General features: G+C 40.6%; 1 protein-coding gene, 1 non-coding gene and 1 pseudogene across 2 annotated transcripts; 1 reads left to right on the forward strand and 2 right to left on the reverse strand.

Moving 5' to 3' along the window:
* The first annotated feature begins 5,202 nt into the window (after positions 1 to 5,202).
* Positions 5,203 to 7,529, forward strand: LOC103661480 (annotated as a pseudogene).
* A 1,093-nt stretch (positions 7,530 to 8,622) lies between these two features.
* Positions 8,623 to 32,312, reverse strand: CUNH8orf37 (chromosome unknown C8orf37 homolog). The gene is made up of 6 exons (XM_008689162.2): positions 31,990 to 32,312; positions 27,076 to 27,163; positions 23,816 to 23,880; positions 23,204 to 23,269; positions 14,471 to 14,566; positions 8,623 to 10,752 (listed from the first exon to the last, which is right to left on the reverse strand). Exons 1-6 carry the CDS (start codon positions 32,142 to 32,144, stop codon positions 10,599 to 10,601), a joined length of 624 nt encoding a protein of 207 aa, XP_008687384.1. The 5' UTR covers positions 32,145 to 32,312; the 3' UTR covers positions 8,623 to 10,598.
* Positions 32,313 to 32,622: 310 nt separating this feature from the next.
* Positions 32,623 to 32,704, reverse strand: TRNAS-AGA. Its single transcript has one exon. It is a non-coding gene; the product is annotated as a tRNA-Ser (tRNA).
* Positions 32,705 to 72,089: the final 39,385 nt, after the last annotated feature.

Below are 72,089 nucleotides of genomic sequence, written 5' to 3' on the forward strand. Positions count from 1 at the left end.
AGGTTCTGCTCTAGTTCCTGTGGAAAGCAACTTCTCCTTTTCCTCTACTACACACAGATGCAGTTGGGTTGATCTAGGTTTGCATCCTGATCTGCTATTTACAAACCATGTGACTTTGGGCAAGTTCTTTGTGCCTCAGTTTCCTCAACCATAAGTAAGAATAATGATGAAACTATCTCATGGGTTCATTCTTCTTGCCTTTCTTCTGGTATTGATCTCTAGCAAACTGAAGCCTTCTTTATCTGTCTGAATCCTCTCAGCTCCCTGATAACAACTTGTTCTAATGAACAAATTTTTTTTTTTTTTAAGATTTTATTTATTTGACAGAGCAAGTGAGAGAGAGAGCAAGAGCACGTGCACAAGCAGCGGAAGCGGCAGGCAGAGGGAGAGGAAGAAGCAGGCTCCCCGCTGAGCAGGGAGCTCCATGTGGGGCTTAATCCCAGGACCCCGGGATCATGACCTGAGGCAAAGGCAGATGCCCAACCGACTGAGCCACCCAGGTGTCCTAATGAACAAATTCTTGATAGAAATGGTTGGTCCTTAGGCTTTACTCGTTAGTATTTAGAGTGCATATAATGGCCTTCTGAGGACAATGACTATGTTTCAACCCATTTTTTTCCTTGGGTACCTTGTACTTCCCTAGCCAGAGATAAGCTTTGAAGTTTCCTAACAATCTGGATTTTATTAGAATCAATACTATTCAAAACTGAGATAAACGGGTGTAGACGGCAGACCCTGATACAGCAAACAGTCCAACAGCCTGGGTCACCAATCATAGCCCTGAGACTATGTCATACATGGAAACTGCCTTGTTTCTAGTCGGAACCAGAGTTTCAGTTAGATCCAATCCCCCGATTCCTATTGTTTTTTGGCTGAAATGTAAGTTCTTCCAGGCTCTCATCTCAATACTGCTCCATTCTTCTTACCCATCTACTGCCATCCCCAGCTCCCCCGTCTTCTCTCTTGGCCAACTTTGTTCACCATGCCTTCTGGAACACCTGCTCTATGGTGAAACTCCACATGCCCTCCCTCTGCCTTAACTGAACATGGCTTTCTTGGGAATGCCTCCTTGGCATCCTTTCATTCTCAGAGTGTGGATGTCATTCTTAATCCCCTGAGTTCAACAGGTGAGGATATGTGGTTCTCCTGGAGGGAGGAAAGAGAGTAATGGTGAACACCACACACATTCATGTCACTCAGAGAAAGTGTCAGCCTTCTCTTTCAACTGCTTCTTCCTGTTAGCTCAATTTCTATTCTAAGGGAGATATGGGCCAGGCTTCCTAATTCAGTCCTACTTGCCTGGGCAGCCTCAGGTTTTACCACTCCATTCCTCCAGATTCACTACAGAAAAGCAAGCCAAATCAATTTACTTGTCATTCTTCTAAAACATTAAGACAACTTAAGAATCATCTTCTACAGGGAGAAAGAACCTTCTTCTCTCCCAACCTGATTTAGATGCCTGCTCCCTGTAAGGACCCCGTTTACTTCTGAGAGCACTCATGGTCTCAATAGTAAGTGGTTCACTTCTTTCCCCTACTGACTGAAAGCTCTAAGAGGGTGCAGATATTGTCTTTTGGAAACTCACGTCTCTCTGACCCCAAAATCTGGGTGCTTCCCCACGACAAGTACCTTACCTCTCAGTGTATGGATGGTATAACACTGAATCCACAAGTTCTTTTAAGAGGAACGATATTCAATACCGTTTTCTAGTTAGAAGGAAAACATGATTAAATCCAACTCTCATTTAATACATGGGCCCAAAGACACAGTGGCTTACCCACATTACCCCAGGAAGTTAGTGGCACAGCTGTCCCAGACAGTTCCCCCTATACCACTGAGACATCATTCAAGACTTTAGAGCTCTAAATCTAATCTTTAAGATGAATACACTAAGCACACAAATAATTGTAATACAAGGTATTATATGAGAAGTAGAAAGTCTGAAAGCAGATCAAAGGGGGAGAAATCACATCTTTAGGCCAGGGTGGCATGTGCGTAAAGAGGGTACAAAGGATTTGTATAATGGTTCTCAAGTTTTTTGGTCTCAAGACCCTTTTTCACTCTTAAAAATTATGTGAACCCCAGGGGCGCCTGTGTGGCACAGCGGTTAAGTGTCTGCCTTCGGCTCAGGGCGTGATCCCGGCGTTCTGGGATCGAGCCCCACATCAGGCTCCTCTGCTGTGAGCCTGCTTCTTCCTCTCCCACTCCCCCTGCCTGTGTTCCTTCTCTCGCTGGCTGTCTCTATCTCTGTCAAATAAATAAATAAAATCTTAAAAAAAAAAATTATGTGAACCCCAAACAGCTTGGTTTTTGCAGTTCTATCTATTGATATTTATATTAGAAATTAACAGAGAATATTATTAGACTATTAAAAATAATAAACCCACTACATGTTATCACATTTTAATGAAAATGATTATTTTCCAAAACAAAGATAGTGAGAAGAGTGGCATTTTATGTGTCTGCCAATCTCTTTAATCTCTGACTTAATAGAAGACATCTGGATTCTCATCTATCTACTGATGCATTTGCTCTTGGGATCTTGTTTTGGTTGAAGCCTTAGAAGAAAATTCAGCCTCATGCAGACATGTAGTTGGAAAAGGGAAGAGTCCTTTCAGATATCTGTGGCTCTTCTTCAATACTACATCACAACTTGAAAAGTGCTAGTTTCTTAAAAGTTAGTTGTACTGTGGAAACTGAAATCATATCAATGAACATTTAGTATTCTGTTTCATTAAAATCCATTGGTCTATCTTGCATTTTAAATGCATAGTTTTGTAATATCATTCATCGGTCATTTAGCAATGCTGATTTGCTGAACTATACAGATCTTCCAAATATTTTCACATTTCATTATATAATAGGATGGGGAAAAAATCACTTGTTCATATCACCACCAGTCTCATCAGGAAAGCCTTTAAGTATTGGGGAAGAGGTCATACTCACAGTGGCTGATACATTTTCCAGAATTCTTATTTTTGCTTGAAGACTTGAATTTTATCATTGGCAAAAACACTGTCAGTTATTTTCCTGGATGTGACTCACTTGGTTAATTTTCGAGAAAATGGATGCCAAATATTCAAGTCTGAATACGCACAGTTTGTTCTTTCACGCAAAAATGAATTCCATGAAAAAAGTGGTTTGTTCAGCTCACAAGTCAATTGCACAAGTGCTTTTTGTGTACTCCCCATTTAGTCTCACAGCATATGAAAAAGATATGTTCTTAAAGGCCCAGATTAATCAAGTTAGTAATTTGTACTGTCTTTTTCAAGGACATTTTTAAGTAAAACTGGCTTTTTCTACTGCCAGGTGCCTGGGCCACTACTTTGAATCATGTTCAGTAAGGTGCCAGCAGGTTGACCCGCACTTGCACCATCAGGATGAATGTCAGCACAGTGAAAAAGGAAGCTGATGTCTTAGCATGATGCAAATAGGTTTGACCATGTGGGTCCTCTTTTGCGGGGACTCCCCTGAGAGTGGACAACACTCTGACAACTATACAAGGTACAGGCTTTGAAAAATGAGTCCGATTTTGATAGGCTCAGATGAGGGAGAGTAGGAACATCAAGAAGGCAGTAAAACATGGGGAGTATCTAAGGGACAATGGGGAGGATATATGTCTGGATGGAAGAGGAGAGAAGCAGAGGCAGAAAGCTGAGAAGATACTGGGAAAGGCCCAGATGTCATCATGACCATCAATTAGGTTTAAACCAGACAGGAAGAGGAGGCTAGGGTGAGTGATTTTTGTCTTGTTCTGGTTTTGAAAGCTTTAGTTTCAAGTTATATAAAAATAACGCTAGTCATGTTTACATTTACTAGTTATAAAATAAAAATGAGAGCATAGCTGCTTTCCTCATAAGTCTGTTCAGGGAATGAAAAAATAAACATGTGGTCAAATGCTTTGTTGTACCAAACATGCTGCACTATTTGATTTAGACAGTATTATTCTCAGAAGGAAAAAGAATGAGAACACTTATTAAGCATTATTGTGAATGAAACACTATGCTCGTCGCTTTTCATATAATGTAATCTTACACAAGCTTATAAAATAGGTATCACCATTCATATAAATAAGGCAGATGAAGCCCGAAAAGTTAAGTAACTTTCCAAGGGACATGACTGAACTCTGATTTGGTAACATTTCATATTGTCACCTATTATTTCAAGGCATTTGGGGGAAGTCTGAAAACAAATTTAATTATCAACCACATATATTTATATATCCATATATCCATGCAACCTTTTAAAATAAGGCACAAAATATTGTCACAAACCCAAATATATTAAATCTTTAAAAAAGAGATTGCATATTTTGATTTTTTTGTTCCCTTCAAGGACTATTTTAAACAATATGTAAGGCTGATTACTAGTAGTATGTTGACTGACAGAATTTTGTTAAAATAACAACTGAAGGACGCCTAGCTGGCTCAGTTGGTAGAGCATGTGACTCTTGAGCTCTGGGTTGTGAGTTTGAGCCCTATGTTGGATATAGAGATTACTTAAAAATAAGTAAAACCGTAAAAAAACCCAAATGTAACCACTGAGAAAAGTTAGCATTTGAAAGTTGCTGCTAAGCTCATCACAGTACTTATTGGATATAAACACCTTTTTCTCCATATTTTAAAATATCAGATCATGAAGAAAAGGAGGGAAAGCAATTCAAAATCATAGTCTGATGCCATTTTCTTTGACCTAAGAGGAAAAAAAAAATGCCAAGGTTACTGACATCAACATACAGGGTCTGGATGTATACCACCCACCATCCATAGCCATGTGGCTCATTCTTCCTGCACTTGGGCCTGCTCCTTTGAATACCGATGCTCCAGAAGCTCCCTGCACAGTGTGGTTGTGTTTGTGGCCCGTGTGAGGAGGCACTTTGGAACTAGTCCCGTGGTAAGCAGCATGCAGAAACCTGGAACTGGTGGAGCCCAGAAGGCTGTGAAGACAGTACCATTTCCTCAGTGGCAGACCGCTGCCTAAGAATGTCTTTCCTGGGGCGCCTGGGTGGCTCAGTCGCTAAGCGTCTGCCTTCGGCTCAGGGCGTGATCCCGGCGTTATGGGATCGAGCCCCACATCAGGCTCCTCTGCTAGGAGCCTGCTTCTTCCTCTCGCACTCCCCCTCCTTGTGTTCCCTCTCTCGCTGCCTGTCTCTCTCTCTGTCAAATGAATAAATAAAATCTTTAAAAAAAAGAAAAAAAAAGAATGTCTTTCCTCCCTCATTTGAATCACCCTCGCATGGGAATCCCAGCACTCCCATCAGGGATCTGACCCCCAGGGTTTCCTGACTCCTCCACCTGTAGCTCCAGCGATCTCAACGATTCCTGTACCAATGAGCATTATGGCTGCAGCTCCAACTGTCTTAGTCCCCACTGTGTCTATGGTTGGAAAGCATTTGGGAAAAAGAAAGAATAATCCAGGCTTAGAGACTAAGGAAAATGATGAAAACTGTGGTCCTACTACTATAACTTTTGTTAGTAATATTTCTGAGAAAGCTTCAGACATGCTTATAAGGTAACTCCTTGCTAAATGTGGCTTGGTTTTGAGCTGGAAGGGTACAAGGTGCACCTGGAAAATTTCAAGCCTTTGGATTCTGTGGGTATAAGGAGCCTGAATCTACCCCTGTGCACTTAGGTTATGGCACGACCTGCAGAATGGAGAGCAGACGCTCCTTGTTAAAGTTGATGTAAGGATGAAGGCACAACGGGGGGAATGGAAAGCAAAGAAGAAAGCTTCTAATGGGAATGCCAGGCCAGAAACCGTCACTAATGATAAGAAGCCTCGGATGTAGAAACAAAAAAGATCAGATGATCAAAGGGGCCTTTGAAGTTTTAATACATGAATACTCCAGTGAACTCAATGCCCCTTCCCAAGAATCTGACTCTCACCCCAGGAAGAAGAAGTAAAGAAGGAGGACAGTTTCCACACACTTCTAGCAGCTCCACTGGTCAATTATCCACTTACCACTAAGGAGGATATAATTGCTATAAAAATGGAAGAAGACAAAAAAGACCTGATATCCTAAGAAATCAGCAAATTCAGAGACACACACAAGAAACTGAGAGAAAGGCAACAAGGAAACGGAAAAAGACAGGAAATCGATAAAGGACAGAAAGAGAGAAGGGATGTAAGTGGGAACAAGAAAGGTGAGAATGGGAATGAGAAAGGGAGAGAACGTGAACGAAAGAAGGAATGGGAGCAGGAAGGACAATGGCAAAGGGATCGGGACTGCAACTAGGAAAGGAGCTCAGATCACAGTAAGGATGGCAGTTGATCGAGAGGAAAGAGCAGAGATCACGAAAAGGAATGAGGACGAGAAAGAATGTGAATGGGGGGGTGGAGAAGACAAGAAGCAGGAGTATGAAAAGGATGAAGAAGATGTAGATGAACAAAGAAAACCTGAATGAAAACTCTGAGAGAAAGAAGCTTCTTACTAAGAGCACCTTCAGAACTGGGAAAGCAGAGACGAGAAGAAAACCTGGGAGTACGAGAAGGAGGCTGAAAAAGAAGAGAGAAGAGAAAGGGCAAAAGAAGCTAAATGACTAAAAGAAATCTTAGAAGATTCTGACGATAGAGATGACCCCAAATATCACAGAGGAAGTGTTCTTCAGAAATGGGTGCACGACAGGGAAAAGGAAACAGAAGCAGATGAATGGACTGAGGAGAGAGAAGGAAGAACTAGAGATCAGGCAGCACCTTCTGGATCCAGATGCAGAGCTCCAGAGGCTGAGAGGATGTGGACAAGTACAGGTAAAGCAAGAACCAGAACCAGAGGATGAGGAAGAAGAAAAGCAAGAAAAAGAAGAAAATGAGAGGAACCCACGGAAGAGGAAGAGCCAGAGCAAAGGCCTGTCTCAAAGCAACTCTGAGGCCGTCGGCTCTGCTCCATCTGTTTCCTCTGCCAGTGGCCATGCAACCCCCAACACTCCGGGGGAGGTGTCTCCCTGTGGTGTTATTATTCCTCATGAAAATCCTCCAGACCAACAACAACCTGGAGAGCATAGACCAAAAACAGCACTAAGTCTTAAATGGGGTGTTTCTAATAGTCCTGGTCAGCCTCATTCTGTGAAGGGAAAGAAACTTCTGGTAGATAGTGTTCTTAACAAATCTGAGGATGAAGACAGTGATGATATACCATGAAAAAGGAAACTGGTTCCCCTGGATTACTGTGAGGATGATAAAAACGCTGCCGAAGGCCCTGTAAACACTGAAGAGAAGCACAAACACGTTAAGAGTCTCATCGAGAAAATCCCTACAGCCAAACCTGAGCTCTTTGCTTATCTCCTGGATTGGTCTACTGTGGATTTCTATTGACAGAATGACGAATTAGACCATGGATTAATAAGAAAATCATAGAATACACAGGCGAAAAAGGGGCTACACGAGTTGATTTCATTTATTCTAAGGTTATTGCTTAGTTCGAATTATTTCAGATGATGTTGCCATGGTCCTTGATAAAGCAGAAGTTCTTATAGTCAAAATGTGGAGATTATTGACATATGAAACAGAAGAAAATTGGTCTTGTGAAATAAAGCTCTTTATATATTTGTGAAAAAAATATCTATGCTCTTTTATACGTGCATGTACACACACTTAAACTTATGGCATGTTTCTCCTCTCCAATGTAAATAAATAAATTCTCTGTTCAACTGGATAGTCTGAAATGCTTTTGTTGACATTTTAAAAGAAATTACCGAAATTAATGGCAAAAATAGACAAGGCAAGAAACAACAATTGTTGGAGAGGATGTGGAGAAAGGGGATCCCTCCTACATTGTTGGTGGGAATGCAAGTTGGTACAGCCACCCTGGAAAACAGTGTGGAGGTCCCTTAAAAAGTTAAAAATTGAGTTACCCTATGATCCAGCCATTGCACTACTGGGTATTTACCCCAAAGATATAGACGTAGTGAAGAGAAGGGCCATATGCACCCCAATGTTCATAGCAGCAATGTCCACAATAGCTAAATCGTGGAAGGAGCCGAGATGCCCTTCAACAGATGACTGGATTAAGAAGTTGTGGTCCATATATACAATGGAATATTACTCAGCTATCAGAAAGAATGAGTTCTCAACATTTGCTACAACATGGACGGCACTGGAGGAGATAATGCTAAGTGAAATAAGTCAAGCAGAGAAAGACAACTATCATATGATTTCTCTCATCTATGGAACATAAGAACTAGGATGATTGGTAGGGGAAGAAAGGGATAAAGAAAGGGGGGGTAATCAGAAGGGGGAATGAAACATGAGAGAGAAACAAACTGAGGACTTCAGAAGGGAGGGGTGTGGGGGAATGGGATAGACCGGTGATGGGTAGTAAGGAGGGCACGTATTGCATGGTGCACTGGGTGTTATACACAACTAATGAATCATCGAGCCTTACATCGGAAACTGGGGATGTACTGTATGGTGACTAACATAATATAATAAAAAATCATTAAAAAAAAAAACAAAAAAACACACGATCAATTGTCTTTAGAGATTTCACATACTTAATAAAGCTATATATTTTTGAAACAAACAAAAAAAGAAATTACCAAAATTATTTCAAACTAATCCCCATATGAATATTTTACTATAAAAATAAAAATGTAACTAAATATAGAATGAAGCTATTTATTATTTATTCATTTCTAGGCAGGATAAGGGTCAGAGAGTATAATACAGTTCAAAGAAAGTAGCTACCTAGCTTGACAAAAAACAGATAATTGCTAAAGTAGAAAATTATTATAAATATTAAAAATAAATAGGCAAAACATCTTGAAAGTTTTATAGACTCTGCATTTTAAAATTACAGTTCATCAGCAACTATGATTTTCTTCTGTATTGTTACTAAAATAGTTGCATTTTGGCTTAAATTTCAACTGGTAATAATTTATCCATTTGTATACAAACATAATATTCTTTCCACATTTTAGATTAAAAATTGTACAATATTAAAAAGCTTATAAAGTAAGTTGTCAAGAAAAATGTGAACTCATATGTACATTTCTGACATTGGGGAATTATGTTACGGAATGCCAAACATAAGCAATGTATCCAAGATATAGGATAGTAATGAAATAACGAAAGAGAAAAAATATTTTCATATTAATGATTTACTAAATTTGCTCATTTGAATAAAAAGAAAACATCATCATTGTAATGGTTTCTCAATCAAATCCCCTTGTTTCTCATACAATTACACAGAGATAAAATTTTAGGGAATAAAAAATTTTTATTCAAAGATGAAATCTGTAAACATTGTCAATACAAAAATGTAAGCATCTGCCACTGTGAGTTCACTATGGGTTTTGCTGCAATGCTAGACGTGGTAGAGTCAATTTTACAGGTAGGCAAACGTGTCACGGCTAGGAAAAGGATTTTAATGGCTGATCTCTCTTCTTACTAGAGTAGGGTGACTGGAATGGATTCAGCATGAGACTAAGCAATCACAACTTTGCTTCAATTACTCCCTTTCAGCATGCCTTGTGTCGTATTTTTGAAATATGTCTTAGACACATGCAATAAAGAGCTTATGGCGGATTGGAAAGCCCCCAGAATTTCTCCATGGTGCTGGGAACCGGTAATTTTGAGGTAACTGATTTCCTGAATGTACTATTGCAGGGTTCCTCAAGTCTCAGAGATGTCAAGGAGGAGCACAACAGATTACCTGTTGGTTCCACTATGCTTTATTTCTTTTCTCATGCATTCATCTAACAAACAATATGTCAACCTGATCCCACCAGAAAATCAACAGGCTGCCTGAGAAAATATCTTACTTGCTGTTCACTTGATGGTATTTTAGGCACTGAAGGCTAGAGAAGTACTTGGAAAAAATCCAATAATGATCTTTCCACATTAGGATTTTCCCTTGTGACTACAGGTACATCAAAATAATTTTTATATATAAATGAATATTTACTAAAATAAAATAGCAAACTAACTTTTGATATCTAAATGAACAAAAGGAGAAGAAATAAGCTAAAACTAGAGTATATACTTATCATTATTGTGTATAATATCACTTGGAGTTATCGAGGTAAGGTCAATATAAGCAGTGTTTTCATTTACAATAAATCTATGCTCCCCAAAATCCTTCAGTTAGCCACTGATCACATGGTTTCTGCCATGTCCAAATTCTGATCTTTGGCAGCAATAGATCTGATGGGAGGAGATGATGTATACACCCCCCAGTGACCTCTCTGCCCTGGCTGGCTTTATCCCCTTTAAATGTTATAAATGAGGAATATTTAGCTAAGTGTATTAGCAGTGACTAACATTGCAGTTGCTAATGAATGGCTATATATTTGTATGAAACTCCAAAATTAAACTTCCATTTAATAGGAGATAGGCTAGCAAAGAATTTGGATAACTTGCTACCTTACTTACTAAGTGAAATGCCCATATATCAGAAAGAAATAATTCCAAAATGTTAAAGCACATTATCTTCTCAAGTTCATTAGGTCTTTGAAAATCTATACTGTGTAGTCATTAAATGAAATTTCCTGTCTTTCTTCAAAGGGCACGATACTGTTTCGTACCTTTATCTAAATATGTTGATGATTACTGGAGACTGCTTTCATTGTATGCATTTGTCTGAATACGAAACGTCTGCATTCTTAATGTTTACCACAAACCCAACGAAGCTGGTGATCAGTCTGAAGGTCAGTCAGATCTTCAACAGTTCTCCAGCTACACTGGCAGGCATATGCCCGTGTTCCTTTCTTCTTTATCAACTTTGTTCTTAATTTGTGGAATTCTGGCATGTTGTTCCTATTAATAAAAAATGAAAATTTTAGCCCAGTGGCTTTGCTCAGAGCTGAATGACTTAAAAAACGTTCTCATTGCTTTATTTTCCTATCTTTACAACATCTGAACACTAAACAACCTTGGTCCTCTCACCCAAACAACAGAAGATAGGCTTCTGTGTTCTTTCTGGTGGTATTTCCTTGGTATCCAGTACTTCTGAATGGCAATCCTCTACGCCCGTTTATTAAAGCTGTCATAATAGAACACAATGAACTAAAAGGCTGAACGAAGAATTATTGATTTGTCCCATCAGAGATGACATGATACGAGAAGAGAGTGGGAAGGATGGGGGTCCATCTCCTACCTCAGATACTCACCTATACCATACTCTAGAATCCCGCAATATGGCCAATGGAGGGCATGTAAGAGGCATAAATAGGCTTCTGATGGGTTAACTATAGGAGTTCTCATTAAATAGAGAAAAAGTGCCTGTTATTTCTATTTGTTGAACTAATACTGTATCTTTCATTTGTTTCAATGATATACTTACCAGCAAGATATACTATTAGCAACAGAATAAATGTCTATCCCGCATTAAATGTCAATAATGTTAAAATAATTAAATCAATGGGCAGGACCTTCATAAAAAATGATAACCATCTGACCTGATGCTACTATAAAAAAAGACTAGAGAAGTTAATTTAAGTTTAATGAACTGAAGATCAATATGATTTTCATGATAATCCATGTACTGAATTTTTTTTATTCTGTGACAGGAAAAAAGGAAAAATTCAAAATGAAATGATGAAAAAATACAAAGTAAAATGATGAAATACAGTATGAATATTAAAAAAAGAGACACAACGTGCTGTCACTGCAACAGAAGGCAGGCTACAAAGTGCCCTCTGGTGGCCAACGGGCACCACACTCAATACTGTATCGTACAAAATCCAGGCATAGTCTAGGTTTGAATGTTAACAAAACCTAGGAGATTTTCCAGGCCACCTGTTTGATTTCAGTGAACTAGGGGAAAAGATGGATCGTCTAAGTTTTTGTTTTTTTTTTTTTTTAAGATTTTTTATTTATTTATTCTACAGAGATAGAGACAGCCAGCGAGAGAGGGAACACAAGCAGGGGGAGTGGGAGAGGAAGAAGCAGGCTCACAGAGGAAGAGCCTGATGTGGGGCTCGATCCCATAATGCCGGGATCACGCCCTGAGCCGAAGGCAGACGCTTAACCGCTGTGCCACCCAGGCGCCCCGGATCATCTAAGTTTTATCAGGAAGGAAAAAACCCCACAAAATGAAAACGAAATGTTCTTTATTCAATCTGCAATGTATCATGACAAATTTAACATTTGATACTTGACTGAATCCTTTTTTTTTTTTTAAAAGTTTTATTTATTTATTCGACAGAGATAGAGACAGCCAGCGAGAGAGGGAACACAAGCAGGGGGAGTGGGAGAGGAAGAAGCAGGCTCATAGTGGAAGAGCCTGATGTGGGGCTCGATCCCACAACACCAGGATCACGCCCTGAGCCGAAGGCAGGCGCTTAACCGCTGTGCCACCCAGGCGCCCCTTGACTGAATCCTTAATTAGAGATTTTATGAGTAGGAATCATGAATAGCCAGGAAACTAATGAATGCATTTCGAATTGTTTTTAGAAAGCACATATCTTAAAAGCTTAGAAAAATAATTTCCCATAAAGAAAATGACTTAGCAGGAAAATAAGAGCATTTTATTTAGCTACTATGGCAGGATGATCAAGTATAGCTTATACTTCTTTTTGAAAATTCTAGAACTTGTCAAAGCTAGGATACACATTTCCCTCATGTATAAGATAAGGACAATAAAACAAGCCAATGTGCAGACTGATACCACTAAAAATAAATGGCTCCCCATGTTCTGCCAGGCCATCGATGGCACCCTGCAAGCCTTTTAACTTGCCTTCTTCGGTGACCACCTAGCTGTGCTTTCCTTCGCCTATTAGTCCCCACCCACCTCAAGTGTTTCTTCTCCCCGCTCCTTTACTTTAAGCAGCTCACATCCTCCTTCACACAGCCATGCCATCAGATGTGAAAATCTTCCATTTCCTAGTCTTCCCCCGAATACATCACTATTTTACCTCCTTCTACCCAGTCACAGAGAGCTCACCATAGCATGGACATTACATGCTCCTATCATTCTATACCAGTTTTCTAAAAATTGGGGGTTCATATTGGTGACATAGGGGGATTACTGACCACTCATTATATCAACCAGAGCAGAGGACTGAGAAAAGTCAGAAATGGCAAAACAGACCTGAAATTAAAAGTTAACTTTTCCAACCCTGGGATTAAAAGTGGGCTAACCTGATCTGGGATTCTGGGACTGCACTAGGCTTCATTTGGGTTGGGAAATGTGAAACCTCTCAAATTGTAATTTTTCCATGAAATTGTGTATTTGAATTTTTGTGTATGTGTAGAGAGCATTCAAAGTTTTCGTAAGATTTTCAAAGTGGTTGGATGTGAAAGAGTTTAAAAACAATCCAAGTAGAGGAGACTCCTATGGATTTACCGGAGAATGGCTGCCAGAAGAGGTGTGGAAGAAAGACTCTCACCTTTTTCTTTATCTGTGAGAGAGAGATGCAATATATTCTGATTACTTGTATCAGAAAATATAATTCTTGTTTAGGCCCAGGGTTGGGGTGGGGGATAAAAATGCATGACACATGCACTTCATTAATTATTAGGTCTTAATTTTTATTTGAAAATGTGATGTATAATTCACAGCCTTATTTATTTGTTTGTTTGTTCAAGCAGGCTCCATGCCCAGCACAGAGCCCAACGTGGGGCCTGAACTCATGACCCTGAGATCAAAACCAGAGCTGCAACCATGGGTCAGATGCTTTACCAACTGAACCACCCAGCTGCCCCATGGGATGTATGATTCAGATACATTTTTATAACTTACAACATCTTAAAGACATTAGGTATGGAGTAAGTGTACAAGAATGTATAAACTGCAAAAACACGAGTAAGACACTATCCTGACCCCAAGGAGGGAGGCAGACCTATACCAACCTAAGATTTTCAATCTTCTATTCCAGTGAGTGCTAGAATAGATACAAAGTGCTATGGACACATAGGAAAGGATGAATTTACTTCCAACTTGACAGAGTGGTGAGGGAATCATGAAGGATGTGCAATGAATTGTACCCTGAGGGACAGGTCAGGTTTAGGTAAATAAATGGTGGGATGGTGGGAAGGCTGCACTGGGAAGGGAAGAGTTTTGCACTGTCACAGGGGATGGCAGTACTGAGTACTCTGATGCAGCTGTAATCTTGTGAAGTGAAAAGTGAACTGTGGAAGGACACGCTGGGTGACAGACAGATGGGGGCTGGATGGTGAAGGGTCTTGAACGCTGTACTAAGGAACTTGGACATGATTCCACAAGCAGAAGAGTTTTGGGGGCAATAGCATGACACACTCAGAGTTATGCGTTAATTCTCAGCAAGGAAAGGGTGCAGAAGTTACTGCAAGCAGAGAAATCAGTGAGAAGGCTATTACTATACTTCTGTGTGGAAGTAACATAGCCTCACATAGGCTGACAGCAGACTGATGGAGAGGAGGAGATGACAGAAATATGCAAGAGGTAAGGGCCACGTGATCTTGCCAAGTCCACCAAGAGACGTTATAGCAAAATAAGAAATATAAAGTTATTGCTTAGTGTGTTTTTTCAGAATGAAGTTCTTTGGAAACATACCTGAAAAACAGATAATCGCATGATTTGTCCCACATATGGTCATCGTAGCTCACAACCCAGAAATCACATGCTATACAACGCAGATGATCACATGCTCTGTTCAGAGAAAAACAACAGTACATTAAAGATTACTGATATATTTAAATATGGAAATCTGGTGATTTATTCATAGGATACTCCACATATTATAGATTACTGAGTAAACAACAGAAAAGTCAAGATTAATGTGATTAAACAGTTTTGTATGAAAGACAGATTACATATCTTTAGGTAAAAATTTTCAGGTTAAATTTCTTTTTTTTTTTTTTTTTAAGATTTTATTTATTTATTTGACAGAGACAGTCAGCGAGAGAGGGAACACAAGCAGGGGGAGTGGGAGAGGAAGAAGCAGGCTCCCAGTGGAGGAGCCTGATGTGGGGCTCGATCCCAGACCGCCAGGATCACGCCCTGAGCTGAAGGCAGACGCTTAACGACTGCGCCACCCAGGCGCCCCTCAGGTTAAATTTCTGTACAAACTTTCAGTTTAAATTTCTGTATAAAGCTACCTATTTCACTAAATCTTATGCACTGATATATATGTATGTGTATATGCATACACATACATGCATATCGTACAGATATAAAACAAAAGGGATGTGCAGATCTTTTAGTTCAATGGTTTTCAAACTGGGTCTGAGGGATATCTTCACTTAAGATAACTTCTTTAAGTTGCTTCCCTTCCTATTGAAAATTTCAGGAGTGCCTCTATCACAGAATTTGCCACATTATATGGAAATGAATCTGTTTCCCCATAAGCTACTTAAATACTGGGACAATATCTGATTTGCTTCTGCTTCGCCAGTACTTGGCATTAATGCATTCGTCCAGTTAAAAGACATTTCCTGAAAGCATACTATGTGCTGGAGAGTTTCTGTCCTCATGGAGCTTATATTCTAATGAGAGAAGAAATTATACTTGTAATAACTAAATTATATAGTTTGTTAGAAGGTGAAAAGTGGGGCGCCTGGGTGGCTCAGTCGGTTAAGTGGCTGCCTTCGGCTCAGGTCATGATCCCAGGGTCCTGGGATGGAGTCCCACATCGGTCTCCTTGCTCAGCAGGGAGCCTGCTTCTCCCTCTCCCTCTGCTGCTCCCCCTGCTTGTGCTCACTCTTTCTCTCAAATAAATAAAATCTTAAAAAATGTGAAAAGTGTTTCCAATTTTCGAAATAAGTAGAGTAAATAAAACTGGGAGTATCAGGAAGGAGTGGATTGCAATTGTGAGTAGAGTAGTCTGCACAGGCCTCACTGAGAAGGTACATCCATTGGAGCAGGTTCTTTAAATGGAGTGAGAGGTGGTTAAGAACGGGGTTAGAGAAGGGTATATTTAAGCAGGGAGGGGGAAAAAAGCCTATATTTATGTTGATGGCAAAGATGCAGTGAAAAGCAAAACCCTGATGATACAGGAAGGGGTAGAAGTGCTGGAATGACACTTAGCATTTAACAGGTCCTTACATGTGAGGAAATGAAATGCCATGCAATTCTCAAAACTCATATGCAACATAGTAAGTTTAGGAGTAAAATAACAATATATGGAACTGCTTATGACCTGTTGTTGCAAACAATTTGATTTATATAGTAATTATGATTTATTTTAAAAAGAAGAAACTTCTTCCATTGTTTGAAGTATTTAAAAACTACAATCAATATATACATTTGATTATCTAAAAATTAAATAGAAGAAGAGCTTTTTTTTTTTTTTAAGATTTATTTCTTTTAGAGAGTGTGTGTGCCTCTGCATGTGGACACACAGGGGTAGGGGCAGAAAACCTGCAAGCGGACTCCCCACTGAGCGTGGAGCCTGATGTGCGGCTCAATTTCAGGACCCATGAAATCATGACCTGAGCTGAAACGGAGTTAGATGCTTAACTGACTGAGCCACCCAGGCACCCCAAGGAGAGATTTTAAGATACCAAAAACGAAGTGAAAACACCAGTCAGTGACAGAGTGGAAGAAAATGTTTTCAACACACGGTTAAATACTTACACTATACAAAAAGTGCTTACAAATGACAAAAAAACTTAAAAATATACTCGACCTCTCTAATACAGGTATTACAGAATAGTAGTTAAGAGCACAGACTGTGGAGACAGAGGGCCTAGGTTCAGATGTATTCCACTATTTACTAGCTGTGTAACTACAGTCAAATAACTTCTCTGTGACTCAGTTTCCCCATCTGTAAAATAGGGGTAAATACTAATACTTACATACCTCATAGAATTGTTATGTGGACCTAATAAGTTAACGTTGGTAAAGTGCTTGTAACAGTGCCTGGTACAGTGTTTGTTAGTTAAAATATAATGTAATTAAAATGTAAAGCAACCACGAAATAAATGTTTTAACCAATTAAGTTAGCAAAAATTAGCACCCGCAGACATTCCTGGTGGGTATGTGAATTTCTATAACCTTTTGGGAAAACCTCAGCACTACTTTAAAATTAAAATTATCCCTAGCTGTTGCTCTAGCAACCCCATTTTTTTTTTTTTAATTTATTTATTCGACAGTGACAGAGACAGCCAGCGAGAGAGGGAACACAAGCAGGGGGAGTGGGAGAGGAAGAAGCAGGCTCCTAGCAGAGGAGCCTGATGTGGGGCTCGATCCCATCACGCTGGGATCACGCCCTGAGCCGAAGGCAGACGCTTAACCGCTGTGCCACCCAGGCACCCCTCTAGCAACCCCATTTTTGGGAACCTATTACATATAAATAAAAACATCAGCCAATAAGCCACTTATCTCAAAAATTTTAACTGCATTGCAGAATTGCTGAAGTGGCAAAAACAAGGATACCACTTGGATACCTATTAAAAAGGGAAAAGACCAAATAATATGCAATATATATGGAATATTAGTAGCCAATAAAGAGAATTAGATTTATCTACTGACCTAGAGGGATATCCAAACCAAGGTACACAGTTAACATATATAGCATGAGCCTATTTTCGTTAAAAACACCAAAAAAATTTCCTGTATAGGTGTAAGTTTTGTAAAAACATGGAGAAAAACATGGAAAGTTATACACTATAGAGCTAACACCGGCTGCCTCAGGGGTAGTGGGGATGGAGGAGAGACAAGATTATTATCTTTTTCTTTATACATTTTTAAATTGTTTTATTTTTTAAATAAGCATTCAATACTTCTGCAATAAAAAATAATTTAAAAACCCCATCATTAGATTTTTTTTTCACTTATTTCCCTCTAAAATTCAGATATGATTAACTTCAAAATTGCAAATACTTTTTGGCCTGAAAATTTCTTTGAAAATAAATGTTTTATTTTAAAAATTATTAATCATAAAAACAACTAAACACTCAAAATCTATGTAAGTTTCATAAACAATTCCATATTTTCTTTCAAACTGTTAGCAATTTATAGAGTTGTATTTGTACATATGGAAATTCAACACAATTACATTTGTACACGTTTGAACTTGGATTTTGAATGTACAAGTCAGGAAATGCAAAATGATGGTTCCCAAAGCTGCCATAACTTGCTTTCTTATGCATATGTAGTTTATTACATGATTGCACAGAGTGTTAACTTTAATGCCTTAATACATATGTGCAATTTGGCTAAATTATTGCTGTTGTGGGAACTATAATTTAGAATTTCCTGACGTTTTGTATGTGTAAAATCTCAACCATAATGTTAAATACAGCTTTTTAATTTAATTTAAAATTTAGTAGTTTATTCAAATCTATTCACACTACCACATTTTCCTACAAACACTGCCCTGTGAGAAAAATAAAACTAACTTGCAGCTAAGAAATCATTCTGCTGCTACGATTCACTCTATTAGATCATAATTAGTAGCAGTCTATGGAATAATCCAGTCTTACAAGTAGTTTAAAAAATAGGAAAGTAAAATTCCATTTGGCTTGAAAATAATGCCTTGATTTTATCTATACCTTATTAATGCCACCATGCTTCCTGCTACTACTCTTTCTCCTTTCCACAAAGTCGGTAAAAGACTCAAATCTTTACACTCTAAAATCATTCAGCAGTACTTCCAAACCAGAACTTTATCTAGAAATCAAACAAATAAAACACATGGAAAATAGGCAGAATAGACTCAATTTCCTTTATGCCCTGGGCATGTAAATCAGTACTTATTTTCAGGGCTTAAATGTATTTTTCTTCCCTAACTATATACATATAGGAGGATATCTAAAAAAAAGGGCATGATTCTAATGAAAGACAAACTGAGGGCTTCAGAGGGGAGGGGGGGTGGGGGATTGGGATAGGCCGGTGATGGGTATTAAGGAGGGCACATATTGCATGGTGCACTGGGTGTTATACACAAATAATGAATCATGGAACATTGCATCAAAAACTAAGTATATACTGTATGGTGACTAACATAACAAAATAAAAATTATTATAAAAAAAATTGTCAGGATTTTCCTTCTAAAATATGGATACGAATATAAAGGTGTCACCAACAGCTTTGTCCTTTTGTCCATCTAGTACGTACAATCTTTACTATTTTTAAGGTGTTCATGATGGGAATGCCCAAAATACAGCCCAAGATAGTCTTCTGCCCAGACTGGTTCTTAGTTAAATCCTGTCAGATCTACACAGGTCTAGGAAGCCTTGCTGTTTGGACACTTGGAAAATAACAGTAGCCACAATAGCAAAAACAGCTAAGTTTCTTCCCTCTTGCATACATTACATGGCCTTCTATAAACTGGTATACTACAAAGGATAATGGACCAGGAACAAGTTACATATTTGAGTCCTTGGTTTGTAACAACTTACGTGATTTTGGCAAGGCACATTACTTGGAAGTCATTCTTGAGAACATTCTCTTTTACATCCCATAGACATTTAAACGCTGAGTTCTGTCAATTCTAGATTCTAAATGGCACAAACAGGACACCCTTTCCCTATAGCTACTGTCACTACTCAGGTCACAGCTACCATCCCCGTCTCCTTCCTGGAGCACTGTTAACTACTACCTGCTAACTGTTCTCTCTGTGTCCTCTCTTGTCTTGCGCCTTCGACTTCTAAACCATTTTCCATTCAGCAGCCAAAATGACTTTCTTTAGAAACACAAATAGGATTGTCACCCCATCTGCCAAAAACAAAAACCAAAAAAACCCTCCCAAACAACTAAACTAAAGGCTTCCACTGCATATGATACACTTTTCCTAAAATCCTCCAGAGGACTACAGGACCCCAAACCAAATGTCCCTTGACTACCTCTCCAGCCCCATCAAGAGCCATTTTCCCCCCCACTCACTATGCTGCAGCTCATCCGGCTGCCCTCTGCTACTCCAGCTCAGGGATCATCTAACACTGTGTGCCCTCTGGCTCTAATGGTCTCCTCTCAGTCTGCTAGCTCACTTTTCATACTGTAGTCTGATTAAATGTTATTTGCTTGGGAAAGCATTCTCTAACCCTTCATATTAACTGGGGTGCTAATTATCAATGCTTATCGCACCCTGCACTTTCCCTTCACATTACGTGTTGTATGATGTAGGACCTAGCAAGCAGGTGGTTAATTAATGTGTTCAATGAATTTAACACCAGTGTCTCAATTTCCTCATTTATAAAATGGGGTGAAGAAGTCTTGCTCTATTTGCATCTAGGACATGCTCTATTTGGTTTTTTTTTCTGTGGAGCTGAACCAATAAGCATATATAAAAAAGTGCTCTGGACAGTATAAAGTACTTCACACACAGAATGTTGTACGTGCACATGAACAAGTATAGGCTTATCTTTCTGTGGGTGCAGTTCTGTGTTACGAAGAGGTTCGTCCATAAGGGTATCTTTGTAATGGTGAGGAGGAAAAGACCTGTGAATATACACATTTACCTACGCATATATATGCAAACAGTATGTGTTTTTTCATCTGGTAGCTGTGGAGAAAGTAGGAAGGAGTCTGATGAATACTGTCATGCTCATGGATCAATGCTGTGTGATAGGATCCTTTAGCTATAAAAATAGGCCATTCTTTTGTCTACTTGCTTCCATCTGGAGCAAGACTCTTCTGTGCCAGAACCAAATCAAAGTACATGTAAAAAAATACCATAGAAAAGATGATCCTCATGAAGTATTTACTCTTTGAAAGTAAACCAGAATGGATAATCTTGGAGACTATTTTTATTTATTTGTTATTTTTATTTTTTGAGAGAGAGACTAACAGTGAGCACATGTGCGGGCGTGGGGGGGTGGGGGGCAGAGGGAGACGGAGAGATCTTAGGCAGGCTCCTTGCCCAGCATGGAGCCCAATGCAGGGCTTGATCTCACGACCATGAGATCATGACCTGAGCTGAATCAAGAATCGGCCGCTTAACTGACTGAGTCATCCAGGCACCCCGAGACCATTTTAAAAATCAGAAGACCCGTGTAGGTAAACACTGACACATATTACCTGAGATAAAATGGAAACGTAGTAGAGGAATATAGGATTCCTGGCGCTGAAATAGAATACAATGAGAGGGCAGCACTGACAGATGATAAAGACACAGGACTAACTGCGAACTATTACTCAAACTATCTTGGCTGTCTTTGCACCACAGGTATACTGTAACATATTATTCCATTTAATCCTCACAGTATCTCCATGGAGTGTGTTGGGTGAGGAAACCAAAGTTTTAGAAGATACATCCCTTCTCTCAAGGCTTCACATCTCATAAGTGGCACAATGAAAGATTTGAACTCAGGCATTCTGCCATCAGAGCTCCTCCTCTTCATGCTCTAGGGTGTCATCATTTGCTTCTTTACCAGTTCCTCTCCTGGCTACGGTTTTATTTATTTATTTATTTTTGGTATCTAGTATTTAGCACAGGGCCTAGGACATGCCAGGCATTCAGTGAATATTATAAAAAGAAAAGAAAAAAGAAGCTCAAATAGAATGACAAAATAAGTTTGTAGATAAGCAGATAAGACAGTGAGGACACACATTAGAAAGGAGGGTCACTCCAGACAGGGAATAAATGTAAAAATACCAGAAGCAGAAAGATGTAAGTTGAGAGTAGAGGATAACAAATGTTCTAGTGGAAGTGGACTATCTGACCTGGACTCTCACTGGAGGTGAAGGGACCAAGAAGAGAAAGAACACAATTTCGTAAAGCAAATAACCCTAGAGTTAATGTGAGACAAATGGCAACTCTCATTTTCTCTCTGCACAGGGGAGATGTGCTCAGAAGAATAAGTTAGGGATATTATCCTTCATGTTAGGTGTGGGTGAAGAAAGAGAAGGAAGTGGATGGTAGCAAGGAATCTGGTGCAGTTGCCAAGTAATTGGAAAGAACCTGGGATTGGAGGGGGTGTGGTCTGGAAACGTGAGACAAGTCCCAGTGACCCCACACAGGTAAGTCAGGACTGAGAGCAACCCGACTATACTCTTCTTTAAGGGCCTGCTTGTGTCTCTAATTCTTTGTATAGGTAGCCCTCAACACACAATGATTCAAGTGCTATCAATTGTTATTTCCAGCCCTTACAGCAGGCAGCACCCCAGTGGGCTTCTGTTAGCCTGTCTGCCACCTGGTATTCCCGATATAGGCTTCCCCGGACTCTCAACTTTCCTTTGGTCCCACAGCCTTTCTTTCTAGGCTTCCTAGGATCTACGCCAGCACCACCACAACCCTCCAACAATGTCTTTTCAGATCCCACTTCTATTATTCAATGTAACCATTATTCCTCCTAAAATGTGGTCAACATGCAATCATGTATCTCATTCTTCTCTTTCTTAAAAAATTAACAGAAAATAAAAAAGTGTGTTAGAAATAACTAGACAAAATGTAATAATCTAGGCAAATAGGCCTCTGCAAAAATAGACTCAACACTATCAGGACAACAGAAAGATATGCTTAAAACCTGTGTGTTTCTCTACATTATGAGAATGATAATGGAATATGGTAGCAGTATGGGGTAGGTGGTATCATGACCACACGACTGCCCTGAAAGGAGTAATGGGTGAGATAGTGGCTGTAAGGGATGGGGAAGAGATGAAGAAAGGAGGATTTCTGCATTTTAAATATGTAAAATCAAGTGACTATGCTTGAGAACTTTTTGGGTCCTGAAGACCCAGCTTTCTCATGCTGACAGTTTGGCCAAGACAGTGGGTAACACATCATGTGGCTGCATGGCCACATTGCTTCATCTGTCTTATCCGCTGGCTTCTACTGCCCAGGAGGCAAAAATGGCAAGGCAGAAGCTCACTCTCTTGATGTCCTGTGGAAAGCAGGCTGGCACTGGAGTGACCCAGGCACTTCAAGTGGGGCTTAGAAATGGACATCAACAAAATGAACAACACATACCCAATATCACAGCTTTCAAAAGCTATTGCCCAGAATAACAAACATTTCAGTACCGTGTTCTCAGACTGGCTAATAAAATACACCTTAGATTTTGACATAGATGGATGCCAAGATAGCAAGAACATTTTAACAAGAGGGTATCAACTGGGAAAAGCCTAATAAGGAAGAAAGAAAATCTATTTATTTTCTTTTTTAAAAAAAGATTTATTTATTTGAGAGCGAGACAGAGTGTGTACGTGCACACGCACAAGCAGGAGGAAGGGCAGAGGGAGAGAGAGAGAATGGCAAGCAGACTCCCTGCTGAGAGTGGAGCCGGACATGGAGCTGGGATCTCACAACCCTGAGATCATGACCTGAGCTGAAATCAAGAGCCAGACGCTTAACTGACTGAGCCCCCCAGGCACCCCAAGAAAATCTATTTCTGACATCCTACCTCTGTGAAGTATTTGTTCCAATTCCACATGGAGCAGTGCTTCCACCAAGGTACACTGGGCTGCAGCTAGACATGTTCAATAGATGAAAGACAAAAATTACAACAAAAAAAATATGAGAAGTTAATCTGGCCTCATTGAGCCTATATTCTTGTAATCAAATTGTATATTTTCCTGAGCAGGCCAATTATTTCAAAGAAGAGGCATTTATTCTAGGCTCACTGCATTATTGGACATAACCTGTACATTCAGGAACACTCAAGGAGTTAAAATGAGTCACAGAAAAACGTGTTTGCCAAATAATATAAGGGATAAAGTAAACATTGAAGAACATAACAGAACATTAATTCTGAGAAACTGTTCACACTTATTTTTTTTTCATGTGGCAGAAAATTATTTACAATAGCAATAATCTCCCATTCAAGTTCTTTTACACCAAGGGGTCACAGACCTTAAGAACACGGAAGATATTACTATTGGTCTTTCTCCTGAAAGCCAACCAGTGCTTTGTTGTTCAACGTTACTGTTGTTTAAATGGTAACAAAATCTACTAGAATTTGCTCACAGTGTTTGCTCACTAGTGTGTGTAATTCACTAAAGCCATCTCAACTTACCTTTTACCAAGGCCTTGAATGGAAGCTCTGACAGATGTGTTACCTGAAGATTTAGATTTTAATTTCTGTTAAAAAAATAAAACAATAAAAGGCCAAGGGTAACCTTGAGAATTCTAACATAAAAACTAATATTCTTTATTTTATAACAAGAATATTTTTAAAATGACTTAAATAAAAATTTTGTATCATTTTAAAGTTTCTGAAATAAAAACAATGATCAAAACCTTTTAAAGGCAAAAGGGAAGTAGACCTCCCTGAGGAATTTGTAAATTACTCGGCTAACTTTTAGTCTAGGAAATTGATATACTGCCATTATTAGCATGCTAAGATTTAGAGTCACTTTATAACTCTTCAGTTAATACCAAGTTCAGTGATTTAATATGAAGGATCTGCTATTTAAAACTTCATCCTAGAAAAATTCAATTGAGGAGGAAAAAAACCTCAGAATCATTTTTAAAGGCTGTGAATGGTACTCACCTGAACTAAAAATAAACTAACCAAACTCCTGGGTAACTTCAGGAATATTAATTTTGATCAAATGAAATGGTATCGACCAATAGACATTCAAGGAAATTGTACAACTACCTAGTCACAACCATACAGTAGTTCCTATATGGTTACATAACATCATCATTATTAGTAAGCATTTATTAAGTGTTAACTGGTATATGGTACCAAACAACATAAACCAACCACATACTAGGACCACCGCCAAGGAAAGGAAGTAAGTTGGAGAAAAGGCAATTTAAACTATGCAGAGACATGCCTTCATTTTACCTTGTAGGTGAGGAAATTTAATGGAGGCAAAAATATTTCATTTTACTGTTGCTCTTAATTTTCTTATTTGATGTTAAACAGAACTGGAAAAATTTCTGGTGCATGTCTGAAAAAATAATAATGTGCGTGAGTCGTTTTTTATTTTGAGAAAAATGTTTCATGTACCATCCAGGCTCACACTTATGACTTGAAGCTGGCATACTGTGGCATTTGTTGTCATTCTTGGGCTTTCTTGTGTGGGTCTGAGAGCAGTTCAGAAACTCAGCAGAATAGGTGAGCGATGGGGGAGGAAGCAGTACTCGCAGGAGCACGACCTGGTCTCAACAAGGTGGGCAGACACACCTCTTCACAGACCCCTCTTTTCCTCACCCAATCCATGTTTGAAACAGACCTGCTCTCCTCCAGAAGTTTATTTAGGTTGTTTTTTTCCCTTGCAGTCTGGAGAACTGGATATAATAACTAAGAAAAGAGAGTATACAGAAGAAGCACATAGGAGTTTACCTCTTCATGACTGTAGGAGTTATTCTTATTTCAAATTCGTGTATCTTAAAGCCAAAGCAGAGAAATATTTCCTTCTCCTGAAATGTCTTGAACTAGAGATACTGCCTCACATATACACACCCTGTAGTACTTAATAACGAACTGTTCAGATGATCCATGAATAAGATCATCATGTAATCTTCTCTACTATTAATTAAATTAGCATTGCTATTTGGCATTTATGATGCATTCTTGTTTGCAGAGTATTCAAAACCATTATTACTATGTTAATGTGTTAATCAACTAGGCCATCATCTTATTAATTTACCATCTGCTTATGAACTGAAAATGTTAAATATAGAGAAATAAAGATCTTAAGCTCTATATTAGTCATTTGATTTTTAGAGAGGCTGACAAAAATAAAAATGGCTCATATCCATATCCTTACCACCACCACTGCCTAGTGATTTTTAGTCTATCTCACTGTAATCTTCCCCCTTCAAAAAAAACCTCTTTGGCATTATATTTATTCTTTTCTTTTTTTTTAAGATTTTATTTATTTATTTGACAGAGAGAGAGAGAGACAGCCAGCGAGAGACGGAACACAAGCAGGGGGAGTGGGAGAGGAAGAAGCAGGCTCATAGCGGAGGAGCCTGATGTGGGGCTCGATCCCATAACGCCGGGATCACGCCCTGAGCCGAAGGCAGACGCTTAACCCCTGTGCCACCCAGGCGCCCCCGCCCCAAGGTATTATATTTATTCTTAGATATTTTTTTCTTTGTGGTCTCTGCAATTTATTTATTTATTTATTTATTTTTAAAAAGATTTTACTTATTTATTTGACACAGAGAGAGACAGCTAGCGAGAGAGGGAACACAAGCAGGGGGAGTGGGAGAGGAAGAAGCAGGCTCATAGCGGAGGAGCCTGATGTGGGGCTCGAACCCAAAACCCTGGGATCACGCCCTGAGCCGAAGGCAGACGCGTAACCGCTGTGCCACCCAGGCGCCCCGGTCTCTGCAATTTAAACCTCCATTTGGTCTCCTCTTAAATCTCACAAATACATTTTACACCTACCACACTGGTAAAAATTAAAGTACACAGATTTTCATCTATTGCTGGTGAGAAGAACAGAAATGATACAGTCACTCTGGAAAATATTTTGGCAATGGGTAGAAATGTTGAAGATAAGCACACCTAATGACCTAGTAATTCCTTCCCTAGGTTTGCACATCCTAGAGAAACTCCTATATGTAGGTAAAAGAAGACATGTGAAAATATCTGATGAAACACTGTTTTTAAAAGCAACAACTGGGCACAATCTATAGGTCTATTACCAGGGAAGTGTATAAATAAACTGGCAGAGTTACATAATGGACGTCAGTTAAAATGGTTTGATTAAACAAGTATAATTAAAATAGAAAAGTATGGATGGAAAGGACAGCAGGAAGGAAAGCAGAAGAATAGGATCTGGAGAGTTCTTAAACTATACCTATAATTTTTATTTAAAAGAAAAATCCAGAGAAGCAAATATGACAAAACATTAAGATATATTCACTACGGGTGGTAGATATATAGCTGGCTGATATACTGTTTTATGAGCTTTTTATAAAGTTGATAGATACAAAAGCACTTACACATTAAAATACTAACAATTTACTAATAGGTTCATAGGATAACAGCAATGGCACTGCATCTGAGATATCAAGCACATTCCTATAATAAAAGCTGTTTTTGGTCTTTTAGAAAAGTGTTCTTAGAAATATAAATAAAGTAACCAACTTCATTTGTGAGCTGACTTCTGCTCTAAATGAACAGCAAAACACATGAGAGTTCTTAATATTTTATTTCTTCTACAACTCTAAATGGAATAATTCCCTTAAAACAACTGTATTTTTCAGAATTCAAAGGACTAGATACTTGTACATTCTATAAATTTTCAGACTATTCTAAACATGTTTTGAAATAACGAAAGAATTACTGCACATTTATAATACTTAACTTACAAAGGGTTTTTTGTCAAAGTTGGGTTCTTCAAATATTTCATTAATAAGACTGTCAAGATCATCTTCTCTCTCAAATGTTTCTGCTGATCTGAAAACAAAATAGCTGAAGCTTAAGTACAGATAAAGTCAGTATCAGAAGAATTTTGCTTAAATAGTCTATTATTAGAGTTGATAACAGAAGGATAAATGTGATGTTAATTAATTTTTTCCCTCTATGGACATAGTTGAAGATTGTTGAGACAAAGATGTAGTTTATCAGGTACAAATTCACATACATACGTTATTATTTCACACTTAAAATAAGACATTTAAAGCTATATGTTATATTCAAGAGAAAGCTGGGCATGTGCTTTTCTAAATTATGGACTTATTTAAAGAACACAAAATATGTACAATTATAAGTAGAACCTGAGAATTATAAACAAAGATAATTTTAATGAGTCTTTCTAATTTTTTCCCTAAGAGTTCCACTGTAAGTCAAATAACCGTATCTTTTTACTACAGGAGCTGAAGGTTATATAATCAAATGATCAATATAAAAAAAAAAAAGAGCAATATTCACTTGACGGAGTATCTCAATTACCTTTCTACTTTGCCCAGGGAAAGCCATCACAGAATTATTGATACAAACTGTTATTGCACAAAACCTCTATTTAACAGCTAACATTTACTGAATACTTACAATATAGATGAAGAAGGAGGGACTGAGAGATTCAGAAACTCGCCCAAGGTCATACAACTAGTGGGAGGAGAGGCTTGGGATTGAATCTAGGGCAGTCCGGACACCTAACACTAAACAAGATGAACTCTTTTAAAAAAGAGTTTATACATTATAGATGGTTCACATCAAGTTTATAACTTCATTAGACCATTAAAATATTTATTTTATAAGACAAGTTTTTTAGTCAGACTCTAATTTTAGAAATGTATTTACCCTGAAAATTCTTAACTTCAGGATTATACTCCTTTGTTACTGCTTGGAGTAATTAACCCAATGTAAGAAAAACCAGACGGTGCTGCTTAATACGGAACGTCTGATTCCATCTACCTCCAGGCTTTGCCTCTTCAGTTGCTCCCTCTCTAACTTTTATCTTTAAAGTCTTCTACCTGACACTGGATTGTTCTCTTGACTTACAAGTATGTACAAGATCTACTCTTCAAAGAAACACTCCAAAAACTCTCCTGAGCTGCCACCCTCTTACTACTGGAGTCTATCTACTTCCTTACAAGTATAATGGATGGTGATCTGGATGAGGGTTTCCCAACCATGGAACTACTGACATTTGGGGCCACATCACTCTTCAGTGTGTATGTGTGGTGAGAAGTAGGGCTGTTGTGCATTGCACAGTGTTTTCCAGTATCCCTAACTTCTACCCACTAGTTGCCAGTAGCAGGCATACATACCGTTCCCTGGTTGTGACAATTAAAAATGCCAAGACATTGCCAAACGTCCCTTGAGTGGTAAAATCCTCACTGGTTGAGAACTACTGACCTACTTTAAACTATTTAACCTCTCTGAACCTCAGATATTTTATCTGTAAAAAGGAGATCTAGACAACTATATACAACTTCTTCTGGATGTAATATTCTATCTCTGGCCTCTATATCCCTCAACTATAGTGAAAATCTTCTCTCAAAGGTCAATACTGCCCACATCCCTAAATTCGATGGCCCTTTTTAATTCCAATCCTCCTTAATCTTTCAGAAATACCTGACACTCTTAGGGACCAATTCCTTCAATTTCTTTTATGACAGCAGGTTGCTAAGTTGTCCTCTTGAAATTCTCTCCTCTAGTTTTCATAACATACTCTTTGGGTTCTTGTCCCTCATGCAGTTTCACAGTTTTAAGAATCAGATACACTCAAACTTTATCAAACCAATGAATACTATCAGGGATCCACACTTACATAAGATTCTGGTCTGCTTTACAATTTCATGATGCATACAACTCCTACGCTTTATTGTAGAAATGAAAAAAAAAGAATACCATCATTTCAATGAGAATTCATACAAATTTTAAAAGACCGTATAATACTTTTAGTCTTTTGGGGCGCCTGGGTGGTGCAGTCGTTAAGCGTCTGCCTTCGGCTCAGGGTGTGATCCCAGCGTTCTGGGATCGAGTCCCACATCAGGTTCCTCCGATAGGAACCTGCTTCTTCCTCTCCCACTCCCCCTGCTTATGTTCCCTCTCTCGCTGGCTGGCTGTCTCTGTCAAATTAATAAATAAAATCTAAAAAAAAAATACTTTTAGTCTTTTGATGCTATAATAATCTTTTTTTAAAAAAGTTTATTTATTTATTTTTTTAGTAATCTCTACACCCAACGTGGGGCTCAAACTCACAACCTCGAGATCAAGAGTTGCATGCTTTTCCAACTGAGCCAGCCAGGTGTCCTTATAATACAATAATCTTAATCAAAGGTTAATAAACATTTATTGGTTCCCCCCCAACTTTGCTTCTTATACTGTAATCTTGATTAAAGATACAGTTTTTGTCAATAAAAGGTCTTTTATTATTTAATTGTTGAAGCCTACAATTAAATGTGAAAGGCATATGTAAAAGCTTAAATCTAGATCTACAATATCCTGGTAGACTTGGAAATATGACCTTGGGCAAGTAACTCTTTTACTAAGTCTTAGTTTGGTCAGGGGGATAATAGTATTATTCACGTCATAGGATTGGGGAGAATAAATGAAATAACACATACAAAGCACTTAGGCATATGGATAGGACTCAATAAATGTTGGCTATTAATATAACTACTATTTGGAGGTTATGATATTATCTGTAAATATTCCCATCTGTATCATCCTGAACCACTTTAGTCCTATTGCAGTTCAACTCACAGTTGTTTTTTTTTTTTTTAACTAATCATGTACTTTTCTTTATCATTTTGAAACTTAAACAACTTGTATATGTTTTGACCTCTTACATTAGTAGTTGTTCCTGGTATCCAGATGTTGTATGGTCATTTATTTTATTGTTTGCAGATCTATCATTTTAATAGACAACTTCAGTTTTTTAACTCTTATAAGGGAAAGAGATAACAGCTGTATCACTGTACACTTGGCAGATAGTCTCCTGTCAATAAATTCATAACATAAATCGGTTTCTAATTTTTAAAAATCAATTTTGGCCAGGATAACATTTTTATATGTGACATTATATAACAGGTAAGGATTGTATTTGGGTATTAGGTCTAGGGCCTGTACTGCTCTTTTTTACATAAATTACTTTTACAAATACTTTACCAAATGAAAAGTTTTAAGACATGAATAACCACAGTACCGGCTTGCTACCGCTTTAACAAATGTATTACTGAAAAATCTGGTGTAGTAAGGTGGGATGGGATGCCAGCAACATTACGGATGGATTTTAGTAGTGCAGTAACAGGTTATGAAGAGAGGCATAAAAGGACCTGTTCTTGAAAATGATCCACCTTAGCAGCCCTTTCCATTTTGACCAGCCTGCTCCAAATCATCCTATTCCTCCGCATGCTAGTGCTCCTAAGATGAACAAGCTTTGGAAGGCTCTTTGATAAATTCTCTCCAACCCCCAAAGGAATGAATAAAAAGAACAAAAGAAATTTTGTAACACTGCTGTGGGATGGGAATGGTGGATGTACCGGGAATGAGTACAGAAGGACCTCCAGCATACAAGACAATAACATACAAATTAACGAGAATGATCTTTGCAATAAACATTCAGTCAAGTAAGCCTTAGCCCCTTCAAAGTAGTCATTTTAGTTGGCTCTACATTTGAGTTTTAGAACGCTGCCCAGTACTGAACTAATTTTTAGAACTTCTGTTTCTGAACTTTAGAATCTTCTCAACGTTTTTATCTTTTAAGGGTTAAGTTTTTATAAACAAGTGCCATTAGAGGTTATGTTTGATAAACTGGGTACCAATGTTTTTGGGTAAATACTTCTGGGAAATCATGCCCACGAACACCAAGACCAAACAAAACCAAACCACAGATGCAGGCATAAATTGACAAGAATGACTTTCTTGGGTTGTTCCAAAGCTGCCTTTGTGTAATTTCACAAACATTTCCAACAGAGTTATTGCAGAGGCTCCCAAGTCATCACTTTGAAGGACAATATTCATTCTGATGCAACAATTTTGACCTTTTGGGATTGAGGATAAAATGAGAGGAAAAGGAAGTCCTATTATTTTATGATTATACGGAATCAAAGAGATTACTTTGAAAGGTAGTTTTTTTGATCAAAAACCAGAATATTTAAGAAATCGCCTCAAATTTCATTTTGGATGCCTGAGATTCCCTGAGACCTTACCTGGGGACCAGGGGAGAAGGTAGGTGGTTGGATTAATACAGACAGTGTTCACAATAATTAACCATTTATCATAAATGTAATCTCATTCAATTCTCTGAGTTAAAAAAAAAATCAGCTAATGATGACACAGAATAGAACGGAATCGTTTTCTCCAACAACCGGCCCAAGGATTATTCTGCCTGGGGAACTGGGTCAGAGGCGATAGGCTGAGGTTCTCTGTGGGAACGAACATCTCACGGGAGGGCGTGGGGTGAGAACAACTCAGGCATATAGAGCTGGTCAGACAGGCCCTCTCGGGGCTCTGGGGAGGGCCCCTAAGCTGCACCTCTCTCTCCCCACCTCCATTAGGTCCCCCGGGGCTCCACCTGGGTGAAAGAGACTGGGTGAGGGCTCTCACGGGTGGGGCTGGCTCACTGGGGCTTGCCCCGGTTGCCGAATTGGGCCTTGGCAAGAGATGCCCAAATCCTCCTGGACAGGGAGTTGAGGTGTGCGCTGCCCCGGGGGTGGGGAACTGAGGATCTGGGCCCGACTAGGTACAGGAGCTGGAGATCGTGGGCAGAGGACGGTTTCAGGGCGTGCAGCAGGCTTTACTAGGACAGCTCACCCCTCCCGCCTGTTAACCTGAGATTCTCTTTCGCCTCGGCTCCGTTCCGGTCGTTGCTGAGGATGCCGCTGCCGCAGCCTCTGGGCCGCTCGACCAAGCCCAGTCTCGGTGGGTCTGGTCTGCAAAATTTGGACTCGACCTCATCCAAGAGCTCGTCCAGGTCCTTCGCCATCTTGAATCGTTACGTCTTTCCCCAGCTCCCGTCGCGGTAGCGCCGGGTGGTTTCCAGGGGCAACGCGAGGACCCGCCGTGCGCGCCCGCGCCCGCGCATGCGCTTGCCGTCCCAAGGCGGCCCAGGCGTCCGCGAGGTTTTGGGTCTAAGGCGCTCGAGCAAAGGGACGCCGGGGGCCCGCGAGTTCTGGTGGCGCTGGGCTACTCTCGGGGTCAGAGGCCGGAACTGTCTCTTTTCTGCGTGACCTCGCGACGCTTTGCTTTTCTTCGTTCCAGACTGGATTGTTTTGTTCCATCTCCCCCTCCTGGGCCCAGGTCGTAACCACAATCACACGACACCGTAGCTCCCTCATGCGCTCCTTTTACGGCCCCCCTGGGGTCCCCGTTGTATTCCCAGCATTCATAAATTACTTAAATAATCTGCGGGGAAAGGTGGGGAGAACGCTCCAAAACGAAAGCAGCAAAAAGCTGATTTTTCCCGTAGTCGGCAGGATTCGAACCTGCGCGGGGAGACCCCAATGGATTTCTAGTCCATCGCCTTAACCACTCGGCCACGACTACTGCTGTTGTTAATTTTGGCAGTAAGATCTATGTAGACTCTTCACACAAGTGTCGGCGGTGTAACAGGTATGTTTGGATGGGGGAGAAAAACATTACAAAGCTGTTCGATCAGATAAGAGCATATTTGAATGTAATGACTCTAATAATTTTAGCTTCTTGAGAGACTCTTCGAGCATATCCCGTCCAACCCAATCCTTTTCTTTTCTATCAGGAAAAACTGAGTTCTAGTCAGATTTCTAGTTAGAGGCAGAAAACGGAAGGGAGGGAGGAAAGCCTGGTACTACCGTACACTTGCTTTCTCAGTAATGGACCCATTTCCAGGAGGGAATCTGGAACCTAGGGGCATCTGGCCGGCTCTAGGCTTCCTTGCCTGGCTCGCAGTTCCATCTCTCCACCTCTGTCTTGGACAAACAGCTTCCAGGACAGTCTCTTCATGGACAAGGTACTAAAATGCTATTATTACCCACCGATTTAAATTCACTAGGCAGGATCAGACTGTCCCATCGTGCTCTAAAGCTCTACTTTGAAAAGTGTAATGCGTGATACAAATACAAGGTGTTATTTAATGATATTCCTGTAAATACTACAAAAGGTGTAACCTGAACTTTGAGTATTTCTAAGGTGGGGTAGCAAAGAGGTTGGTACCCTTGGAAACCCTGGAAATAGTTTGATCCAAGTGATTTAGTAGCTTCATTTATTTGGTTTGTTGTTCGTTGAAAATGTCTTTAATGTCCCTGGAGAGCAAAGTTCAGTGGTTTGCTGGAGCCAAGGGTACCTACTCACTTGAGCCCACCTTTATATTTTTATGAATTTTGGAAGCCAATTGTTAAATGCAACCATTAATCAAAACTAAATTATATAAACTTACAACTAATGACATTAAAAACAAAAGTAATACTCAAAATTCATCATAGTCTAGTTATCTCACCACATTTTATTATAATTTATGCTGTTGAAGTTAGTTATATCTATCGTGAATCTCTTCTTGACTTCCTATTCAGGGATGTCACTTGGGTAGTTTGAAATCACCCTTCCTGGGTTCTTTTGCACCAGGGACATTGCAAATGCTACAAAACATGGCTTTTTTTTTCCATATGAGCTGGTTGTCAAGCATCTACCAGCAACTACTAATGTTACTATCAGACCAACTTTGAATATTCTTAGGAAGGCAACACTCCTCTTGTCTGTAGGGTTGCTCTGGTTATTCCCCCTGCAGCTTTGTTTTAGCCATAAGAATCCTGACATGCTGTCTGATTTCCTACTCAATTTTTTAAAATTATTATCTTTTTTCCCTCCAAGTTGCCTTGCTGGGTGATTGTACTTGGAACTGGCCTCCTGCAGAAAGACAGGAATAAGCCATTTGATACTGAAGTTACCCTTGCAACATGGGTTCCAGGGGGAGTAATGAATAGTTACCATCCAGTTTAACAGGCTTAAACTAATAATTTGATTTTTCTCTAGCAATGATGAAATCTGAGGTGGTATGGCTAGTAGTTGAGAGAATCTATTAGCAAGTAGAGGATTTGCATGAAGGACTGTGAAACGTTAAAAGCGGAAATGCTTGTAGTCGTGTGTTTTGTTTGTATGAATATAAGAAAATATTGGGGCTTGTTTCCTTCTTCTTCCACTCCCTCATTTTAATAAAATACCATGTATAGATAGATCATTCAGGGGTTGGTGCTTTGAGAATTTTGCTTACAGCTCATTCAATTCTTCATTGGGTCTCTTGACTTTAGTGGCATTGCCTTTCTTGTTTGCCTTAGAGAGAGAAAACAAGTTCCGTGTCTACAAGGAGAAGTGTCGCGTATCACACATGTGTGTGGCTGTGTGATAAACTGTAAAATGATAGGTAGTGGAGTATTAAAAATCTCTAGTTGTCAGGAGTGATGCTAGGTGTACTTCAGTGGCTTGTGAACAATGGAGGTGGATGTACGCACAATGACTGTGGACATAGCTTTAGAAGATTCTGCAGTCCTGCAAAAAATATTAGAAGATTAAAAAAATACTATTATATATTCCTTTGGTATTTTCTTTTTGTTTTCCAAAGTGAGGAATCTTATCTATTAGCTCTATAGTTGCTAATCTGTGTAGACAGTGAAGTAAGTTCCTTGTCCCCCAAAGTCTTCCAGTTTTGGAAAGCATGCCTAGTGTCAGATGTTTCATAAAGGAGAATAGCCAAGTGTTTTCAGATGAGACAATTATTAGACATGGTAAAAGGAGCATGCTGTGTATTATTACATTACTTAGGATTCTAAGGAAGTATTTTAGGAGAAAGGTGTCCAGAATAAGAAAACAAAGCCCTGTCGGCTTTTCCAAGTAACCGCAGAAAGCTCTGAGCCTGCCTTCTTGCTAGCACCGTTCTAATGAGTTAGGGATGGTGATACAGCTGGTTGTGTTGTCCCACACAGCTCCCGGCCAACCCCCTCAGTTACAAGGTGTTTTATAATCCTCCTGGCTATTCACATAATGAATTGCAAGGCCTCTTTAAATTCCCATGTACTTGGGTTTAATTTTCCCAGCCCTGCTTTACTCCCACACATCCCAGACCTTCTAAAATGAGCATCCACGGGTGGGCAGTGACAGTGGTGTGAGGGGAGGCATCCTCCCAGAACAATTGCCAGCCCCCCAGCAGCTGATGCCGTAGAAGAAACAGAATAGCACTGAGGCAGCTCCGGTTCTTTTAAGTGGTCCCTCTGTTAGGCCTCGATGTCGTGTAGGTAAATTCAGTCCAGAACATGCGGAATCTTTATTGGAATTTGTGCATTCATCTCTCACAGCTGTGGAGAGTTTAGACTAATCACAACCCTCACTGGGATACTATCATCTTCGTAATTTGAAAAAGGATCAGGAGCCTGCAGGCTTGGAACGTCTTGAGAAAACTCTGGCCCCGAAATACATCATCACACGTGGGGGACACCACTTGCAGCATCATCGCAGAGAGCTTAAGAATGCTGAAATCAAGTATTTCTCTGGCGTGATTTCAAATGGCCTGAGAAATCTGAGAACTGCTTTTAAAAAAATCTTTTTTTACTGCAAAACAGATTCTTTCCTCTTCCATCAACCCCGTTGCTGTCAATGTGTCCGATGTTAGGTGCCAGAAATGAGCATAACCTTTTAATGATAACAATGCCAAGGTTAACATGGCCGCCAGGGGCTCTCTCAAGAATCTGTTAGGGTGTATTTTGATCCACAGACACGTTCCGAAGGCGTGCACCTCCTTAGTCTTTCCAGTCTCAGTACATTTCTCTTCGGCAGCCTGGATAAAACCTGTCACTTTTTGCAAGAACTTCTCATGCTTGGGGGCCCCTCGGACACTATTTTTCATTGACCCCATGTGTCCATATGGCAGAGCTAGGTTCAAAGTGGGTATTTGGAAAGCAGCCTCTGACAGCACAGAAGCCTAGTGAACTATGGTCATTTGTTCAAGAGGCCGGTATTCACAGATGTGCTCTAAGAGTGTAATACAATTTTTGGCCCCACCCAAATATCTATTTTATTACCATCCATATAGCAACCAACAAACAGATCAGCCTGAGGAGGCAAGTGCTAATGTATGTGGCTCAAACCAGGCAACCCTCTGAGGAGTCAGTAGTCCAGCTTTTCTTTTGAGGCTTGAGCATTAAAATATGCCTTTCAATTCTACAGTTCTGTGAGCACAGCTCCCTCTTCCCTCCTTCTTGTTTCATATTAGTTTTTGCTTTACGATTTTAAACCTTCAGAAAGTTAATCCTGATTCAAGAGAAAGAAAAAAGGATCAATTGGAGAACTCTGTGGGATGGGGAGTAGGAATTACAGCTAGGTGTGAGAATGAAAGCAAAGTGAGAACCAAGCTGACAGAGGCAATCGGAAATGGCTCACGGCCTGGGCTTAGGTTTCGTGCCCATCAGTCTTCCGTCCCCCAACTGGCCATATTGCCTTCTAGGGAGGAGCCAGGGTTTTAAGCAGACCAGTCCTCTCTATTTTCTCAGTCACATTTCCACATGTCAACCAATCTATGGCTTTAAAAAAAGATGCCTGTAGGTTTCTGAAAATCCAAAAGCTCTTTGCAGCCACAAAAAACTCATGGAAGTCCCTAAGGATAAAGCCAACAGAGCCATCTCCCTTACAGTGAATTGCCCAAGGAATATTTGAAAGGACTTTAGTGATTATGTATAAAACTCTTCCATTTTATAGAATGAGCACTCAAGGCAAGAATCGAAACAATTTAGAAATTCTTTGATTATTAAGAGATTTTCACTGCAACTATTACATTGTCTTACTTCTTATCATCCTGGTTATTCTGGATAAGACTCTTTCTAGTGGCCATGACATTGATGATATAAGTTTAATATGAAATTGCCACAGTTTGGAACCCTTTCATGCCTGCATTGACATATCAATAAAAACATCTCTTATCCCTTCATGGTTTTGATCTCTGATTGTCTGTGTCACTCTAATGTACTCACCCCTTTATAGTTTAGTGATTATGTCTAGACCTCATATTACATGTGAGGACACAGGCTCCTTGAAGGACAGGGACTATAACTGATGAATACCTGTTTCTCCTATAGTGCCTAGGAAGGGATGGAGAAGTGTGGCTTTTGAGAACATCTAAGCTGAAATCCTATTATAACAGTACTTTTTGGGGTCAGGGAATCCCCATTGTATTCTAACAGTAAGGCTGATTCTCTGACCTGTGACTTAGAAGGCTGTAGAAATGGTAAGTTCTTTTTTTTCCCGATCCTCCTTTCTTACTAACATGGGCACAAAATGGTCTTTTCAAGCCATAGAAGCTCTTGGCTGAAGGAGAATGTGTCTTGTTGAGCATGCACGGAGGTCTCATTCTAAGAGAGACTGTGGGGGCTACAGGGAAGGGCCAGAGCAGATCAAGAGCTCTGGGAGAGCAAGACCTGTCTTCACCTCTGCACCCCTAGTGTGGGCATGTGCCTAGAATGTGAATGAAAGGACAGATTCCTTCCATAGTGGGAGGAGCATATTTTCCGGCTTTTTTCCTCCCGAAACCAACTTAGACTACATGTGACCAGGTTCTATAAGATATTTATCATTTATTGGCAGAACATCACTGGTTTCTCTCTCAGTTTCTGTTTGCCTGCTTGGCTGTGGGTACTGAAACACGTCCCTGCAAGATGAACCACACCAGCCTCTGAGCCAGCCCAGAGCTTGCTCACTCTTCTCCCTCATGGTTCAATCTGGAATTGGTCTGGATGGCCTAACTCTGGTATCTGGCGAGTGACAGACAGTGCTCTCTGCCCCATTGAGCCCCTTGTGATGGACTTCTCTTCTACTTTTAGATTGAACTCTGTTTCTGTTCTTGAGCTGAAACTTCACCCAAACCCCAGACCCTTGTCCAGGGCTGCAGTACGCTGTTAGGGCTGCCAATAACAAATTGCCACAAACTGGGTGGCTTAAAGCAACAGAAATTATTCTCTTGGTTCTGGAGGCCAGGAGCCTGAAATCAAGCTGTGGGCAGGATCATACTCCCTCTGAAGGTTCCAAGGAACAATTCGTTCCTTGCCTCTTCCCACTTCTCGTGGCTCTTAGCACTTCTTGGCTCGTGGCCTTATCACTCCAATCTCTGCCTCTGTCTTCACGTGGCCTTCTCCTCTGTGTGTCTTCTGTTGTGTATCATTTTTTTAAACGTGGGGTGGGGAGGAGCAGAGGGAGAGAGGGAGAGAATCTTAAGCAGGCTCCACAGCTGGTGAGGAGCCTGATGTGGGGCTTGATCTCACGACCCTGAGATCATGACACGAGCCAAAATCAAGAGTCAGATGCTTAACTGATTGAGCCACCCAGGTGCCCCTTGTGTGTCCATTTTAAAAGACACATGTGATTGCCTTTAGGGCCGTCCCAGCTAATCCAGGTTGAGCTCCTCTTTTCAAGATCCTTAACTTAATTACATCTGCAAAGATCCCTTTTCCAAAGAAGGTAACATTCATAGATTCCGGGGTTTTGACATGGTTATCCTTTTTAGGGCTATTTTTTCGCTTACCAGAAGGACCCCGACAAACTCTTGGCCCGTGCCGGCCCCTTGCCTCTTTTGGTTATGGCTAAAGTTGTGCTTCAACCTGAATGAGTCTGTCTGGAATCAGATTCTGTCACCCACTTGACTATGAATATCTCCACAGCTCACACATTCTTACTGCCTTTCCAGGCCTCCACTTCCAACCCCTTGGGTATAAGTGTCAGGCTGGATCGGATCCAAGCTTGCCTTTGAAAACTGTGAGTTTTGCCTGGTGGACTCCTTTCATATAAATAAGCCCCAGGTCAGGTCAGTTCTCTTAGCCTGAGCTACACTGCAATGGTTTCTGTCCTCTCGTCAGGCAGGCACTGAGGTGTCAGCGTGCCTCAGGGCAATGATCATGTTGGGTATAGCAGTCTCACATCTATAATATAATTTATTGCATACTACCTATCCTGAGCTCTTTATGTAACCTATTTTATTTAATTGTTACAGCTGAAGAACTAGGGACAGAGAGGTAAAGTTACTTGTCCAAAGTCATACAGCCTGGGTTTTGAAATTGGGTCTAACTCCAGAGCGCATGTTCATTTTACCATGTCATACTATAGTTTACATGTTTTCATTATTTATCTTAAGGTTATCTTTTCTCCTCCTAATTAATAAAAAAACAACTGAGGCAAGGGTAGGAATATGCTTTAATTTGATCTTCTAATTACTTATAAGGACTCGGCTGAGAAATTTACCCAACCAAACAATTTAATTCTTAAATCTTATCTGTGGGGGATCTGTTCAATTCAGGATTTTTGAGTGTATATAAGTTCGTATGACACTTGCCAGTTTGCATTATTCTACAGTTATTACAGATGTCCACTGTGTGTAGAATCAGTCTGTACTCTCTTAACATTCTCCAGCAACCATCCTGTGTGCACAGAGAAGATGAGATGTGAGTGCGAAGGAAAATGCTAATAAGTTCCATCAGCTAGGAAAAGTTTAAAAGTCTATTCCAAGGAAGAGGTTGTGCAGTGAATTTACACAGTGGCCTCTGGCAGAAATCCAGACCAGTATCTATCTATGCCCCGAGTACAGTTAGATTAAAATTCTTTGAACCAACAGCAATTTGTCACTTGGCTTCGCTAGCTCTGGTTTTGGATCTAGCTCTGTTACTGGGTTATGTCTTAGAGGAGACATTGAAATTCTTGTTTTTCAGTCTCCTGATCTGTAAGTTGTGACTAGTAAATACCTGATATGCTTCCATACCTTAGCTTTCTATGGTATAATAAACTAAAAGCAATCTTAAAAAATTTAAAGAGATGTAGTGAAAAGAAGGGGCACATGCACCCCAATGTTCATAGCAGCAATGTCCACAATAGCCAAACTGTGGAAGGAGACGAGATGTCCTTCGACTGATGAATGGATAAAGAAGATGTGGTCCATATATACAATGGAATATTACTCAGCCATCAGAAAGGATGAATACCTACGATTTGCATCGACATGGATGGAACTGGAGGGGATTATGCTAAATGAAATAAGTCAAGCAGAGAAAGACAATTATCATATGGTTTCACTCATATGTGGAATATAAGGAATAGTGCCGAGAACCATAGGGGAAGGGAGGGAAAACTGAATAGGAAGAATTCAGAGAGGGAGACAAACCATGAGAAACTCTGGACTCTTGAAACAAACTGAGGGTTACAGAAGGGAGGGAGGTGGGGGATGGGGTAACCGAGTGATGGGTATTAGGGAGGGCAAATGATGTGATGAGCACTGGGTGTTAAATGCAACTAATGAATCGTTGAACTCTACATCAGAAACTAATGATGCACTATCTATTGGCTAATTGAACATAATAAAAAAAGAAAAAAAAAACTTAAAGTTTCTTAATCGAAAGGAAACATAGTTTAATGAAAGGCAGTGTGCCAAAGGAGGTGAACACGTGGCATTAGAAGTCACATTGGCCTGGGTTGCAATCTCATTTCCCCTGTTCACTAGCTGAGGGTGGTGGGTACCTGAAGGTGTTGCTTATTTTCTCTGATCATCAGTTTCTTCACCTGTTAAAAAATGGGGTTACTAATATAGTACTTACCTAGCAAGGATGTTGTGAGGGCTGAATGGGTGGAGACAACAGAAGTGCAGAGCTACTGAGAGAGCCAGGATGGCCTCTACTGTGGAGCCCAAGAGAAAAAGACCATCTTCACTGTCTTGCACCTCTCTGGCTTGTCTAGTGTTTTCTCCCCAAAGTCAGGACGTATTTTGTAACAGACAGGTTATTGTTTGAGCCCTGCGGAGGCATGCAACATGGAAGTTAAGCCTCTTGATAGGAAACGGGCAAGTGAGAAGAGGTCTTCGAAGGATTCCAGTAGAGGGCACAGAGAACAGGTGAATGATGTTCCAGTGTAGATTAAGTAAGAGAAAACATATTTATTGCACAAAACTCTTTCTGTTGAATCCAGCTGCTACCACCTAATTTAGTTTCCTCCATTACTGAAACCCGAAAATATCCTCTAACTGGTTTTCCTGCCCCCACTCTTTCTCCAATCGAATCGGTATGCTTCCACTCCTGGCCATCTTCTTAGAGCTGAAGACTTCACACTTTTTGATCCTGACTTACAGTAAGAAATATTTTATTTATTTAAGATCTTTTTAATTATTTGAGAGAGCGTGTGTGAGCAGGGGTAGGGAGTGGGGGCGGGGAGAAGAGGGAGAGGAACAAGCAGACTTGGTGCTGAGCATGGAGCTCAAAGTGGGGCTTGATCCCACTACCCTGAGATCATGACCTGAGCCGAAATCAAGAGTTGGATGTTTAACCGACTGAGCCACCCAGGAGCCCCAAGAAATACATTTTAGATGACAGCCCAGTATACACATACATCTCTCTGCCATCTATCTATCATCTATTTAATCATCTACTTATTACCTGTATGTTACCTATCTAAAGTGAGACGGAAGTTTTATAAAATTGTATTTTAATCAATGTGAGGTGCATTCTAATATTTTCTGTTCCAATCTGTTCTATCCTTCTATTTAAAAAAGTGCTAGTTAAAACCTACCTAAATAGATTCCATGACCCACTAGTAAGTAGTAACCCACAGTTTGAAGTATTCTGTTCTTAGGGCATTGCTCTGATTATGTCCTTAGTTTCTTACTAAATCTCTGATGGCCTTACATTGCCTGCCATATGAAGTCCAGGCACCTAGTTCCCCCTCGGATCCATTTCCCATTACCCCTGGCAGGAGGCATTTGAGTGTAGTGGGGGTTTTGAAGTCAGATGGGCCACAACTGAAAGTTGGTCAATGGCACTTACCAGTGCTGTGACACTGGTTGAACAAGTTAACATTTTTTTTATATCCCTGCACGCTTACCTGTAAAAGGGAACAATGGTGCCTACCTCATCAGGCTGTTGTGAGTGTCAGATGAGAAAGCACACGGTAAATACTCAGTGTTAGTGATGTGGTTGTTAGTGGTGTGGTTGTTCTGTCCGGGATAGCCTTCGGTTTCTAACTCCATTCTGTTTTCCAGAAGCATTTAGTGTCTTCCTGTATCTGTGCATTTGTTCATTCCATTACTCCTTCCCTGACTGTACTATCTTTTTTGGGAAATCTTATCAGTCTTTTATTATTCAGCTAAAATGAGACCACCACGTTAGTCTTCCCTGACCAGTCAATGAGACTTCTCTTTTATCTGTAGCCCTATAACTACATTGTGGCACTTTGTTTTTGTTATTGTCTGTCATAGTTATTTCTAATGTCCCTCATGGTGAGATCCATGAGGATGTGTTCATCCCATGCGTCCTTTCCCAGGGTACACCCCTCAGAACACCCAGCACAGATAATATGTTGAATGATTAACTATGTAAAATTTCCACTTACTGTAGGAAGCCGAAATGAGTAAGGCTTCAACTTTCCCAGTTAAAATAGAAGGTCTGATACTATGTATCTAACTGAGAATGTCATGCCTACCTTATATTTTTAATTCCACTAGAAATGAAGTAAAAATAATCCTTGGTTGATCTGAACTTTTCATATATACACAGATTGCCCATGTAAATGACTAGCTCATGGCCGGTTTTATATCAATGATATCAATACTGTTAATGATCGTCATTCCCAGAACTGTCTTGTGTGCATGTGTGTATGTGTGCTCTAATTCTTGTAACAATGCATGGTGGGGGAAATGAGTTAGCAAAAGAACAGATGTGCATAGTTCTAGAATGAATCCTGGCTTAAGAATACAGGGTGGTGGTTATGGGTACAGGCTCTACGCCTAAACCTCCTGAATTTAAACCCTATTTAAATAGAATTCATCTATTTACTGGCAGTGTTATTTAACCTATTTAATCCTAAGTGCTTCTGTTCCTCTTCTGTAAAAATGGGGGCTAACGATAGGACTTTCACTGTTAAGACTATTATAAGACTATTATGAGGATTTAGTGAGCTAATCCACGTGAAGGACTTAAACCATATCTGTTCAGCATCTACTAGTGGAACAGTATGCATACCCTATGTCCGAGCAATTCCACTTCTAAGTATATATCCAATATGTATTTACCAAAAGACATGTACTAGAATGCTCACAGTTGCAGGATGTATAGTAGCCCCAAACTGGAAGCTACCCGAATGCCCATCAAAAGTGGAATGGATAAATAAATCGCAGCATATTTATGTAATAGAATATTACACAGCAACAAAAATTAATAAACTGTATGTACTTGCAAAAACATGGATGAACCTCGCAAATGTAATGAAGAATAAAAGAGTCAGATACAAGAGAATAAATGCTGTATGATTCCATTTACATAAAGATCAAAAACAGGCAACACTAGAAAATAGGATAGTGAGTGCCCTAGTTGGGGAGAATGAGTAGCTAGTAACATGAAGGGTTTCTGGGGGTGCTGGAAATGTTGTGTTCCCTGTTGTGGTTCTGACTATGTGGGTGTGCTTAGCTGGTGAAAATTCACCAAGCTCTATATTTGTACTTTTCTGATTATTTTTTTTAATAATATTTTTTTTATTATATTATGTTAGTCACCATACAGTACATCCCTAGTTTTTGATGTAAAGTTCCATGATTCATTACTTGCACATAACACCCAGTGCACCGTGTACTACGTGCCCTCCTTAATACCCATCACCAGCCTATCCCATTCCCCCACTCCCCTCCCCTCTGAAGCCCTCAGTTTGTTTCCCAGAGTCCATAGTCTCTCATGGTTCATTCCCCCTTCTGTTTACCCCCCCTTTCTTCTTCCCTTTCTTCTCCTACCAATCTTCCTACTTTTTATGTTCCATAAATGAGTGAAACCATATGATAATTGTCTTTCTCTGCTGGACTTATTTCGCTTAGCATTATCTCCTCCAGTCCCGTCCATGTTGCAGCAAATGATGAGAAATCGTTCTTTTTGATGGCTGAGTGCTATTCCATTGTATATATAGACCACATCTTCTTTTCTGATTATTTAAAAAGTTTTTAAGAAGTACATGGTGAATAAAAAGTGCTTAATGCATGTCAGATATTATTATTATTATTTGCCAGAAATACTAGGTTTTGAGTGCTGGCTTTGTGGTCACTGAGACTAAGGAGTGTTTTAAATTCTCCCTTTCTAAAGCAATAAACAGAAATCATGATACTTGCCTTAAGGAGATGTTAGGCGCTATTGAGAACTGGTGAGATGAGATTTTTAAAATGACACCAGCCTCTTTAACATCCAGCAGCAGCCTTAGATCAGATTTTTATTATAATAGGAAATTTTATTATAATAGGAAATATAATTGGAAAAGTCCCGTGAGTGTAAACTCCCTGAGTTGTAAAAATGTAAGGTCAGTAGACACCCCTGCCCCTGGGATAATATTAAGGGGTTTTTGTTTATGGTTTGACCAAGGAAGCTCCCTGATCAAAGCCCTTGGTATATATAGAACTGGTCTTGAGTAGAAGTTGGTCATTTTGCCAGTGTTTGGTGTGCCCATGAGGTAGCCACCAAAGTAATGGTACCGGTGAGCTAATAGAACTTTCTAGTTATTTCTCTCATCTGGCATTTGGAAGTATGATTGACCCATTAGAACTGAAAAAGGCTCGAGGATGTTGGACCGTGTAGGGATGGAGGAATGGGAAAGATCTTAAGGAAGGAGTTCCAAACTCCCTGCTGGTAAGGTCTTTGGGTCTCAAGCAATTCACTAGAATAATAAAATAAATGAAACACTATTTGTATTCTAAGCCACTAAAACATACATCCTGGTTAAATGAGAATAGCTCTAATAAGGGCTGTCATTTATTGGGCACTTACTATGTGTACAGCATGGAGACTGATCTTTGTTCACCAAAATTTGTCCTCTCCTCCTTCCTAGACATGTAAGCAGACTAGATTTCTCAACATCCTTGGAGTTAGATGTGATCCTGTGACTAATTTCAGAGCAGTGATATTGTATAGTACTTCTGGTGTTAGACCTCAGGGCGACTGAAGGTTCTCCTCCAGTGCTCTCTTCCCCTGACGCTGTTTGGACCCTGTAGTAATCCAGGCAGTAGTTAGCACTGTCCTAGGGAGGACAGAGCAACATAAAAGAAAGAACCTGGGTCACTGAATGACTCTGTGGAGTTAGGCTTCCCTGCTACTCTGTTAGCATTGTTAGCACTGGAACTGTTAATGAGAGTAAAAATAAGCTTCTTTGTTTTCTGAACTTGCATTTCTCAGCTTTAATGGGCACAAGAGTCACTTGGCGATCTTATTGAGATGCAAATCCTGATTCAGTGGGTCTTGGATGAGGGCTTGAGTGGGGCTTGAGATTCTACATTTCTAATGAGTTCTTAGGTGATATTAGTGATATTAATGATGTTGGTATTCCCCCAGGAATTTTGATTTAATTAGCTGGGGTAGGGTTCAGAGACCTATGATACTAATCACCCCCCAAAAGCCCCTCCCCAGGTGATTCTAATCACAGACAGGGTTAAAACCCACTGGATGGGAGGAATATTTTCTGAGGATGCAGGAATCTTGAGATTATTCCTTCTAGCTCTTCTAAAGAACCTTGTCCTTCTATCTCCTTATTTTTTTTTTTTTTTTAAGATTTTATTTTATTTATTTAACAGAGATAGAGACAGCCAGCGAGAGAGGGAACACAAGCAGGGGGAGTGGGAGAGGAAGAAACAGGCTCATAGCGGAGGAGCCTGATGTGGGGCTCGATCCCATAACGCCGGGATCACGCCCTGAGCTGAAGGCAGACGCTTAATGACTGCGCCACCCAGGCACCCCCTTCTATCTCCTTATTAACCACTTATGGGTAATGCTTCTGGTTACTTGTCTGCACTGCTGGGAGTACTTGTCTTCCTAAACTTCATTTTAGCCAGAAACTTCTTTTTTTGACATCTTCTTGTTTGACATCTTGTTTTGGATGCTGAGCTTTGTCTTTGAACAAAATAATTCAAGATGGTGATGTACAGAGAACTGATTGTTGGCTCTTCCCAAAACCTGCCTTTAGGGACTGCATATTGAGCACGAAGTCTTTTTTTTTGTTTTTTTTAAAGATTTTATTTATTTGACAGAGATAGAGACAGCCAGCGAGAGAGGGAACACAAGCAGGGGGAGTGGGAGAGGAAGAAGCAGGCTCATAGCGGAGGAGCCTGATGTGGGGCTCGATCCCTGAACGCCGGGATCACGCCCTGGGCCGAAGGCAGACGCTTAACCGCTGTGCCACCCAGGCGCCCTGAGCACAAAGTCTTAAACCCTGCAGCAACAGTCTAACCTGAGATCTCAGTGCTGAGACAGACAGACACACTCCATTACTGAGATGGATGATATAGTAATTAAACTACTATTTTGTGCAATCAGTTTCACCTGAAGGTTCAAAGCCTTAAGAACATCTGCTGGCAATTTGTAGTTAACACAACATTATTTTGCATTTATTAAGTGTTGATAATGCACTAGGTGTTGTTACCGAATACAATCCCTGTTCAGAGGTCAAGACAGAGGGCAAATATATCCCACAAGAAAGGAGGTGAGGCTCATAGTAGTTAAGGACTTTTCCTAGAAAACCCTCTATCTAGGTTAGTTGAAACTTTATAATTTTGAAAAAGGCTGCCATTTGTATACATTCTCTGCACTTTATAACAGGTTTTTACATAGCTGTCTAATTTAATCTTCACTCTAGCCTTACTGCATTATGGTTTAGTCAGCAGTGAGCAACTGAGAGCCTGAATCAAGCTGCATTAAACAGTAAGAAAAGTTACAATGGTCTCAACTGTAAATCCAGAGGTGTGGTGAGCTCGTGGTTGTTACCCCATCAGGTTGGTAAGGATTCAGTTAGTTCTCTCTTTCCACTCTTTTTCATCCAGGGCATCGGCTCCAGCCAAGGCTACTTTCCCTCATGGTAGTAAGAACTCTGTCAGTAGCAACTGGAGTTACCCATTTCATTATTCATGTCCAGCTGAAAAGAAGAAAACTCTCTCACCCCAGCATGGAAGAGAAGTCATTCTCTTCTCCTGATTAGCCAGTGTAGGTAATGTGTCCATTGCATAAGAGAGTGGGGGAATGGAGGGATGACCTATAGTGACTGGCTTGGGTGCCTGAACCAATTACTGGCAAGGAAGGATGGGATTACTATGACTGGCATAGACCAATCAGTATCCATGTTGGAAGATGGATGTGGAGTCCAGTACCCTTGGGTCACATAGAGGAAGGAGATAAATGAACAAAGTCCGGCTACTGTTACGAAATAAGCAGAAGGGAATGGAGGCTGGTAGCACTCAATGGGGTTTAGTTCAAGTATTTGGTGCCAATTTACAGAGAAAAATACTGGGCATTATGGAAGTTGAGTGACTGCCCAAGTTAGGTGGGTGGCAGAACAGAGACTTGTCATTACCAATCCGTTGTCTACCTTAGTGGTAGAACCAACCTTAGACAGTCCTCAAAGCAGAGGTTTGTCTGCAGCTCCTCCCTTTCCTCCTGTGCGTCCTCTGTCAACCTGTTTCCCTTACAGTTTAGGGGGGAAGAAAGCATTTATTGGCATTATTGTGTTGTCCTAGACTATACAATGATGCTCGCAGCTAAAAATGCCTGCAGCACTTGCCAGGCCCAGCTGGTGTTATTAGTAGGGAGTCCCTGCAGACATTTCCCCAGCCTGGGCCAATGTTGTGGCTGCACTGGCCCTTGTAGTTTTTATTCTGATCGCGGGACCCACTTTAGCAAAACCTTCGGGGAATTTTGAGCATCAGGGTTTGTTACTCATGAATCCTGAAGGGTACACGGCACACCCAAAGGCCACACAGTGAAGTCAAAATCAAGCGGGTGAGGTGGAGAGAGAGAGAGAGAGAGAGGGAGGGAGAGAATGAACCTGGAATTCTGCTTTCATTAGGGGCTGAGGGTAGGACGTCTAAGGTTAGCAGATTCACTCTATTGGGTAATTTAAAGCATGACAGCAGGAATTAGGGTGTAGGAAGGGAGAAGCAGCATCACTCAGGTGGTCAGTTATTTGGGTTACCCAGGGCTTTTTGAAGTGGGGTGGGGGGAGCGTAATTCCTTATCTGGCTGTTTTGCTGGTAGCTGTGTCACACAGCTGACAATATATTTATTTAAGATGGATGTCTTATGAAATGGATGCCTTGGCAATCAAAAACTTAATGTTAGGCCGTTACAATACAAGCATGAAGATACCAGTTTCTGCATTGTCATGAACTCTAGAACTTTGGGCACATTATTTTATTTCTTTGGGCTTCCGTTCTTCAAGGAGGACATTAGAACTGTTTTGGCATTTGCAGAGAATTCTAATTTTCATGAATTTTACGGTTCTTTCCTCCCTACTCCCCCATTTACCCTGAAGCCTCTACTTATCAGTGGCTTCAAACTTTTCCGGTAAATACACATGGTAAGATGTGTATTTTATATAAAGACTCAGTACATGTGTGCACACACACATACCAACACCCTTGAATTAAAAATTTCATTGCACAATATTTATTCTTAGTACAGAATGTAATCACTCTTCTAGTATAGTCTAGCTTATTTTATATCTTATCCTATCTTAGCCTATTCTGTTCTATCCTATTTTATTTATTTTTTTAAAAAATTTTGGTGAAAAATGGACTACATTGGTTTCACGAACCCTTCCGTGGATCTCAACCCTTTAGTAAATCTTTCAGGGTTAACCTTTGACTCTTTGGGCCTTAAACTTGACAAGTCTGTATTCCCTCAATCTCTCCATCTACCTGACACCTGACACCAAATTTCTCAACCTTACATTTTATTTCCTTGGCATCCTGGCTCCTGCTTTGCCCTGTGGACAGTTCGTTAGTTAGATACACTGGCATTCAGTTCACTGCTCGGCTAACGATCTTTATTCTGCCCAACCCTCTCTGGCCCAAACTATTATGAAAGCCACTGGTTAGATCTAGTTGGGTCTGTCTTGACTTCTGATACCTAGAAGTCATAAATGAGACAGAAACTATTCTTTTCTAGAACAGAGAAAAAAGACTAGACTAGAGCATTCAAAAAAAGGGAGCCACTTCTTTCCTCGAATTTCTGTGTAATCAGCTTCTCTCCTACTCTTTCTACTTCTTCCTCCTCTCTCCCCCCCATCTTTTCCTCTCCTGAGAGTGAGGTGCTTAAGTCTGAGACTTAGTAATGGTTGGTCCCACTTAAATACTCAGCCTCTTCACCACTAAAGTTTCATGTTCGGTCTGCCTGTAGAACTGTAGCTCTGCCTTGAATTCCTACAGAAATGCTGGATTCGTGCAGGTTCACCAGCAACTTTCACCCCCAGGAAATCAAGTCCAGTCTAGCTATTCATAAGTACATAAATCATTTTGGGGAAGGTGAAAGTTCATCTGGCCCAATATTTTTCCTCTGTTTTTGGTTTATCTTAATCCCGTTTTGCTATTTTTTCACCACGCCCTCAATCTTCTCTGTCTCCAAAAGAAGCATAACTGCCTCTCCTCAACTTTTGGAGACTCTGTTCGAGCCACTTTCTTCGGTAACTTATTCCATATGTTGCATACATGAGCTCCATCAGGATCCTCCCTCCCCCCTCTGAGTCCTCATTTTTGTATGGCATCCCTCGGTGTTTGAATCATCACAAGGAAGAGAAAACCTTTATCTTTGGTGTGTTCAGCATGTTCTGTCATTTAAAAGGTTTTGTGGAAGTTTTTCTAACCCGGTGAGAAACAGCTGGTTTGCCTTCACTGTCCCCCTTCTTCCCTTAAAAGCCCCATGTGGCTTGGGTGGTGCTGCCCCTCCCTGCTCCGGACACTCTGCTTCCGAGGATAAAGGACAGAACAGGCCTCCATCTTCCTGAGAGGGGTCCAGTGAGAACTCTGAGCAGACACAGGACACCTCTCTGGTTTTCCAGTCAATAGCTTTTGCAAATACACTTTCAGATTTCAGCTGTTTTAAAATGCAGCTGGGTATAGGACTGATGATTTTTTAAAATAGATTTTTTTTTCTCTTTCTAAATAACTGCACTTATCTCCATTTTGGTTCTTTTTGACTGTTCCCTGAGGCACATACTCTGCTGTTTCTCTATTCCCAGAGTATTCCATTATTTGCTAATACTAATTACTTTTCCCTTTCAGGTGGATATAGCTTTTCCTTGTGATGAGAACTTTTCTGTGCACAACAGGCTTTATCACCCTTTACCTCCTTCCACATCTCTCTGAAATCAGAGAGGGGGCCTCGCCCGCCTCTCCCCGGGGCCAGGGCCGCACAGGTGCTGCAAACAGTTCACAGGACCTGGCAGGGCAGCAGGGGGGCAATTGGCCTGCATTATTGTGGATTTGTAAGTCTGACCTTTCTTCCATGCTGCCAGGAAGCTACTTCAGAGTATTTGCCATGCCTCGCAGGCATGGAACCCTGTGGATGTGGTCAGCCTGTAGAGGCTGTGCCAAGGTTTATGAAAGGGAGAGTGATGTGTGGTGAGTATTTTTTCACAATACCAACTTCTTCCTAACTTTCCCCCTTCCCAGTCTTTTAAAGATGTCATTGGGTTTGCTCCACTGGTCCAAATGACTACCTCTTTGCAAATGCTGGCCTCCTTGTTGGAGGCACTTCAAAGGCAAAGGGGACTTGATAGATTCCCTTGTTTCTCATTTGACCCCATAGTGCATTATGTAAGGGGGTTCTTTTGTTTGGCCCCATAATATAGTGTTCAAGTAAATAAACTCCGACACCATACTGCCTAGATAAAATATCCCAGGTCTACTTCTTATTCACTAGGGATGTTGGGGAAGTTACTTTATCTTTCCATACCTCAGTTTCCTCATCTGTAAAGTGAAGCTGATTACACTACTCTCCTGAGAAATAAGGGAATTAATGTACGAGAGTGCTTAGAAGAGTGCCTGGCACATAGTAAGCAACCCAACATATCTTGGGTGTTGTTATTTGGCATTTCAGCATTCTAGCTCCGTTCTCCAACATACCCCTCCAACCCCAAACACGTTCATGAATGGACAGTTAGAATGAGTTTTATTAGGTCACATTGATCCCTGGAAATGTGTTCTTTTTTTCTATCTCTGGTGTTCTTTAGCCACCTTCTGGGGTTCTAGATCTGTGCATAGTATGGACATAGGACTTTTGCATTTGTGACTCCCAGCAGGGAAGACAGAAGAGATTTTCAGCCATGTCTGTGTCTCTCTAGGGAGGCACCTGTACCACTTTTCCAGTTGACTTAAGGGAATCAGTCCCATCCAGGTGTCCCTGCCTAATTACCCTATTACCTCCTCTGACTCAGCTGTTAACTTTGTTGTTTATTAATGATGCTGCGATTGGCCTCTAAGGTGTGTCTTTTGTTTATGCAAGTTAACCAGAATCACATTTTGGGGCAACAGTGATATGGTGGCTGCTATAGCTTGATTTGACCTTTCTAAGCTCTTTCCATACCTAAATTTTGTTTGTATTGGTAATTTTATGAGATAATGTAATCACTTTCTAACCTTTGTGAAGGTTTTCACTGGGTGAACTGCCATTTTAATTTTTTTGGCAAGTGAGCTACAGATAGTTTATTATAGCAAAACATGTTGAATACGTTTGACTGAATTGAACATGAAGTTAACTGAATCTTTTACTAAATTGGCAAGTTAACTGAATGAATTGATTGATTTATTAGTTTCTTCGGTCAGCTTTCTTGAATAGTTGGTTTGTTATCATATAGATAGAGCCTGCAACAGTTTCACTTCCCTTAGCCCCAAGGAAATACCAGTATTGATTCACTGTAGTTCTTTCTCAACCACTATTTCTTCTCAAAACCCTGCTACAGGGGATATTTTCAGATACTATTACATGGATTGTCTTTGGAACTCTCCTTATTCCATGTGTGAATCAGTTCATCAGAATAACAGATTTGTCTGAGCTACCAGACCATTTCTCTGCCTCGAATCACTTGCCAAGTGGTTTTGACCTTGAAGGGCAAAGCTTAGCATTGGCTTGAGTCTTTATCACCAAACAGACCAACTACCAATTCTATAGGGACTTGGGGGCAAGGGAAGTCTCTGAAGCTGGCTTATTTCTCAGCTCGGGGCTGCTATTGTGTCAGTGTTTGGGGGTAACTCAGTTCTTATGGTTATAGGCCTCCACATTTATTTTATTAATTTCCAGGCAGTGATAATAACGGTGACATAACTCTTCCTGTGTGTGGGCACAGCTCTAAGTACTTTAGATACGTTCCTCTTTTCAATGCTTTCAATAGCCCTATGAGGTAAACTCTGTTCTTTTGCCCACTTTACAGATGAGGAAACAAAAAGTGCTTCAGAGAGATGAGATTCTTGCCTGAGGTCCCACCGCAAGTATGTGGTAATATCCAAGGTCTCCGAGCTGGTGAGGGCAGTTCCAGTATTAAACTCAAGCAGCCTGGCTCTGGAGTTATAGGTACTGTACTGAGGGACTGACTTAAGTCCTGTTGAAACCAGAATGGAAATGGATTTATTTGCAACAAGAGATGTAATAACTGTGATAATAAATGGTTATTTTCTCTGGTCACTTCCTTCCAGTGAGAAAATCCACTTGAAAGTCCATGTCATGATCATTTGTTGCTAGATGAGCACAAAACCAGAACAAAGACATTAAAAAAAAAATGATTTGGATTGGATGGATAGGGAACAAGTCCTTCTGGACTCCAGGTCACATGGCCTTAGTCTTCTTTTTCAGAAACACATTGGTGTTTGGAGCTGAGAGGTGATGTCTGGGTCTTGCTCCACAAAATCTTAGGTCAGTACCAAGAGTCTGGGGCACTGTTACCAACTCCACCCTGGGAAACAAGCAGAGAGGGAGCCAAGGGGAGAAGCCAAGAGAACTGAGAACCATGTGTGATGTGTGAGAAGGCTCCAAGCAGGCTATGTGGAGGCATTCTGGAAGAATTTCCTGAGGCGGAGTCCAGTGTTTGCCATGGCTTTTTATGTGTGCCACTGGTGTGGGCATCCTGGGAAGAGTTAAAGGAGCTGCCAAGGAGGAGACTTGATTTCTAGGACTCCGAGGAAGCTGCATGGATCACCCTTCCTCCTTCCAGGGATGTGCTTAGAACTCTGACGATGGTCCCAGAATCAGACTGCCTCCTTTCTTGGGTGGATCAGACTCACAATAACACTCCAATTCTCAAATCCCTTTTCAAACAACTTTTTATTTTGAAATAATTAAAGATTTATAGGAAATTGTAAAAATAGTACAGTGAGGTCCTTCACCCAGTTTTCCCTGATGGTAACATCTTACCTAGCTAGAGTGCAGTATCAACCAGGAAGTTGACACTGATACAATCCACAGATCTTTTTCAGATTTTACCAGTTTTCCATGCACTTATTTTTATGTGCGAATAATTCTTTACCATGGGAAGCACCCAATAAACATTTCTGAAATGGATGAACTCTTTCTCTCTTGATTCTTACTGCTAATGCTCTTAGTGAGGGGTCCTCCTTCAACCCTGTATAGTTCTGTCCCAGCACCTTGGTTGACCCCGATATTGGATCTGATTCAATCCTGCAACTTTTACTTCATTCTATTTTAATGGATTCTTGTCTCGCATGGACTACCATGTACTTTTAACAAAAACATAATACAATTTTTTATAAAATTAAAGAAATTTTAAATCAAATTGCAGTTAAAATTTGTTAAGCTTAGAGTAAATATGCTCGACAAATATTAATGGCCACTGCTCATGCCTGCCTGTCTCCCTCCTCACCTGCCTGCTATCCTGTTTCTTCTCACGACTCTTCATTTCATTGCGCTAAAACATCTACCAATTCCGTGACACTCATGCTCCCCCACCATGTAAGTGCTGATGAAAAATCTCATTAGCAGAGAGGTGGAGCAAGTTACATTTTTTTGAGGTCCCACAGTTTGAGTTTCATGATCCCTGCTTCATGGTTCCTGTTAAGGTGACACACGTCCAGTCACCGGACACATGGAGCAGAACTTGTTTTCATGACTGGACTACGGTTATTTCATAGTTATTGAGTGTCTCAGGGAGAGTGACTGCTAGTTGCAAGGTGAAAGTTGGTATGAGGAGGGGTAGAATGAGGAGAGGTGAAAGGCCAGAATGGAAAATGACTAAGTAGGAAGTCAAAGATACTCTTCATCAACTAAGATAGATACCTGACTTCTCTCGCTAATATTGAAAGTCCAGGCAATTTTTTTCATGTGTCAACAAGGGGCAGGCCTGAGATATGCAAATGCATGTGGGCTAAGCCTACCCATCAAGCTTGCTTTTCTTTCCAGTGTTTTCAGTTTGGATAGAGGTTTTTTTTTTCCTGCTCTGATTTTGATAACTGGTTGAAATTCTCTGTTTAGTATATTAATTTTCATTGGTTTTTCCTCTGACACTACCTTCATCTAGTGTCTGGACTCTTGAAACTGTATGTCTAATGGTATCCTGACTTCAGAAACCCCTCTCTGCTTTTGTACCCATAGGTACCACCATTATTTACAGTTTAACCTTTGAAAAACCCAGGTTTAATCAAGAGCCTATGGCTGCCCATTGGACAAAATCAAGTCAAAACTCCTGTCACTCATAGCTCTCTTTTTTAACCTGACTCCTTACCCTGTGTCCCCAAGGTCTGTATGCTTCTTTGATGGCCCTCTTCACGCAGCATCTAACTGCTATTAGTATACATAACAATGAGATGCACGATAGGTAGCGGTTAAACATGTAGTATTAATTTCCTAGGACTGCTATAACAGATCACCCCAGATTGATTCTTTCACAGTTCTGGAGGCTAGGGGTCCAAAATCAAGGTATCTGGAGGGTTGTGTTCCCTCTGAAGGCTCTAGGGGAGATTCTTTCCTTCCCTCTTTTGCTTTCTGGTGGCTACGTGAGTTCTGTGACTTGTAGCTGCATTACTCTAATCTCTGCCTCCATCTTCACATGGCCCTCTCTTTTCTCTATCTCCCCTGGGTGTCTCTTATAAGGACACTTGTCCTTAAATATAGAGCCCCCCTAGGTAATACATGATGATCTTATGTTGAGATCCCTATAAATATATCTGCAAAGCCCCTTTTTTCAAATAAGGTCACATGCACATGTTTCAGGGGCTAGGATGGGGACATATTATTTTTGGGCACGCTATTCAACTGGCTATGATACTTAAACCTAAAGAGCATTGATTCTGAGGTATCAACCAATGCTATTAAAATATTAGTAATGATTTGGACAACAAAATAAAACCTTATTCAACTTGTGGTTAAGATGAAGCTGGGTTGGGTAGTTATACACTTGAAAACAGAAGCTCCACTATAGTTTTTGTAGGTTAAAAGAATGAGTCAAAATTAACAAAATGGACTTTGACTTTGTACTTATCTCTGTTACATTATTTCTCACATTGTTTTGCTCACCCATCTGACTGGAAGTTCCTTGACTCTATGTCTTGTGCTTAGCATATCTATTAAGTAATGAATAAAGGAAGAAATGGGAAGTCTCAAATTGGATTCAAATAATTAACCATACAGGTAGGGGCTAGGGGGAAATCCAGCCTTTTAGGAATTTACGTGGAGAATTATTCAGTAGACTTCAAGCTTAAAATAAACAGCGTGACATGGCTGCAAAAAATGCCACACAATCTCAGGGTGCATTATTTGAAGTCCAGAGTCCAGCTCATAGAGGTAATAATTATCTATAAATTACATAGACTAGAAGACATGTAAAAAATGTCCAGACCCACAAATGATAAGGACCCTTTGTAGCTTTTTATAAGCTGATAGCCCCTTCTAGAGAAAGTGAAGATTCTTCTTGTCTTCTTATTATGGAGATTTATGAAACTTAGGGAAAGGGAAGGCAATGATGAAAGTTGAAGGAGGCAAAGTTAATGTCTTGTCACACTGACTCCTATTTTCATCAGTGCTTAGGTAAAGACATACTGATCTACCGTTTGCTCCGGTTGAGCATAAAAGTGTAGGTGCTAGCTGTGGGCTCTGTTACTAAGTCAAATGTCATCAGTGGTTGCAATGGTCAGTTTTATGTGATTTATGTGTCAAACTTACATCTCGGTATTGCTATGAAGGTGTTTTGTGGATGTCATTAAAGCCCATATCAGTTGACTTTAAGGGAGATTATCCCAGATAATCCGAGTGGGCCTGATTTAGTCCATTGGAAGGTCTTAAAGGCAGAGCTGAGGCTTCCCTAAGAAAAGAAATTTTGCCTGGGATAGCACCTTCAGCTGTGTAGCCTTCTCTTCTGATGGCCTGTCCTGTGGATTTAGGACTTGCCTAATCAGCCTAACAATCTTGGAAGCCAATTCCTTGCGATACATCTCTTCATATCTTTTTACCAGTTTTGTGTCTCTGGTTAGAATTGATACAGTGATTTCCAGGATCCCTGGCAAGGGGCTGAGTGGCTGGAGAGGAACTGGGAGGCGGTAGAGTGTTTATCAGTGTTCCATTAACTTTAAAGTGATATGAATCATCTGGGGATCTTGTGAGTCAATAGGCCTGAGTGGACCCAGGTGATGTTGGTGCTGTCCGTGGACTGTGCTTTGAGTGGCAAGGATGTGTCTATAGTCCTCAACTCAGGCTGCACATTAGAATCATCTGAAGGGCTTTTGAAAAATACTGATGTCTGGTCTACACCTCTAATGATTATGGTTTAATTGGCCTGTGCTAAATGCAGACAGCAGTAGAGAAGCAAGAGTGTAGCTGCATGGTTTTTAAAGTGTGGTCCCAAGACATCAACATCACTTGGGAACGTGTTAGAAATGCAAACGAGCAGACCTCATGCCAGTCCTGCTAAATCTGAAACTCCAGGATTGGGCCCCAGCAAGCTCTTGATTCCCTGCAGGTGATTCTGATGCTCACTAATGTTTGAGAACCACTGGTTCAGGTGGTGAGATTCTGGCTTATCTAGTCAGGCTTCCTTCTTAGGCAGGCAGTTCAGGGTCACTGTACCTGGTTTTCACGTCTGTGGAACAGGCTCTTTTGTGCTGCTGGAGCTGGGTCGGGGAACTGACCCAGAGATCATGGTTGGGAGGCTGAAGTTTGAATGCCAGGAGAGCATACGTAAGTGCTAAACTTGGAGAGATTGAAGCCAGGGATAGAGGCAAGGTTTACAGTGAATGAGAGAAAACAATTCGGGCCTCCTACTGGAGGTTCAGAACCCTGAAACTGAGGGAAAGAAACCAGGCTCTGGCAGGACAAAGGTGGGAAGACTAGAAAGTGAGCTAGTCTGGCGTTGCTTTTGGGAACCAACAGGAGGGAAATGCCTGGACCCAGGTTCCAGAACGTGGATATGGCAGACAAGCCCACCAGCCCAAACTCTGGCCCTTCTGAGGCTTATCTGGTGGCACAGCTGTTCTGAGGTCCTGAGCAAAGCCAGGACTGGAACTCTTGTCTGTTTTCTGAGGGTCACGGATGGGAAGGCAGGAATGGAGGCAATGTCAGCGAATCCTGCCTCTCCATTTCCCCCAGCCCATGACGTTTTTAAAGTTGTAGATGGATTTCTGGGCTCCCCTCTTGGACCAACAAGTACCTTGACCTTAAGCACATCGTGAGTCTTTAGTTCTCTAAGAACTGAAGAGGACGGTGTAAGAATGAAATAGTTATATCTGAAGTGGTTGCCAGGATTAGGGAATAGGTAGGGGTGAGGCTCCTGGCCATGAAACAAGGGGCTGCCAGGAAGTGAAGGCTAGTTTCTCTTGTGATGTGTGAGGGGCAAGGAGAAAAGCTCCTGTTCCATCCACCTGAGCTTGGTACCCCAGGAGAATGGAACAGTGTTAAACCTCCTTCCTGCCTTGAATTTTTTTTATCTTTCTGTATTACTGCTTTGGGCTGTTTCTACGTTTCTTCCTCTTTGTCCTTTCCTTCCTCTTCTTCCATCTTTTTGATGAAAAAGAAGAGGGAGCTGGCCAATAATCTGAATTAATAAAATCTGCCATGCTGTTTGAGAAAATGTGAATGCTGTATCCCAGACCTAAATAATTAAAAATTATTTGTAGTGTTTAAGTATTTGTTATGGAAACAACATGTATTGGGATTTGTTAGTGTGAAAAAACCCTGTTTCAGCTTTGAGGAACAACCAAAGCTTACTGTGGGTTGGGGATGAACACCGCACACTGGCAATCTTATGTGTCTGTGTAGTTAATTGATTCGGAGTGGAGAAGCAGCCTCTGAGAAACCATGAACTGATTGAGAGGTCCAGAGCTTGACACAGTAGAAGGGACCTTCTAATTGTCTGTAAGGAATTCAAGATCAAGTCTCAAGTGTGTTTTAAGGAATTCAAGAAGGCACAGGAAAGTCAGTATTTTTATGGTCGTTTTGGAGGGACATTTATTGGCTGGAAGGCTTGGTGTCTGGTATTTAGCCAGTTGATTATAGATCTGTAGCTAGGGAGTAAAGCACCAAATCCTTTGTATCCACTGAAATTTCTAGAATCCTTCTGGAAAAGCTGGAAGCTGAGTTTTACAAATGGTACCCTGAATCTGTACCCTGAAGTCAGATAGACTGGGTTCAAATTCACTTCATGGTGTGCTTGCTCCCAGGGTAAGTTATTTCTCAGAACCTTGGTTTTCTCTTTGAAATGGAGAGAATGGTGGGGATTAAATGAAGTAATTACATATGTGCATGTGGTTTGTAAAGTGCTATTCAATACTTGTTATCCTTCCCATGTCTTGTTTCTTAGACTAGAAGATTAAACGAGATACCCTGAGGGGTCTCAGGTGTTTGTATGCCTCTAAGTGGAGGGGGGAAAAACAGAATGCATTCCAGCATTGTTACCCCAACTGCAGGGGAACCTTTGGGACCTGAACCTGTGTCTTTCTTCCTTATCTATTAATAGCTAGAGGAATAATTGCAGTCATTGCAAAGTCCTGTTAAAGCCAAGTTTTTCCTTCCCTCTACCTCAGGCTCTTTGGGTTGGGAGCCTGTGTGGAGAGAAGGGGGTGGGGGGCTTGACTGGCTCCTCTGTTCTTGTTCTTTTACTTCAGCAGCACTCCCTCTACTGCCCTGGGTGGCAGTAGGAGGGAAGGAGAAGGGACTGGAAGGTGTTATTTGACAGCACAGTTGTAATCTGGCACTGGGGTGCTTGGGCGGGTTGGATGCTGCGGTGTTAACGCTGACTCTTGGGGAGAAGGAGCCTTGCAGTGAATTTTCAGGGATTCCAGTCCTAGATTTGTTCACCTGCGGCTCCCTTGCTATGGGCAGTGGCTCATGCAGCTGAACATTTATGACCCTCCCCAGCTCTGGACTCCCCTGTGATAGCCGTCTGCTGGAATCACCTGGGGGATCTACTTAAGATAACCTAAGTTTTTTCACTTCCATACAGGTTTATGGCTGCCCAACAGGAAACTCCTAAATGTCTTTGCCACACGAAAGTCTAGAAAGGCTGGCTCTTCCCTTTGTTGTGCTTTCTCTTGTCACCAGGCAGGATATTTCAGTCAGTCTCTTTCTTACCTTTAACACTTGAGGGATAAGTCAGGTGTCTGTCCTATAGTCTCTAGGGAACAAATGACAAACTCTAAGTTTTTTTGAAGAGTTCTTCACTTGGCATAAGGGAGGGGTTCGGGGGAGGCACCACCTCCTCCTTGTCCATGATGAGGACTCTTGGAGCACCAACTCTTAAAATCTCTACTACCTCCTAGCTTTATCCTCTCCTAATAAATACATTGCTATTTATATTGTCAAGAGGTGGGTGACCCTCCTTTTCTCCCTTTGGAAAAACCATTTCTTTGGTCACCCCCTTGCAATCCTGTGGGGATTGTCTTGGTGTCTATTTTCTAAGCTTTGGGGGCATGGCCCACACTTGGAGATGGGAGTAGTTCCATCTGAACACCTTGCTTCACCAGGGTAAGTTTAAGTCTTCACCAAGATGGGGCTGTAAACAGAATTCCTTCAGGGTCCTTCTGCTGCCCCTGGATACCCAAAGGCTCCTTCCTGGACCCCAGGCCTCAGGACCTCTTCTTGAACATGCTCCAGACTCCCTAATGCAAGTCTTAAAACTTTTCACTCCCAATTAACCCCAAACCAAGCTGTTAGTCAAAGCCAATGTGATTCAAGGAAATCACACTAAAGCAAATGTAAAACCAGTTCACTTAAGCTTCCCAGAGTTGTTTGCATGTTGAAAGAGAAAGAAAATTCATCAGGGCAACAAAATCCAAGGAGAATTTCTATATAGAGTTCTTGGCAGATGAAACCAACATTATGTCCTACTGTGGCCTTCCAGTCTGGGTTGGAGGCCAGGATGGGGCAGTTCTTAAGATTTGAGGCACTCTGCTCCTCTTGCTGGAGGGGTTCTCTTCTACTTTCTCTCGAGTTTGAAGTTCTCCTTTCTACTGACACTGGGTTGTCACCAATGTGATCCATAGGTATTCTCTATAAGCTTGTAACCAGGATGATGTAGGTACCAAAATGATACCCAGTTTGTAGGGTATGTTGAGGGGAGAAAAACCCCAACCTTACCACAGAGTCCTTCTCTCAGCACCCCTTAGAAAGTCACTACCATTCCCTCTGTTTTCTTAACTTCTTAAAAAATGACCAGTAGGGGGCACTGCAGGGTGAGATTCCCAGCCCTTACTCCCACCTCCTAACCGATGAAAAGTTACTGGAACATGAAGTATCGAATATAATACACCTATTTTAAGTGAGAATAGCATACTTTTAGCTACTATATTTGCTGAGAGATGATAAATTTTAGATCTCAGTTGCTCTTGGGATGTGATTAACTGAAGGAAGTTTTAGCTTGACCTGGGATACATTCTGACTGGGCATCAGAAGGACATGAAGCCCTGGGCCCTAATTATTTTCCCTGGAAGAATGGTTCCTGCATGACCACTGTAGGACCAGGATGCATTTGGCTAGGGCACTGAAAGAAGGATCTGGCAGCCTAAGGTGAAAGGATGTGAGAGAACCAGAGACGTGAAAGCGGAGTGTTTTAAAAGCTCAGGAAGCAGCTATCTTCTCTGCCTGACTTTATTGGATACTGTGAACTCGGGCACTTGAACTTAAAGCCAGCAGCAAGTTTATCATAAAATCAAATGGAGGGACACATGGTTCTTTTCTTCAAGGAAGGGAGATTGAGGTACCCATGGAGAGTAAAGAGAAAACAAATCATAGATATTTAAGACTCCGATAATAAAATAAAAATTGAAGGCAGATTTTGAAACTGGGACTTTTTTTAAACAATCATTTTTCAATCTGGGAATACATTCAAGTGATTCAAATCAAAAGGTACAAAGAGGTTGATAGTCTCCCACCCCTTTCTACCAGGCCCCAATTTCCCCTCCCTATGGCTTTCTAGAGATATTTCATGTGTATATATACAAATTATGTATTATCCTGGTTTTATGTTTTTAGTAAGACTATAACTTGTTAATTTTTTCCCTCATTCTTAAGTACTAAAAGTGTTTAATTTCTAATGCAGTGCTTCCAGCAACGACTGAAACTAAACTTAAACATAGTTATAGAACATACAAGCTTGAGTATGCTGAAACAAAGTTTAACAATAAAAGGAATGAATAAGCATTTGTAGTTAGGATGTCCTGGATGCTTCATACACCCTGGTGACAAGGAGCCTGTGTCAAGTCCTATGTAGGTTCACAAGGCTCGTGATTTTAGAGCAAGGAAATGTTATTTCTATTTTTTGTAAGACTGAATTGGGAAATATCAAAATGCAATTTCAATTTAAAGACACTTATGACAGTGTTCAGGTTCTTTGCCAGATTCTACACCTTGAACTACAGGTAAACTGAAATTTATTTCATCAGTGCGTAGGTGTCCATAGATCTACTTGCATACTCACCTCTGTGTCCAGGGAGGTATTAAATGTGCAATCAGCACTCCACATATACTGTTGCCATGGCATAGAAGAATATGTATTTGCCTTTCCAGGAATCTTTCTGCTTTTCTGTGTTGGGTTGCCAGCTTGGGTAAGCTGGGAGTTATATTTCTTAGAATCTCCTTCCCTATATAGTTCTGGGTTAAAATCCTCCTAAAGCAGGGTCTAATTTACCCACTAAAGAGTCAGAACTGGCTATACAATTTTCAGGGACTAGTACAAAATGAAAATGTGGGGCCCTGTATTCATTTGCAAGGCCTGCCATAACAAAGTACCACAGACTGGGTGGCTTAAACAACAAATTGTTTTCCCACAATTCTGGAGACTGGAAGTCCAAGATTAAGGTGTCAGCAGGGCTGGTTTCTATCAAGGCCTCTCTCCTTGGCTTGCAAATGGTTGTCTTCTCTTGCTCTCTCTCCTTCTGTCTTCACATGGTCAGTCTTCTGTATGTGTATACCCCTGATGTCTCTCTGTGTGGCCAATGTCCTCCAATAAAGCTACCAGTCCTATTGGGTTAGTAATCACCTTAAGGACTTGATTTTAACTTAATTTCCTGTTTAAAAACCTTTTCTCCAAATATAGCCCTAGTCTGAAGGTACTTGGGGTTAGGGCTTCAGCCCATAACCGATCCCATGTTCAGATAGCAGGAAAAAAGTGTTAAAAGGCACTAAAATATAACAGGTTTCCCCTCTGTTGTCTTTCTCTTGACTCGTTGTAATATTTACTTTGCTCTTTAATATCTCACTTCTGTGTATGTAGAGACATTCTCTGGCCTAGTGTAGACTCACCCAGAGTCCCAGGAATTCTGCCCTGTGACTCAGTTTGCACACATACATGTGCCTTCCAGGTGCTGAATCAACACACTGAAGCCAGGTTGGGGCCAGGAAAGTCAATTCACCCAGAGAAACCTCCCAGGTCCCTGTGCCCAGGTCACTGCTGGGGGTGGAGGGCAGTGGAGGTCACTGGCAGTGGAGATCACTGGCCAGGGTGAGGATGGGAAGGCCAGTCAACGCCCAGAGCAACAGTCATTACCTTCTGAAGGTCTTTTTATCCTCATTCTTTTCCTTATTACTGTAAAAATATTCTATCGTCCATTTTTAGTCCTTTGCTATTATGAGGATTTATTGGATTTCCTTAAGAAGCTGGGCTCTGGAGAGCATACCAAGGCTTTCCACAATAGTCAGTTCAGTATCTGGCTGCTTTGAGGGGGCTACCATGGAGGCACTACATTCACGAGGTGGGGGGGCAAGGACCCCAAAAGATCTTTATATACCCACCAACTTAAGGCTGTAAAGGTCTGTGAAATCAGCTCTAACCCAAGACCATTTATAATCTTTACAAGGCTTTACTTAAATGGTCTTGCTCTATAGATCCCAAGGAACTTTCTACTTTAATCCTCTTTGTCTCCTCTGGCCTCCATTTATTCATCTGTAAAATCAGAAAACTGGAGTATAAGATATTCTCAAACTTCTTCTTAAGCCATAGTACTTTTTTTTCCCTATTAGATGAAATACAGGAAAAACCCTAATAAGTACTCCAGATAGAAGCAAGGGACAGTATGCCTTCAAAGTTTCCTTATTTCTTGGTGAATGGTTTTCTGTGGAACTGCCAAAGTACCTCTGAGAAGCTGGGGGGATCTATGGAGTATTAGATGGGAAATAAAAAGACACCAGCGTGAAGGCTTTGTGTTCATGTCTATGATAACCTTACAATGACGTCAGCTTAACTTGATTTCTAGGGGCACAGGGTTCTTGAGTTTTTACGATTCACCACCTTCTATATAAATCATGAGGATTAGATTGGGAGGGAAAAGGCCAAAGACTTGGAATGTGAGAAGTGTGTCTGGGTGGTGATGGTGGGCAGGTGGGTAGGAAGAAAATAAAGGGTAAGAACCAGGGACAAAAGAGACCTTCACGTGAACTTTAGATTCTTGAGGCTTTGAGACGCAAGTACAGTTCTCCCCACTCATCTGTGGTTTCGCATTCCGCAGTTTCGCAGTTTTGGTTCCCCCGCGGTCATTTGCAGTCTGGAAGCGGATGATCCTCTTTTTGACGAATCGTCTGAAGGTCAATAGTAGCCTGAGTCTACGTCACAGTGCCTGCGTCATTCACCTCCCTTCATCTCACGTAGGCATTTTCTCTCCCGTCGCAAGAAGGGTGAGTACTGTAAAATGATATTTTGAGAGCGACCACATTCCCATAACTTTTATTAGAGTATATCATAATTGTTCTATTAATCTCTTACTCTGCCAAACTTACAAATTAAACTTTATCTTCCATATGTACGTAGAGGAAAAAAATATGGGGTTTGGTATGACCTGTGGTTTCAGGCATCCACTGGGGGTCTTGGAATGTATCCCCCATGGGTAAGTGGGGCCTTCTGTATCTTTTGTGAGCTGATTCCTGCATATGGGAGACTCTGCGACGATTTTACGCAGGTTGCGAAGAGATTACGAGATACTTTCAGTTTAGTTGAGATTTTAAAAATGTAACATTTAGATGTTATTCTTCAGCATAAATAACTTCATCTTTGGATTTTTAGTTGGAAAGATTCTAAACATGGTGTGGTTATGTAGCCTGGTGGAAGCCTATTTCCATCGTATTCCATCTTGAGGCAGAATCCTGGGAGGGGGGGGTGTCTTTCGTCATGCAGTAAGATTGAACCGTCAGCTCTGGCCTGGGGGTTTGGCATCATTCACCTCTTATGAATGTCTTCTGAGGGTCTGCAGTCCCTGGGGAAATTGGGCTGAGGCAGGCAGAATTCAGTGGAGATTTAGCCTTAAAATACTACAGCGTGAACGTTTGTGGCCCTGGCACTTTGAATGATAATCGAGGAAAGTCCCCGAGCAGCTTCATTTTTTCCTCCTCAGTCACAACAGATTATCCCCCACATCCATGTTAAGAAAGACTCCCAGCATTGATAAGCAAAATTTATTTTTAAAAATGATGAGATGTGAATATAGTATAGAATGATAAAACGAGGGTTCTGTGAGCTCTTAATTGTTAATATTATGTTACCATTGCTGCCACCTCCCCTTTCCTGTTAAGGTTTGCTGTCTGAATTTTCTGTCTGAATTTAATATAAGTCAAGAAGAGGGAATGGGAAGTGCAAGGCGTGTGTGTGTGTGTGGGGAGGTAGCAGGCAAAAAGAAGTTATGGCTTCAAACTTTTTTTTAAATATTTTTTTATTATGTTAGTCACCATACAGTACACCCCTGGTTTTTGATTCATTAGTTGTGTATAACACCCAGTGCACCATGCAATACGTGCCCTCCTTACTACCCATCACCAGCCTATCCCATTCCCCCACCCCCCTCCCCGCTGAAGCCCTCAGTTTGTTACTCAGAGTCCATAGTCTCTCATGCTTCATTCCCCCTTCTGATTACCCCCCCTTTCTTTATTCCTTTCTTCTACAACCGATCTTCCTAGTTCTTATGTTCCATAGATGAGAGAAACCATATGATAATTGTCTTTCTCTGCTTGACTTATTTCACTTAGCATTATCTCCTCCAGTATGGCTTCAAACTTTATTCAGTTTCCTGAGTATATCCGGATAATGAAAAACTTGATAGTCCAAATATTGTCTGTCTTGACCTTTAGTACCATGTAGAATTATGAGCGATACTAGGATTTCTTTCTTTTTTTTTTCCTGCAACTATCTGGGAAATTTTATGGATCTTCAAAGTAGGATTCAAAATCTATTTTCTGTACAGTCTGTCATATATAAGCCATCCTGTCCAAGAAATGCTTTACCATGGCACAGGGAATTTGTGAAGTCTTTTGACTGAAATGAGTTTGCATAGACAAATGACAGGTAGCAGGAGAGTGTAGAAGATGATAAACCTGCCCTGAGAGGTCATCACTTCACCAATTAGCTTCCGAACTTGGGCATAGAGAACTGACAAGGCCGAGGGTAAGAGTCTGATCTCCTCAGAAATTATTAAGGGGTTTGCCAACCCCAGAATGAGCTTGCTGATACTGGTCACAGAAGGGTAGGGTCAATGAGCATCTTATCACTACCATTGAAAATCTGGTTCAAAATTGTTACTAATATTTGGTCAATGATATCACTGTATAACAAGCAGAAATCCTGTTGAAGAGACACTGCTAGTTAAGTGGCTTATTAATGGTCTCATTTGAGAAGTGTCTTAGAATGGTTATAATAATTGTGAACAAGCAAATCAAGTATTTTTTGACCTCATCCCTGTTGAATTATACATCCTGGCCATTGGCAATGTAGGACTACTATCCCATTGTGGCTAATAAAAGATAATTCACACATGAGATCCTTATGAACAAAGAGAATAACTTCCTTTCTTCCCCCTGAGGATAGTGTAAAAAAACAAACAAACCCAAAAACCTTTATTTTTAAAAGGAGGCTTTTTTTTTTTTTTAAAGATTTTATTTTTTTATTTGACAGAGAGACAGCCAGCGAGAGAGGGAACACAGGCAGGGGGAGTGGGAGAGGAAGAAGCAGGCTCCCAGCAGAGGAGCCTGATGTGGGGCTCAATCCCAGGGCTCTAGGATCACGCCCTGAGCCGAAGGCAAACGCTTAATGACTGAGCCACCCAGGCACCCCTAAAAGGAGCTCTTTGAAGAGATTGAAGCACCTGAAGGGTAGGGACGTTATATATAATTTTTATCTTGTTCTCTCTTCCTATGCCCTCTGGTGTGGTTTTGGGCAGAGTGCACATCTTTTAAGTGTGATGGACAGAACAATGTTCTAGCTTTCAGTATTTGAAACAATTCCTCAAAGATCTGGAGAGAGGCTGTGATGATGGAAAGCAGTTTTATGAAGGGGATGTGGAATTTGGAAGGGAGATAGAAAAACTGGAGAGTGTCTATAGGAAGAAGAGGAAAAAAAACTTTGTAGAAATGTTGGAAAAAAAGATCCCGGACCAATTTGATCTCGCTGAGCTATGCTTCATTGCCCAGCTGTGTGATTGTGGGAAAGTTGCTTAAACTCTTCAATATTTCTTTTTTTTTTTTTTTTTTAAAGATCCTGGAATCCTTTTTTTTTTTTTAAGATTTTTTAATTTATTTATTCGACAGAGATAGAGACAGCCAGCAAGAGAGGGAACACAAGCAGGGGGAGTGGGAGAGGAAGAAGCAGGCTCATAGCGGAGGAGCCTGATGTGGGGCTCGATCCCATAATGCTGGGATCACGCCCTGAGCCGAAGGCAGACGCTTAACCGCTGTGCCACCCAGGCGCCCCAAACTCTTCAATATTTCTGTTTCCTCCTCTATAAAACTGAAAGAAGAATATATTTACAATGTAGGGTTGTTTCAGGAATTAAATGAACTAACATATTAGAACTTGGAGCAATGTTTGGTAATAGTAATTTCTCAACAAATGTTAACTATTATCACACTCATTAAAGATCTTGGGGGAAAGAATAGATTAGCTTCTTTCCTCTCCCAAAACATGAAATATTTGGCTATCATACTTTAAAAATAACCTCTTAATTATGGAAAGAGATTTTTGTGAACCTTCCAGCATAGTAATTCACAAGTGTGGAGTCTGTCATGCTTTCCTCTTACTTCAACTTCTTTGGTATCTCAAACTACTTGGGATATGGGCCTTTGGTGCTCTCCAGAGGGAAGACCCATGAGGCAATGCAGCTTAGAGGAAGGAGTCCTGAATGTGGAGCAAACACCTGTTTCCACCTCTGCTATTTACTGGCCCTGGGAGCCATGGGAGTCACTTAGCTTCTTATATGTCAGTGGTACCCAGTGAAATGGATGTGAGAGAAACTCTGTATGGTTTTAAGGGAAAAAAAACCCATAAGGGATTATAAAAAGATTGGTAATGTAACAAGTGTTACTTCTTATACATGTAAAAGAGTATTTTTTTTCCAGTATAATGTATTTACCTTCAGAGGCATAAGATACCCATATTACTCAAAATAATTTGGTACCCCTTTCAGAATTCAGATTCATGGGTGAAAACCTGTCTTGTAACTTTGTATCACACTTTTAAGCTTTTAAATTAAAAATTTTTTGACATAAAATTTCAAATTCACAAGTTATAGATTCCACATACCCTTATCCAATTTCCCCAAATATCAACACCTTTTATAAGTATAATCATCAAAAGAAATTAACATTAATATAATACTATGTAATTATACACTCTATTCAAATTTCACAAACCATCTTCCTGATGTCCTTTTTCTGGTCCAGAATCCAGTTAAGGACCATTACATTTAGTTGTATTTCCTTTGTTCCCTTTAACCTGGAACATTTCCTTGGTCTTTGTCTTCTATGACCTTGACACTTATGATAAAGATTGCCTAGTTACCTTGTTGATTCTCCCTCAATTTAGTTGCTCTCATGTTTTCTCAAAAAGTTCATTTTTTGGTAAGGATACCATAGACATGATGTGGTGGCTTTCTTGGTACATACTATATTAGGAGGTACATATATTTGTCTCATTTCTGATTCCTGGGGATATTAACTTTGCTTACTTGGTTAAGGTAGTGTCTGCTAGGCTTCTCCACTCAAGTTGCTACTTTTCCCATTGTAATAAGTCTCTTGGGGGAGATCCTTGGAGACCGTGTAAAAGTCTTCTTTCTCATCATATGCTAACTTTTACTTTATATTAGAGTTCTCCACAGAAACAATAGGGTGTGTATGTATTTATAGATATTATGAGGAATTGACTGACATCTAGAAAGCTGAGAAGTTCCGTGATCTGCCACCTTTAAGTTGAAGATCCAGGGAAAGTGGGTGGTATAATTCTAGTCTGAGTCCAAAGGCCTGAGAAGCAGAGGAGCCAATGATGTAAATCCCAATCCAAGAGCGGGAGAAGATCGATGTCTCAGATCAGGTAAGTAGGCAGGCAGGAAGATAAAGGGAGCAAATCTCTACTTTTCTTTACCTTTTTTTGTTCTATTCAGGCCCTCAAGGGATTGGATGATGCCTACCCATATGGGGAGGGCAGTCTGTTTCACTGAGTTTACTGATGAAAGTGCTACTGTCCTCTGGAAACCTACAGATAAAACCAGAAATACTGTTTAATTTGGGGACCTCATGGTATGGTCAAGTTTAGGTATAAAATTAACCTTCACAAGCAACTATCTAGAATTCTTCCTCGAAACAATTATTACTTGTGCATTTGACAAATGGTCACATTTGTTTTTAAAACTCCAAACCAGTTTGTCCAAATGGGTGATTTAGTCTAACACACTTGACTCAGGATGACTGTGGGTTGTTCCTCACATTCAAATCCAAAGTCAGAGTTTTTCTTTTCTTCTATCTCTCCATCCATCCCTCCCACCCTCCCTGTCCTGTCCTGTCCTATTTCACACTGCCAGTATGGGGTCTTATCAGACAGAGGAAAGCACATGTTCTTTGGAAGCAGACAGCTCTGGATTTCAATCCTCTACCTACCACCTACTAGTTGGGTGACCCATTCAAGTAACTTAATCTCTCTGCATTTCAGGTGCCTTTAGATAGAGGATTCTACTTCATGGGTTGGTCTTAGAGTATATAAGCTACCGTGTATAAAATGTTCTCCAAGCATGATGTGAATCTCATCAATGAACGTTGGTGCACGTGCGCTCTCTCTCTTTTTTTTTCTTTCTAATGAAAACACTCAAACTGCCACAGTAAATAAAAGGCTGAATTTGAATTTCATTGGTCAGGATTGGAGTCAGCTTTAAAAACTCTTAAGGTGATTCTAATGTGAATCCATGGTTGAGAACCACTGATTTAGATGCTCACTTAAGGTCTTTGTGATTTAAAACTCTAAGGTAAAAGAAAATTGAATATCTGGTTTTGGCATTGTATTTATGTATTTATTATTATTATTATTATTTTTAATAATATATATTTTTTATTATGTTAGTCGCTGTACAGTACATCCCTAGTTTTTGATGTAAGTTCCATGATTCATTACTTGAGTATATCACACAGTGCACCATGCAGTACGTGCCCTCCTTAATACCCATCACCGGCCTATCCCATTCCCCCATCCCCCTCCCCTCTGAAGCCCTCAGTTTGTTTCCCAGAGTCCATAGTCTCTCATGCTTCATTCCCTCTCCTGATTACCCCCCCTTTCTTTATCCCTTTCTTCTCCTACCGATCTTCCTAGTTCTTATGTTCCATAGATGAGAGAAACCATATGATAATTGTCTTTCTCTGCTTGACTTATTTCACTTAGCATTATCTCCTCCAGTGCCGTCCATGTTGCAGCAAATGTTGAGAAATCATTCTTTATGATAGCTGAGTAATAGTTGTGCCTGTGCCCAAATATAGTCCAGCACATAGTAGACTAATTAAATAACTAACTGAATGAAGGAATAAATGCCTTAGTTACTTTCTAGGTGAGGAAACTGTCTCAAATATGTTAAGCAATTTGAAGTGTAGTTTAAAAGTTAGGAATTTAAGGTCTTCATAGAGAAAATGTAGGTATAAATCAAGGTTTTGCTGCATCCACCTATGTATTTTAGGTATGTTTCTTAAATACACAACACTTTATTTTCCTTGTCAGTAGAACAGGAGCTAAAATAGTAACTGTGATCCCCTTTCTCCACATCCTCTCCAACAATTGCTGTTTCTTGCCTTGTCCGTTTTTGCCATTCTAACTGGCGTAAGGTGGTATCTTAGTGTGGTTTTGATTCGAATTTCCCTGATGGCTAATGATTTTGAACATTTTTTCATGTGTCTGTTAGCCATTTGTACATCTTCATTGGAAAAGTGTCTGTTCACATCTTCTGCCCATATTATAATTTGCTTATTTTTTTCTTGTGTATTGAGTTTGAGGAGTTCTTTGTAGATCTTGAATACCAGTCTTTTATCTATAGTGTCATTTACAAATAAATTCTCCCATTCCGTGGGCTGGTGCTTAGTTTTTTTTTTTTTTTTTTTTTAAAGATTTTATTTATTTATGTGACAGAGAGACAGCCAGTGAGAGGATAGCAGGGGGAGTGGGAGAGGAAGAAGCAGGCTCACAGGAGGAGCCCGATGTGGGACTCGATCCCGGTACCGGGATCAGCCTGACTGAGCCAGCGCCTTACGCTCTTCCCAGCGCCCCTGCCTCTTAGTTTTTGGACTGTTTCCTTGACTGTGCAAGCTTTTTATCTTGATGAGTCCCACAGTTCATTTATCTTTTGTTTCTCTTGCCTTTGGCGATGTGTCATGAAAAAGGGTTGCTGTGCGATGTAGTGAGGTTGCTGCCTATGCTCTCCTCTAGGATTTTGATGGATTCCTGTCTCCATTGAGGGTCTTATCATTTGTGTATATGGTGTGAAGTGAGGTACAGTTTCATTCTTTTGCATGTAGCTGTCAATTTTCCCACACCATTTATTGAAGAGACTGTCTTTTTTCCTACTATTTTCCTGCTTTATCAAAGATTAGTTGCCCAAAGAGCTGAGTGTCCATTTCTGGGTTCTCTATTCTGTTCCATTGGTCTATGTGTCTTTTTTGTCCAGTACCATGCTGTGCTTGGATCAGCTTTGTAGTACAGCTCGAAATCCGGCATTGTGATGCCCCCAGCTTTGTTTTCCTTTTCAACAATTCTTGGTGATTCGGGCCTTTTCTGGTTCACACAAATTTAAAGCTGTTGTTCCAGTTTTTTGAAAAATGTCATTGGGTATTTTGATTGGGATAGCATTGAAAGTGTAGATTGTTCTGGGTATATATGGACATTTTAACTATGTTAATTCTCTGGATCCATGAGCATGGAATATTTTCCATCTTTTTGTGTCTTCTTCAGTGTCTTTCAAGAGTGATTTGTAGTTTCTAAGAATATGATCTTTACGTCTCTGGTTAAGTTAATTCCAATAACGTATGATTTTGGTGCTATTGTAAATGGGATGGATTCCCTAATTTCACTTTCCAGTTATTATTTGTGTATAGAAATGCAACTCGATTTCTAGCAGTGATTTTTTTATCCTGCAGCATTACTGAATTGTTCTATAACTTCTAGTAGTTTGAATTCTTTGGTTTTCCATATAGTAGTATGTATACGAAAGAGCAGTTTGACTTCTTCTTCTTTTAAAGATTTCATTATTATTTGGACGAGAGACGCACGAGAGAGGGAACACAAGCAGGAGGAGTGGAGAGAGGAAAGAAGCAGGCTCTAGCACTGAAGGAGCTACTGTGACGGGCTCAATCCAGGACTCTAGGATCACGCCCTGAGCCGAAGGCAGACAGCTTAACAACTGTGCTACGCAAGGCGCCTACTTCTTCTTTGCCGCTTGGATACCTTT

This window comes from Ursus maritimus, unplaced genomic scaffold (assembly GCF_017311325.1).
Source record: "Ursus maritimus isolate PB19 unplaced genomic scaffold, ASM1731132v1 scaffold_9, whole genome shotgun sequence".
In the NCBI taxonomy this organism is placed as follows: domain Eukaryota; kingdom Metazoa; phylum Chordata; class Mammalia; order Carnivora; family Ursidae; genus Ursus; species Ursus maritimus.

What these genes read in the sequence shown, in the direction of transcription:
- CUNH8orf37 (XM_008689162.2), bottom strand. Translation starts at nt 32,144, where the DNA reads ATGGCGAAGGACCTGGACGAGCTCTTGGATGAGGTCGAGTCCAAATTT. An exon ending in GAGGCGAAAGAGAATCTCAG is followed by an intron (nt 27,164 to 31,989) that starts GTTAACAGGCGG and finishes TTTTGTTTTCAG; the next exon opens with ATCAGCAGAAACATTTGAGA. An exon ending in ACTTTGACAAAAAACCCTTT is followed by an intron (nt 23,881 to 27,075) that starts GTAAGTTAAGTA and finishes TTTTTTTAACAG; the next exon opens with AAATTAAAATCTAAATCTTC.